The following is a 72,089-nucleotide window of genomic DNA, read 5'->3' as shown; positions in this document are numbered from 1 at the left end:
GAGAAGGAGGTCTTGTGAGGAGCGGAGTGTGCGTGCTGGGTGGTACTTGGATATTAGGTCAGTGATGTAGTACGGGGCAGTGGAGGGATTGGCAGAGGGGGGTGGCGGAGATGGAGTGGTTGGAAAGGTGAATGAGTCTGGCAGCCGTATTCAGGATCGACTGAAGCGGGGATAGCCAGCGGCGAGGCAGGCCAGTGAGGAGGGAGTTGCAGTAGTCGAGTCGTGATATGATGAGGGAGTGGATGAATATGAATATGTCTAAAGTATCTTGTCTGTTCTAGGTTCCCATTTCTAAGTGTTCCGAAGAATGCCCCAATGGTTACAGAAGAGCTATAACAAAAGGAGTTCATCGGTGCTGCTTTGATTGTGTCCAGTGTTCAGATGGAGAGATATCTAATGAGACAGGTGAAACTCCTCCTAACTGTGTAGGCCTATCTATTTAGAAGAAAACTACTTTAAAGGATAAATTCACCTTTTGTAACATGTAACATGCTATGATCAGACCGCCCTCTGCTCCCCCAGGTTCCTGCTTTGACAGACATCTTCTACCCCTTCACTGTCAAATTAAAAAAAAAAGTGGTTGTGCGTGACATCCCGTACAGACAATCAGATATACTGACAGATCTGCAGTAGACCTGCAGGGCACAAGTGATCAGCAAATGCTTTACAGGCTCCGGCAGACAAAAATAATAAATGCACTTTTTTTTTACCTGAAAAAAAACAAAATTATTTATTATTTTATTTGCATTTATTATTTTTACTAAAAAGTGAACTTATCCTTTAACCCTATTTGTAGTTCGATCTTTTTTTACTGGATTTTTAAAACAAAGGTAGGATAAGGGGCAACCATAAGATATTGGTTAGGAAGTTATTACAATAATATTCAAGCTACCACATTTTGATACAAATATACTGTATGTAGGAGGTAAGTAAAAATGAGCATTTGTGTGAACCGCTTGCCCTCCTGAGGATTTACCCCCCTCTCTGACCAGGTTTTTTTTGCGCTACGGCACTGTGTTACTTTAACTGACAATTGCGTGATCATGAAACGCTGCGCCCAAATGAAATTTACAGCCTTTTTTCCCCAGAAATAGAGCTTTCTTTAGGTGGTATTTGATCACCTGTGCATTTTTTATTTTTTGCGATATAAAATAAAAAAAACTGACAATTTTGAGAAAAAAACAATATTTTTGACTTTTTGCTATTTCCAGTAAAAAAAGTTTAAAAATCAAATTTCATCATAAATTTAGGCCAAAATGTATTCTGCTAAAAGACTTTGCTAAAAAAATCCCATTGCATGTAAATTAATTGGTTTACTTAAAAGTTATAGCGTTTATAAATGGCGGTATATATACTTGGATTTTTTTTGTATTTTTTTTTGTATTTTTACTAGTAATGGCAGCGATCAGCAACTTATAGCGGGACTGCGGCGGGTATTCTAAGACTGGGGGGAACTGACTTGGTGTCACTGACATCCCCAGTGACACCATTACTGTGACCAGTGCTAATAAAAAGCATTGACACTGTACTAATGGCACTGGGCAGGAAGCAGTTAACATGTGGGTTGATCAAAGGGTTAACTGTGTGCTGTGTTTGTGCTTCACTGAAGCACACTGCTTTTCATGGCTGCACTCTGCACAGCTATACAAAGCAGTGTGCAGGAGCTGAAGGGGAGAGAACTGTTTTGTTTACAAACAATTCTCCCCTCCCCCCATCCCCCCCCAGGTGGAGATGCTCGGCAATCACTGGGCGCCGGAGAGTAAACAATGGTCGGGACTCAGTGATTGACAGCTCAGGCTGCTATTGGCGGCATGGGTAGGGTGCCCCCTACCCGGAAATGCGAAATCATGAATATATATACGTGATTTTGCACACACGTGCCAGCCTGTAGCAGTACTTAGGGTGGATGGGAAGCGGTTAATATATCAAACATAGATAGTAAATAGAATCTAAATGGATCAATATTCTTACATTCTGATAACTTTTCGAGTATTATACAAAATCCAGATGGTATCAAGGATATTAGATCAAGAGCCATTTCCAATCTCGTAAAATAATAAAAAATAAAGAAATACTACAAAAATTAGTTGGAGCAAGTAGTACATATAGAGAACCAATGAATGTAAGATCTAGGACCTAGCTTGAGCAAAACATGGATAAGTAAAGTCAAGAAACGCTGAGAAACAGAAGGAGAGGGTAATGAGAAAGAGAAAAAAAAGAGGTGGAGGAAGGGGTTATAGGGAAAGGCTTTCTCCTCTTCTACCATAGCTCTAGGAACAGCCTTTTGCTTCAAGAGTTTATTATGTCTTAAAATTTTTCACGTTTTGAAATACAGTCCAGGAGGCCCAAGTAGTGATATGTTTGTCCTTTCTGTCTTATTCCACCACTAACAGATGTTCCAAATCAATACTAGAATTTAATTCCAGCACAGATTCAGTTAGATATTGAATCTGAGGAAATGATGGGGATGACAACTCTAGCAGCTATACAAAAATGATAAAAGATGACTTGTTTGGTAGATTTGATAGAGCCAGGTGGGATAGATAGTAAAGTAATTTGTGGGGTGTTAGGTACAGATGTTCAAAATACTTTATAATACATTTTTAGTGTAGATTCCGAAAATCTCTTAAATATAGGTAATATTACCCTTGAATTTTGACATCACCAACAAATGTCAGGAAGAGATGCGTAAAAGTGGTGAGAATCCTGTTTTTCTTTCTGTGTGAAACTAGCAATAGATGCTTGGTTGTATAGGAAGGCATTAGGGAACTTGCTTTCACCTTGTCTTTGGAAAAGGAAAGTAATTTATTATTTTTTTAAGGCTGCTTCAAGCCCCAGATGAAGGTAATAAAAGATTTCTGTAATTTCAGAAAGAAAGGAGGTTAACGTCCATTTTATGGACAATAATCCTTCTTAACAATGAAAACATTTACCTATTGTATTTTTTAAAGTTGGATATAGTCTTTTGGAGAAGGGGATATAAACTGCGAGAGTATAACTGGGAAAGGTCTGATGGTATGTGTACCCTTAAATATTTCAAAGATGTAGAGCATTTCTTGAAGAGGAAGTTTGACTTTAATATTTCAGTCATTGTTTTTTGGAAGAGATACATTGATGACTTCAGATTTAGGTTTACTTTGAAACTGCTTAGAAACTCACATTTTTAGAGCTCTGGAAGTATGGATCACAGCTATATGTGGTTGCTTAACAGAAAGAAGCAGATCATCTGTGAATAGGGAAAGTTTGGCCAAGTATGGGCCAATTGGTAACCATGGGATATTTGGATTGCGCCTCAATGCCACTGCCAGATGTTCTATAGAAGGGGAGATAAGGGGCAACCCTGGCGTGCGCCTTTTTTTTGGGGGTGGGGGCTAGACGACAAAGATCCATTTACTCAAAACCTGGCTGAGTGAATAGAGTACAAACATAATATATATCATTTTGGGCCCTAGACCTGTTTGTGTCAAGGTATGTTTTAAGACGGGCCAGCTTACTCTGTCAAAAGCTTTTTCAGTGTCAGCATATAAGAAACACATAGGAACATCAGAAGCTTGCACGTGTTGCTCAGGTAGAATCAATTTGAGCATAATGTCCCATGCTTCATGGCCAGAAATGAATCCCACTTGATCCAAGTTGATAAGTTTAGGTAGTAGCGGTTGTCATCTGTTAGCTATTATTTTAGAGTAATGTTTTAGATCAACCCCAATTAAAGAGATAGGTTGGTAGTTAAAGCAAAGGGTGTGATTTTTATCAGGTTTTCTGTCTTAAGAAAATATGGATAAGATAAGCTCCTCTTATGTATAAGAGTAGCTCCTCTTTTGTAAAGGAAGCTACCTGAAGAGTTCATGTTGCATTGTTTAAGGTACAGTAGTTAGTGCAGTGTCAGCTATATAGGATGGTATCTCACAGTCAGTTCTGTATCTATGGGAAGAGATACATTCCTGAAGGTTGTATAGATTATGAAATACAGAAAAAGTGCTTGAAGAATAGAGGATGGGTTAAAGTCATTGTCAACATTTCAAATTTGAGCAATAAATGCAGGATCTAGGATGCAACCTTCTCGCTAAAGGTCTACCACATTTATTACTGTAATTGTAGTAAGTACAGCTGGTTTCTTAGTAAACATGACCATTGCTGAGCTAAATAATTCTAAGAGTTTAGATTTCATGGTCAAGATGACTAGTTGGATAGCTGGAGATTGGGGAAGTCTTATCATTGGTCACTATATCCTGTAAGTGGTAAAAGATCAAGAAGATGGTTGCAGATATTTCCCTTTTCAGTCTAGAGCCCTATTGAGCCCTGTCCCACCAACTCCTGATCATGACTGGAAACCAAGAGCTGTCTTTGACAATTTGGATATGGCTGGGAGAGGGCAATGAGTGTGCTGGCAGCACAGAAACCTCAGCTGTCCATGAAAGCATACACTTACTGGCCACCTTATTAGGTACACCTTACTAGTGCCAAGAAAAAATCCCCCACACCATTACACCACCAACAACAACCTGAACCACTGATACAAGGCAAGATGGATCCATGCTTTCACATTGTTTACACCAAATTCTGACCCTACCATCTGAATGTCACAACTGAAATCAAATACCCATTCTCCTCTGACACCAACAAGGCATTTTCGGCCACACAACTGCTGCTCACTGGATATTTTCTCTTTTTCAGGCCATTCTGTGTAAACTTTAGAGATGCTTGTGCATGAAAATCCCAGTAGATCAGCAGTTTTTTAAATACTCAGACTAGCTTGCCTGGCACCAATAACCATACCATGTTCAAAGGCACTTAAATATCCCCTTTCTTCCCCATTCTGATGCTCATTTTGAACTTCAGCAAGTCGTCTTTACCACATCTAGATGAATTGAGCTGCTGCCATGTGATTGGCTGATTAGTAATTTGTGTCACCAAGCAATTGAACAGGTGAACCCAATAAAGTGGCCGGTGAGTGTATGTGTGGCTTATGGGCTTAAAGCCCCCCTCTTTGTCCCCACACATATACATGTGAATCGTAAGAGGTAAGAGCCCAACTTTCAATTTAAATCTGGAGTATATTCCAGGTGCATCAAAATAACAAACCTGATGCAGAGGAACTATTCGTGTATGTGGAAGCAGTGGACTGTGTGCCAACATTCAACAAGCCCCCTTCTGTTTTAGGGCTCTTTTACACAGACGTTCCGATCGGTACCACCTGCCCATTTTTCACATGGACCCAATCGGAACCTCTATTCTCCTCTATGGATTGGTGGGTGTAAATGGACATGTGTCCATTTACACCTGCTGACATCCAATCCAATCCACCAAAAAGGGACAGATGGGGATCAGCGGAGCAGACACAAAGCTATCATCCACTTAATCAGCGGGGATCAGTGGAGAGATCCCCGCTGAGCAAGCAGATCCACTCTGTGTGAAAGGACCCTTAGACTTATAGCTCTTCAATCAGCATGCTCTTTGTTGTTTGGAAGGTTGTAGCTATAACTAAGCAGAGGATGGACCTTTTCAGAGAGACCACTACTTCCACACACAGTGCAGGGGTCTCCTCTGCAACATGCTGGCTGGCAGGCAACAGGGATGTCTGCTCAGGCCATGGTGGTTTTTCTAAAGAAAATACACTATATGACTTTGCACACCTTGGTACATGGAGAACTTAAAGTACTTGGTTTATTAAAATTAAATAAACAATATTCGTTACATAAAAACTTTCACAAATATTCTGAGATGCTGCCAGTCACAATAAATAATACAAATAAATAAATAATACATTCACTTTTCAGTGTTGATAACATTTGCAAGAATAATTACCAGATATATTATTTATCTTTTTTCTTCTAGACAAAGGATCATGCATAAAGTGCCCAGAGGACCAATGGCCAAATGATAAGAACCAGTGTGCTCCAAAACCAACTGATTTTCTCTCCTATTGCAATGACCCAATAGCAATCGTTACCGCAATCATTTCCTTACTATGTTTTGTTAAGACATGTATTATATTGGTTATCTTCATTGTATACAGAGACACTCCAGTCATCAAAGCTAATAATCAAAGTCTAAGTTTCCTTATACTGGTCTCTATCATGTTAAACTTCCTCTGTGTACTTTTGTTCATAGGACGTCCTGTGCATGCCACCTGCTTGCTTCGTCACACCTCATATGGTATCATCAGTTCTGTGACCATGTCCTGTATTTTGGCCAAAACTATCATGGTCTATCTAGCCTTCAAAGCCACCAAGCCTGGAAGTTGCTGGAAGAAATGTATTCGGGCAAAATGTACCCACTGTGTTGTCTTTGTTTTTTCTTTTATTCCGCTCTTAATTTGTTTGATCTGGTTATCCAATTCCCCTCCTTTTCCAGAAAGAAACACCCACTCATGTCTAGGAAAAATTATCATTCAGTGTAATGAAGGATCCATGGTGGCATTTTCCATACTCCTGGGTTACATGGGATTTCTAGCAGGTGTAGCTTTCATCATGGCTTTCCTGGCCAGAAATTTACCGGATAGTTTTAATGAGGCCAAATACATCACCTTCAGCATGCTGGTGTTCTGCAGTGTCTGGGTCTCCTTTATCCCAGCCTATATGAGTGTTACCGGGAAGAACACTGTGCTGGTAGAGATATTTGCTATCATTTCTTCAAATGTAGGAATCCTTGCCTGTATATTTTTTACAAAATGCTATATTATTCTGATGAGACCCGATTTAAATACAAAAAACATTTTATTAAAACATGCTCAGTAACAAGCAAAGTGTTATGTACCATCTATAAAGTGATCCCTTTCATTATATGTATCCATTTGTATCCTTATGTATCCATTGGTAAATTACAGTACATTAAGACTTAACTCCAGGTTACTGTAAATAGTTTGTTTGGGCCAATAAATTTGCTGTCAATATTAGTTACTGATGCATAGATAAATAAATAAATACTGTAATAAATAAAACAGAAAACGACTAATTACTGGAAACAAATACTATTAACGCTTAGTGTTTACATGCAATCCTATGCGGGTGAAAGAAATAAAGGAGCATTTAGATGACACTAAGATTTATTTAAAAAAAAATATGGTAAATTTATATTTTATGGTTTATTTTAAAATGTTAAAAGATTACTATGTATTTTTAGACCAACATTTTTTTGTTTGTTTCAGAAAAAGAAGTGAATTTAGAATCATTTTTAGATTTTAATTGGCGCTTGGGTCCCATCTGGCCAGATTTCCCTTCTCTGTTTGTCAGGGTGGCTATTATTAATGGGGCAGAAATTCATGCAAAATCTAGACTACTGATATGTCATCTAAACAAGATCTTTCACTGTTTTTTATGGATTTACACTATGTGGTCTCCTGGCTCTCTTTCCATTACAATGGTCATGACAGGGACCTTGGGATGAGGGGAATTATTGTGTAGGGATCATATCCTCTTGCAGAAAAACATACTTTTCTGTGACATGGGCGTATCTTGACTTCTTATAATTTGGCAGTCAAACCTTTCTGGCAAGCATGTTTTGGATTTGATGGTAAAGGTGTACCAAGTGTGTATCTGGAGGGGCTTCATTCTCATAACTACTCACTCTCAAGATCATCATATTTGGACTTCACTGACTTGACACTTACTAGTGTATTTCCATTTTTTATTTGTAATTGTCTATATGTGTTGGATTTGTGTTTTTTTACAGTTTTTGAGCATATTATGACACATTTATACATTTAGCGCTGCACCTTGAGCATTATCCTATTTACAACTTGTACCAGTTGATGTGCCAGCTGCTTAGCGCAATCTCAAATTTTTTTATTTTATGTGCACTATACAAGATTCATCAGCCTCAAGTGATGGGGATGACAGTACTTCAGTGGCACTTTCATCGGGGAAGAGGGTCATGGATGGGGTCACACTTGTGTAGGCTGCATCCATGCTCTGATTCTGCCAAACCATTTTTATGGCCTTAAGGCCAATCCTGCCTTGTACATCATCTGGAAGGTAGTGTTGCCACAACGTTGGACCATGTGGTCAGCTGCAGGGGTCACCTGACCACAAACACATGGTCAAGCAAATCTGATCAAAGACATGGGGGTTGATTTACTAAAAGCAAATATACTGTGCACTTTGCAAAATGCTGTTGCACTCTGCAAGAGTAGTTGCTCCAGAGCTTAACAAATAAGCAGAAGCCCTGCTGACTTCCATCATCCAATCATGTGCAAGAAAAAGTGCTTTTTTAAATTTTCCTTGCACATGATTGGGTATTCCTCACAAAGTGACGTTATCTCATTTACAAAACTCTGGAGTCATTGCACTTTCAGAGTGCAACTGTAAGGTGCACAGTCTATTTAAAAAACAAAATGGCGCAGCGCTATCCCAAAGAATTCTAAGTCTATCCACATACAGGAATCATAATAAACAGTGTAACTCAGTAATGGTTAAAACAAGTGAAAATATAAAACCACACATATGTAGTTCTGCAAAACCAAAGAAACAAGAAGAAAAATAGGCATGGACTGACCAGAAAAAAAATGGTTGGTGCGATAAGGAGTACAATAGATACATGAATAAAGACCTCCCTTAAAATCATAAGGTGTAAGTCTGCTCCCAGATGTCTGAAAGTGACATCCAAATAGTGCCTTACATGGACTGGTGCAAATTAATAATGAGAACAAATCAGGAAAAGTGCTGGCCGAGGGAAAAGGTCAGTGGTTGATGGAAACACAATTGATAGTGAATATCAAGCTGTCCTTAATGCAGAAGGCTAAAAGATAAAGGCTAAAGGTTGAAACCGCTGTATGGAGTGAATGTCACAGAACTGTCAGAAATAGCCTATTTCTGACAGTTCTGTGACATTCCCTCCATACAGCGGTTGAAACATTGTATCTATTTGTTTCCATAAATGGAAACAAATAGATACAATGTTTCAACCGCTGTATGGAGGGAATGTCACAGAACTGTCAGAAATAGCGGAGCTCTGCAGATACACTTAGCGGAGCTCTGCAGATAGATACAGCGGTTGAAACATAGGCTATGTTTCAACAGCTGTATGGAGTGAATGTCAGAGAACTGTCAGAAATAGCCTATTTCTGACAGTTCTCTGACATTCACTCCATACAGCGGTTGAAACATAGCCTATGTTTCAACCGCTGTATCTATCTGCAGAGCTCCGCTAAGTGTATCTGCAGAGCTCCGCTATTTCTGACAGTTCTGTGACATTCCCTCCATACAGCGGTTGAAACATTGTATCTATTTGTTTCCATTTATGAATGTTGAAACATTGTATCTATTTGTTTCCATTTATGGAAACAAATAGATACAATGTTTCAACTGCTGTATGGAGGGAATGTCACAGAACTGTCAGAAATAGCGGAGCTCTGCAGATACACTTAGCGGAGCTCTGCAGATACACTTTTTGCCGGCTTGGAATTCTTCTTATTTTCATCCTACTTCTTCTTCATCATCCTCATCCTCATCCTCAGAAGAAGAAGAAGAGGATGAGGAAGAAGTAGGATGAAAATAAGAAGAATTCCAAGCCGGCAAAAAGTGTATCTGCAGAGCTCCGCTAAGTGTATCTGCAGAGCTCCGCTAAGAAATAGCGGAGCTCTGCAGATACACTTTTTGCCGGATTGGAATTCTCCTTCTTCTCATCCTTCTTCTTCTTCTCATCCTTCTTCTTCTTCTCATCCTTCTCCTTCTTCTCATCCTTCTCCTTCTTCTCATCCTTCTTTTTCTTCTCATCCTTCTCCTTCTTCTCATCCTTCTTCTTCTCATCCTTCTCCTTCTTCTCATCCTTCTTCTCATCCTTCTCCTTCTTCTCATCCTTCTTCTCATCCTTCTTCTCATCCTTCTCCTTCTTCTCATCCTTCTCCTTCTTCTCATCCTTCTCCTTCTCCTTCTTCTCATCCTTCTCCTTCTCCTTCTTCTCATCCTTCTCCTTCTCCTTCCTCATCTCCAAGGGCATTTAAATTAAAGGTACAGTGTTCTGCACTAATTTAAAGGCCCTCTGAAGCCTAGAAACCCTTTTTATAAGTTAACTTCGTAGCGAAAAAATTTGCATCGAATCGAATTTCTTCCTGAAATTCGGCGAATCAGCCGAATCGAATTTTTGAATAATTCGCTCATCTCTAATTATTATTATTATACAGTATTTATAAAGCTCCAATAGTTCGCTCAGCGCTGTACATTACAAAGGGGGACAGAACATGTGACAGAACAATACCAATACCATTCAAAACATGAGGGGATTGAGGGCCCTGCTCTTTCCAGCTTACAATCTAGGAGACTATGTGTTATGTGTGTATTATGTCCTGGTTTTACTAATATATCTTAGTTTCTCATTCCTGCTTTGCAGGGATGAGAAACAGGGAGATCATTCCCTCTGTACAGAGGCTTTGTTGATTGCCAACGCAGAGCTCTGGGCTGCGATTGTACACAGCCGATCATCAGGTCGCGGCCAAGGTATGGAAAGGCAACAAAAAGCTATTTTGCAAAAAAACAATTCCCCCCCCCCCCCCATTTCCTAGCAGTTTTTTTTAGTTTCTATGTGTGCATAGGCAGGTGGTCAGCCATAAGCAATGGCTGAACAATGGCCAAAGAGTCCAGGGACCTGCAAGCAGAAGCAGAGGAAATGATGGTAGTGGGGGGGCCGAGCTGCGAGTAGAATCTGGACCATATGTTGCTGAAGTTGGGCACTGTGTAGGGTAAGTGTGCCATAGTATTAGTGCCATAGTAATTATCCTTACAAATGAACTATTATTATGTGATGACTTTAACCTCCCTGGCGGTATTCCCGAGTGTAGCTCGGGGTAAAGTTTCAGTACCAAAAGCAGTAACTCCGAGCTACACTCGGGCTTACCATGCGGCGTTGCATAGGGATTCCCTGCAGAGCTTACCTTGTCCTTCGCTCCCGCGATGTGTCCCCTGCAGCGTCCCCGGCCATCTCCTCCAGCCGATGCCGGCATTTGGCTTCCATCTTCCAGTCCCTGTGACTGGACGTACGGGCACCGGAACCGGCGGCAAATTTGAAAATTTAAAAAAAATTAAATTTTTTTTTAAATGATTATTTCATAGCAAAACATTCCTGTATCAAACCATTTCACATACATTTTGTCCCGAGTGCTTTGTCCTGTGCCCTGCCTGCATTTTTACTGTTCTTTCTGCCTGGAAACTTAGAAAAGTCCACGGCGTCCAAAAAGCGTCCCTTTACATCAAAAGCGGTTTTAGACCGGCTAGAGAACAGCGATACTAAATCAGAACCACTTGCAGAATTGAGTGATAATGATTCGTGGGGGAAATTCGTCAGACATTGAAAACGATTCTGCGACTTTGCTCAGCGATGTGAGAACTTGGCGCTATATTTCAAATTTCAGTGATTTTGGTTTGATTATATTTTTGAATTAAATTTATTATTATATTATTATTATTTTTTATGATTATTTATTAAATTATAATTTATGATTTCGTGTTTCAAGTTTTATCATACCCGGGATGTTTACTAGACTCTTGTTCGGACAGATTTCAGGGAGTTATTCCTAAATTACAGGCCTACAATAAAAAAAATACATATTTCCATGCAAAAAAATGGTACCGCTTTTGGTACAAAATTCCTGACATAATCATACCACCATGGAGGTTAAATCATAACAACATGAGTTCTAGAAGTATGTATTGCGCACAATTACCTTTTTCTTTTTTGTGTTTCATTTCTAGATAGTGAGAAATGTCACAAATGTCCTGAAAACGAATGGCCTAATGAAAGGAAAGACAAGTGTGTTCCCAAATTAACAGAATTTCTTTCCCTGGAAAAAGACATTTCGGCTGTAACATTTTCAGTCATATCTGTGCTTTTTGCTGTTGTAGATGACTTTATTCTTGGAATTTTTATATCATTAAGAGACACTCCAATTGTCAGAGCTAATAACAGAAACCTCAGCTTCATTCTTCTTCTTTCTATCAAGCTCAGTTTACTTTCCATATTCCTATTCCTTGGTCATCCGGTAGATCTCACTTGCATGCTTAGGCAAGTCACCTTCGGAATTACTTTTACTATTTCCATTTCTTCAGTCTTGGCCAAGACGATCATGGTTTGTATCTCATTCAAAGCTACCAGACCTGGCAGTACATGGAGAAAATGGCTAGGGTTCAAACTGGCAAATTGCATATTACTGATATGTTCCTCTGTTCAAGTGCAGATTAGTGTTATATGGTTGTCAGTTTCACCTCCGTTTCAGGAATTTGACATGGACTGTTCTCCTGGGAAAATCATCATCCAATGTAATGAAGGTTCGGTTCTAGCATTTTATTTGATGTTGGCTTACATTGGGTTTCTAGCAGCTGTGAGTTTTGTCCTAGCTTTCATGGTGAGGACATTGCCGGACATCTTCAATGAGGCTAAATACATCACCTTCAGCCTCCTGGTGTTCTGCAGTATTTTGATCTGTGCCATTGCAGTTTACTTGAGTAGTAAAGGAAAGCAAATGGTCACTGTAGAGATTTTTGCCATACTGATGTCAAGTATTGCGATATTATGCTGTATCTTTTTTCCTAAGTGCTATATTATATTAATGAAGCCTGAATTAAACAGCAAAATGCAACTGATGAAAAAAAAATAAACAAGAACAGAACCTATAGCAAAACCATAAGAAATAGTTCTTCTATGTTTTCTTAATTAAAATGAAATGTCTGTGATAATTAAACAAGCAATCTATACAAATATCAATGTATTTTAATTATTTCACAGCAAAATTACACTTGGTCTAAACCAGTGGTTCTCAACCTTCCTAATGCCACGACCCTTTAATACAGTTCCTCATGTTGTGGTGACCCCCAACCATAAAATTATTTACCCAGTAATTATAATTCATGAGTGTCGTTTTACCTCCAATACTGCTGCTTTCAACACAGTAGCTGCTTTCAACACAGTAGCTGCTTTCAACACAGTAGCTGCTCTTTACACATCGGAAATATGTGTTTTCCCATGGTCTTAGGCGACCCCTGTAAAAGGGTTGTTCAACCCCCAAAGGGGTCGCCACCCACAGGTTGAGAACCACTGCTCTAAACAATTGTTTTTCTGGACTTTCTAATTTGTATTTCTTATGAAATAATGTAATGTTACCTAAACACTGTGAGGGTACACAAAGGTCTAGTACTAACAAAATGACTACTTGGTCCTACTGAAATCCCTAAGCTTAGTGATGCCTGAAAAAGCTTTCCCTGAACTGCAGTGACAAGCCCTGTCCTACACTGTGATAATATAAATACCAAGTGTAGATTTTAAGGAGAAAATCTGTCATCTTTGTAGACTTTGCTAAGAGTCCATGTCATCAGAAGCAGTTAACCTCCCTGGCGGTATGATTATTTCAGATTTTTGGTGCTGAAAGCGGTACCATTTTTTTGCATGGAAATATGTAGTTTTTTTATTGTAGGCTGTAATTTAGGAATAACTCACTGAAATCTGTCCGAACAAGAGTCTAGTAAACATCCCGGGTATGATAAAACTTGAAACACGAAATCATAAATTATAATTTAATAAATAATCATAAAAAATACCAATATAATAATAATAAATTTAACTCAATAATATAATCAAACCAAAAACACTGAAATTTGAAATATAACGCCAAGTTCGCACATCGCTGAGCAAAGAATCATTTTCAGTGTCTGATGAGGAATTTCCCCCACGAATCATTATCACTCAATTCTGCAAGTGGTTCTGATTTACTATCGCTGTTCTCTAGCCGGTCTAAAACCGCTTTTGACCTAAAGGGATGCTTTTTGGACGCCATGGACGTTTCTCAGTTTCCAGGCAGAAAGAACAGTCAAAATGCAGACAGGGGACAGGACAAAGCAGTAGGGACAAAATGTATGTGAAATGCTTTGAAACAGCAATGATTTACTATGTAATAATCGTTTTCAAAAAAATTTCATTTTTTTAAATTTTAAAATTTGCTGCCGGTTCCAGCGCCCGTACATCCTGACATCACAGGGACCAGAACACGGAAGCCGGATGCCGGAGGAGATGGCCGGGGACACTGCAGGGGACATATCGCGGGAGCGAAGGACAAGATAAGCACTGCAGGGACTCCCTGTGCAACGCCGCATGGTAAACCCGAGTGTAGCTCGGGGTTACCGCTTTTGATACTGAAACTTTACCCCGAGCTACACTCGGGAATACCGCCAGGGAGGTTAAGGAACACTAATACAAGGTACATTTTCTCCCCAGAGAATGTCAACTAAATTATCAAATTGCCTTATAATTAGAATGGCAATCTGATATAGATATCAGTTAACCAGTTCACATGAATCAGAACTTGTAGGCCAAGTGACTTTTTCCAAATATAATTTAAAATGGATAGATTTGCTTACGCTAGGTTCACACTTGTGCGGGTTAATTTGAACGGGCTGCCGTGCCTGCATTTCCCGCAGGCACCTTATACAAAATGTGGCCGCAGGGAAATTATATTTCAATATTTTTATTGAAGAAGTGAACTACAAAAACAAGAACATAGAAACATAGCCCACCTACATGGTGAGTTGAGGCGAATACACAGGTTCATGGATATATAGGCACATAAGAGGTATCAATCAGTGATGTTGTAAACAAGAAAATACAACTCCCATATGGTAGCAAATATTCCATTAGTCAGTAAACAGGGGCAGTTTCATATTACCATTTAACAAAAAAAGGAGACCAGAAGAAACAAAAAACAAATTAGATAATAAAAGTCAAATAAAAAAATCAAGAAAATAACAGAAGGGAAAAAGAAAGAAAAAGAAAAAGGAGGGGGAGAGGAAAGAAGAAGAGCTAAAAAGAAAAGAAAGGGTCAGCCGTTCCATTAAATGATAGAGATATACCTAATCCATGGCTCCCATGTAACCTTAAATTTAGAAGTGTTATTATTAACAATACTTGTAAGTTTATCATTTATCATGATCCAATTAAGTTTTTGTTTGACCCAATCTAGCGGAATTAATTTAACCGATTAATTGAACCGATTTCTTGGGAATATCAGTGGGCAACAGATGAAATAGGGCTATTTCCGGTGATCTGTGAATATTGATTCCCGTTACCGAATAAAGAAAATTAAACAATTGGATCCAAAATCTATGAACCATCGGACATTTTCACCATATATGGAGCATAGTGCCCTCCTGTCCGCAGCGTCGAAAGCAATTCGGTGACACGGAAGGGTACACTTTAGCAAGACATATTGGAACTAGACACCAGCGAAGAAGTGTTTTATATTTGGATTCGATAAGGGTAGTATTAATCAAAATTTTAGATAGGGTATTGGCCATAGTCTGCCAGGTGTCTAAGTCTAGTAAGCTATTTAAATCCCTTTCCCATTGAATCATATAGGATAGCTTGGTAAGTGGATCGACAAGGAACGCATAGATAGTGGATAAACGACCTTTCATCCTCATCCTCCCAGTAGCCCCACAGGGGATCTCTAGAGGGGTGAGTGTGCAAGGTTCTACGAGTAATTTGAGTTTACTAGTAATAAAAGATATAAGCTGATGGTAACGGAACAGTTCACAGGAGGCCATCTAAAAAGTTGTCAAAAAGCATTGGAGAGAACGAGGACGAAGTCCATCCAGGTAGACCCCAATACACAAAAAACCTTTATCCACCATTGAAAAGCAGATAGTGATAGGCCAGGTATAAACTCAGGGTTACAAAAAACAGGAGCTAATGGGGTATGTAGAGAGCAGAGATGTTTGCGAGCCTGCCATCTATCCCAAACCGTTAAGGAATAGGATAATGTAGGACAAAGGATAGGAGGACGCAACCGACTAGGAAGCCACATGAGAGCGCCAATAGCATAAGGATGGAAAGATAAGACCTCAATGCCAACCCACTGGGGAACATAACCCCTAGCGGTAGTACAAGAGATCTGTGCCATCTGAGCTGCCTGAAAGTAAATCTGAAGATTAGGAAGTCTCAAACTGCCATGCTTTTTTAGAGAAAATAAAGTTGACTTGTTAACCCGAGGACGTTTTCCTTTCCATATAAATCTAGAATCTTGCAAAAGCAAAAGTTCCCGTTTGGGTCCCATGATCGGTAAAGTCCTAAAGTAGTATAATAGTCTCTGTAAAAAGGTCATCTTGATAGAATGAATGCTACCAAACCAGGATAAAGGAAGGTCCTCCCAGTCATGTAAGTCGGTCTTAATTCGTTTGAAGAGCGGGGGATAATTGGTCTTATATAGTGATGAGATAGAGCTTGTGAGGTGAATTCCCAAATAAGGGAGAGAACTGGAGGCCCACTGAAAGTCAAAGTTGTCCCGCAGATATTGAACCTCTGAATCAGGTAGAGAGATGTTTAAAGCAGTTGTTTTAGAGGGATTAAGAGTGAGACCAGAGGCTGTAGAGAAACGATGAAACAGGTGGAGGAGACTAGGTAATGATCTTTGAGGGTTAGATATATACATGAGAACATCGTCAGCAAATAAGGCACATGTATGATCTCGTTGGCCACAGTGGATGCCAGAAATATTGGGATCAGAACGGATAGCTATAGCAAGTGGTTCCATTGCCAAAGCAAAAAGTAAGGGGGAAAGGGGGCAGCCCTGTCTAGTACCACGCTCGATAAACAGAGAAGCTGATTTGTATCCACAAATGGAGATCTGAGCTGAAGGAGTAGAATAAATAGCCCGTATTAAAGTCAGAAAAGAAGGGCCAAACCCAATATCTGAAATATATAGTCCCAAGATAAACTGTCAAATGCTTTATGAAGATCTAATAATAACAGTTTGATTTCCCTCGGTAAAGATTTAACCCAATTGGATTGTACAGCTGACAACAAAGCCAAAGTTCGACGAATTTGTTTGTTGACCACTAATGAATCCGGGTTGATCATCATGAATACAAAGAGCCAGAAATTTATGGAGGCGTAAAGCCAAGATTTTAGTAAGGATCTTGAGATCACAATTAATTAAAGAGATGGGTCGATAATTAGAAACTAAGGTAGCATCTTTGTGGGGTTTAGGAATAATACTGATGAATGCTTTATTTTCGTTGGGAGGGACAAGTCCCCCATCCCGTAAATAGTTCAAATAATGGGCCATATGTGGAATCAGGAGGTCAGGAGGTCAGGGAAGACTTTATAGTAATTATGAGGGAGGCCATCTGGTCCTGGTGACTCATGAGGGGCAAGAGTTTTCAAGGCATTCCGAATTTCCTCTCAAGAAATAGGGGGGGGCGGTAAATACTCTTAGTCAGCAGGCAGACTTATTGCAACCTCATAGATAACACAAGGGGGAGAAAAGAAAAATCCCCCCACTAAGGGACAGTACCGCACCAACCCCTCCCCCCCTGCACTACATCAGTTGCTTTTTAAATTCATCATCACCAGGTTATTTAATAGGCTTCCTTCGTCTTATGATTCTTTTATACGGTCAGAGGGAGAGATTTCTCAGTCAGCTTAGTATAGTCACACTATTTCTGCATTGACCAGTTGTGTCCAGCCAAAAGTCTTCAGATTATTTTCTTTGATAATTCTTTAACTAAATCTGAAAATAACTTCTTATGAATTTAGTAAATGTTTTTTTTTTAATTCAGCTTTGACTTTTGAGTGACAACTATTATCAAATATGTTATTCAAGAAACATATTTTTCACAAAATTTTACATAATCTGGAGCCCTCCAAAAAAGGTTAGGTTCGCTTGTTACATAGTTAGTCTGGCTGAAAAAAAAAAAAAGTCCATCCAGTTCAGCCATTAAAAAAAAAATTATAATCCTACACCCACAGTTGATCCAGAGGAAGGCAAAAAAACCCAGCAAAGCATGATCCTGCAGGGAAAAAAATTCTATCCGATTGCCTCTCGGGGGATCAGGAAGGAATATGTTTCTCTGCAGGAGCAAATTGGATCATGCTTTACTAGGTTTTTTTGCCTTCCCCTGGATCAACTGTGGGTATAGAATTAACCTATCAACCAATCAACTTTACCTATAAATGTTATATCCAGTTATATTCTGTGTATCTAAGAAACAATCCAGGACTTTTTTAAAGCAATCCACTGAGCTGGCCAGAACCAACTCTTGAGTCTATTCCACATTTTCACAGCTCTCACTGTGAAGAAACCGTTCCGTGTTTGGAGATTAAATTGTTGAATTAGTAGGGTTCAATTGTATCTAAACCTAAGAATTAAAAAGTAAACAATACTAGCTTACCCTCCAACTTCTCGCCTGGTCTATTGGAAAATGATGGTTGGTCGGAACTTTTGGCCAATCACAGCAGATCATATGTCAATTGTAAACAATGAATGGCTTTGATTTATCCCATGCATTGTGTACATTTGTGTTGCTAGCTGTGATTGGTCACAGTGATCACATGGTACAGACAGGGCCATTCACAGCCCATCTGTACCATGTGATTAGCTGTGGCCAATGACAGCTAATCACAACAATATGTACTGAATTAATCTATTTCATTCAATAACAACCATTGCTTATAGCAGTGAAATTCACTGTTAAACCAAACAGTAAAGACTTAATACATGGTAGAGACTAAAACAAGAAAAGTAGTCTTTTTGGAACTAAGATTTTGTACGAGCATAACAACAAGAATACCAAATATTTGGGGGCACATGTGCAGCGCCACGGAGAACGGCCGCATGTAGCAGGAGCTCTGTCCCTACTTAGGTCTATACCGACTCCCTGGGGCTATTTTATCCCTTGTTGTACACATCGATCAGCTGATCACTTCAAGGAGACCTTCCTGCATGCTGTCAACAAATACAAAAGAGTAGGGGGACTGCTCAGAAATCCCTTGCAAATTACCTACTAAGGGCACAGGAACTCCGCAGCATGTTACAAGATGGCGCCAACAGAGCATCCCCATCCCGTTTTATACAGGATACAGCAGCCCATCCATCTGCACAGGATAGTGAGTGTTCGCAGCAGCTTACTAAGGGGGACTTTGAATCTTGTCTGGTGACTATGTACAGTATACTAAATTGGCTGCTAAATTCCAGTCAGAACTACATAAAAGCACCAATGTTCTTTCTCAGGAAATAGCCGCACTTGGGGGGTCCAGAACGGATCGCTTGGAAACAAAGCATGATGAGCTCAGCCTGGCCTATGTTGCTGAGCCCTTGGGGGAGACCCTCCATGGTTCTTTCCCATTCAGATGGACCACGGACCGGATCCTATATCTGGGGATTTATCTTACGCCCAAGGACTCCAGGATATTTGCAGCCAATTACCCACCATGTGTGTCTCGCCTGTATACCGTGCTTACGATTTGGCATAGGTATCCTATTTCATTCTTGGGTAGAGTCACGACTGTGAAAATAAATGTTTTGCCTAGACTCTTTAACTTATTTTGAGCGCTCCCAATATCGGCCTCCAAAATATTCCTCGATCATTTTCAACGAGTGATTAATAATTTCATCTGGCGTAATAGACTCCCACGTTATACCTCATTTGTTCTATATAAATCACAACACATAGGGGGCTTAGGCTTTCCCAATTTTTGGCTTTACTACATGTCTGCCCGATTTTTTTCAACTGGTGCAATGGGCAACTATTAACTCTTGAATTGCCTGGGTCAGATTTGAATCTAAATCTATACGCCCATTTTATTTACCGGGTTTATTATGGACAAATATTCCCCCTCACTCGTTGTCGAATTATAATACGATTGTCATTCACTCTCTGATACTCTGGTCCCGTTACAAATCTAAATTGGGTCTTATCTCTCCAGTTTCACCGGGTTCGACATTTTTCTGCGATCCGAAATTTGTCACAGCATTTTCGTCTCCACAGGCTTTTCGCTGATGGTATGATCGATTTTGAAAGTATCATTCGTGACTCTCCCAGGGGTAGGGGTCTTATTTCGGATTTATATCGCTCTTTCTCGAATGCCATCTTTTCCTCACCCCCCCTTATATACAGAGAAGTGGGAGGCTGATTACATTTTCAGAAGAGGAATGGAACTCCATGGTGGATAATATACGTAGGGGCTCTAGGTCTCTCTCGGTTCGTGAGATGGTCCTTAAACTTTTAATCTGTTGGTATTATACCCCCTCTAGACTACATATCATGTTTCCAGGAACATTGCACCTCTGTTTTAGGGGTTATGGCCTTGCTTTTACCCTGGTGCATATGTTTTGGGCTTGTCCTGATCTTTCTTTGATCTGGCGTAGAGTTTCTGAAGTAGCCTTGACCTTGGTGGATACTCCAGTAAATTTGTCATTGCAAAATTGTTTGCTGGGATCTCCGATTTCGGGGATCTCAGCAAACGTAATGAGGCTAATTCATACTGTCTGTGTCTGTACCCTATGGGTCATTGCTCTTCATTGGAGGTTACCAGCAGTGCCTTTGTCCTTTGTTTTGCAGAGAGCTGATATGGTTATGGAACGTATTCAATACACTTTGCTAGATAGGATGCAATTGTTCAACAGAAAATGGGATGGTTGGAAGACTTTTCGGCATTTATTGTTAGAATGATGGGTTATCATAAACTTATTGCCATTGTATTTTTGTTGGTTCTGAAGTTGTTCAGTATATCTTACTGCCTACCTCATTCATGTACTCAAACTTTCTTTTTCTATGATTCTGTTTTATAAGACAGTTTTTTTACTTTTTTACCTTTTTCTTGATGTATGCTATGCTTTATGAAATGGTGCTGTTTTTGTTGTCTATCTCCTGATACAAATGTTTGTAAACAAAAAAAGAATACCAAGTATTTGGCCAGGGAACTCAAGGAATCCTTCTTAAGTACTATTGTTTTTTATTTTCAAAATTATAGACCCCTTCAGATGAATAATAGGGATTTTGTACTCATCACTCTATAATCTTCCACTAAGCTCTTCCACTAAACTCACAATTGTATTATCCTGATGAATCATATTAAAAAAAAAAAGCAGAATGCCCTCCCTGACTCTTAAATGAAGTGTTGGTAAATCTCTCCCACTGCATTCTATTTTATAAGTCAAAGAAGAAGACTGTACCAAAAAAAAAAAAAATATATATATATTTATCTTAGAACACACACAGCAAAAAACCTAGATCAGAGCTTGATCTAGGTCAAAGTTAGTGTCCAGATCAGGGTCAGTATATTTTACGGAGGATTTAAATAAAATAACTTTTTATTTAGTGTTGGCGGTAGGATAACTAACTGTGCCCTATTGTTGCTTACTACAACTGGTCCAAATAGGTAATAATATACACATACTGTAAAAAGTATCTTTATGAACATTAGCAGAGTAGCAGAAGTTATTCTGTTTTTTTCTTACTTTCTTTTTTGGTTGTGTTACATGGTAATGCCAAGAAATTTACAGCATAAGTAAACTTTTTAAAAAATGTAGGTTTTTTTACTGTTTTGGCCAGTTTTTAATTTGATATTTTAAAAAAAATCAGCAGATAGACATTGATATTTACTACCATAATATTCTGAAAAACGTGGTATAATTTAAAGGGTGAACTTGTGTTGCATAAATAAATACCAAATATTTCAAGTCTAAATACACTGCTCAAAACAATTAAAGGAACACTTTGAAAACACACCAGATCTCAATGGGGAAAAATATCATGCTGGATATATACTAATATGGACTGTGTTAGGCACGTAAGGATGCCCCATCGCTTGATGGAAATGAAAATTATCAACCTACAGAGGACTGAATTCAAAGACACCCCGAAAATCAAAGAGAAAAAATGATGCAGCAGGCTAGTCCATTTTGCTGAAATTTCATTGCAGCAACTCAGAATGGTCCTCAGTAGTTTGTATGGCCCCCACATGCTTGTATGCATGCCTGACAATGTAGAGGCATGCTCCTAACAGACAAGCCCTATGGTGCAGAGATCACAGGGCTCGCTAAAGGACATCAGGCCCTCAGGCCACACTCATGAAGTATGTTTCTGATTATTCAGTCAGAGACATTCACACCAGTGGCCTGCTGGAGGTCATTTTGTAGGGCTCTGGCAGTGCTCATCCTGTTCCTCCTTGCACAAAGGTACAGATACCGGTCCTGCTGATGGGTTAAGGACCTTCTACGGCCCTGTCCAGCTCTCCTAGAGTAACTGCCTGTCTCCTGGAATCTCCTCCACGCTCTGTGCTGGGAGACACAGCAAACCCTCTGGCAATGGCACGTATTGATGTACCATCCTAGAGGAGTTGGACTGCCTGTGCAACCTCTGTAGGGTCCAGGTATCTCCTCATGCTACCAGTAGTGACACTGACCCTAGCCAAATGCAAAACTAGTGAAAAACAGTCAGAAAAAATGAGTAGGAAAAAAAAAGTCAGTGGCCTCCACCTGTAAAACCATTCCTGTTTTGGGGGTCGTCTCATTGTTGCCCATCTAGTACACCTGTTGTTAATGTCATTAACACCAAAGCAGCTGAAACTGATTAACAACCCCCTCTGCTACTTACCTGACCAGATCAATATCCCAGGAGTTTCATTGACTTGATACTATACTCTGAAAAAGTCTTCCTTTACTTTTTGTTGAACAGTGTATATTCAGTTACCCAAAATTATTAGTGTACAATGCTTTAAATGTCTTTACAGCTCCCCAGTTTAGAGTTAACAATGAGGGACCAAGAATCATTTCTCTCACTCTGGCATTGCCAACAATACCTAATATGTGTTGGGCAATCATTGTTTACATGCATGCATTAATATTTGTGTGCAAAGTGATTTGATGTGCTTTTAAATTATTTTGTTAATTTTATTTTATTAAATTTTAAATGTTTAAAGCTTTTTTTACATTACATAATTTTCTATCACAAGAGGGGCCAATGATCTCCCTATATAATATCATTGGCAGTACTGTTTGAAGAGATATCAGTCGTCTCCCCTTCTCTCTGCTCCAGTCAATCAGACTGTGCTTTACGTGGCTTTTCAGCTGGGATTGTGACTACTTTGAACCCAGAAGTGCTTAGAATTGAACACTTCCAGGTTTACACTCTGCAGCGAATACAAGAAAATGAACAGTTTCATTCCCTTAAAAGTTGCTGAAAAGAGCAAAAACAGGATCATGGCAGCTGCAGCTGTTGATGCCGTGACCTTTTTTATACCCTTTTGATACCTGGGCATGTGGGACATGCCCAAAGAGCTAAATTGGTGAAAGTATGAATATTCTGTCCGATTTTCCACCTGCATCTGGCATGTTTAACCATTTGCCTACCGGGCATTTTTACCCCCTTCCTGCCCAGGCCAATTTTCACCTTTCAACGCTGTTGCACTTTGAATGGCAATTGGGTGGTCATGTAACACTGTACCCCAATGAAATTTATATAGTTTTTTTCATACAAATAGAAATTTCTTTTGGTTGTATCTATTCACAACTGATTTTTTATTTTTTTGAGCTATAAACAAAAAAAAAGATTGAAAATTAAAACAAAAAGCATTTTTCTTTGTTTCTGTTATACTATTTTGCAACTAAATCATTTTTCTACACAAATTTAGGCAAACATGTATTCTGTTCGCTGTACAATGGGCAGACGGGAAGTGGCTAAGGAGATATGCCTTCATTTCTAGTCCTAAAGATGCCACAGAAATTCAGAGAATATACAAAGTAGAGGGGTGTTCCCTTTATAGACAGTTGTCACCAGAACTGGCACCTCCATGAAAATACATACTTCTACCTTGTACCTACTGCTACTCAAATTGCTCTGGTGACAACTCTAAAATTAAGAATTTTTTCTCACTTTCTCTATCAGTAACAGTGGCCAAAAGCACAAGTAGAGTTAGTTTCCCCAACACACACAACAGACAGAGATAAAAACTCAACAAAGGGTCTTACTCTTTCCCCATTAAATGCAAAACATAGAATAAAGTTTCCATTTACATACACTTCAGGACGCCAGTATGTGTGTCAGTTTGCAAGCCAGTAATAGGCAAAAAAAAAAAAATTATAATATATATATATACATACACACACCGGTATATACAAAGTCAAACAGGCACAATTCTACTATATATAGTTTTTTTTATTCATGGAAACATCTGTCCACACAACAGACAATCATGACGTTATGACAGTTCATTGGATTACTGTATTGTTTGAATATCCATAAATTAAACAGCTTTGCATGAAAATAAGGGGAATCAAAAATAAGTGAATTGTTGGATCTTGCGCCCAATGTTACAGAACTTGTTGGAAGAAAAGAAAACTCAGCAAGCGCTCAATATAAATAAGCGGCTATGCACAGTAAAAGGAAACCATAAACCTTCCAAATGACATATAAAAGTAAAATAAGTGCAGCGCTAAACGTATGAATAGTCTTCAATATATAATGCGGAACATATGTATATGATATACGTTCATAAACAGTATAAAGAGCTCCGTGTGACTTCAAATATCTCAGTACATCACTCCTTTAAAGGATAGGTGAGGGGCAAGGTAACAGATAAAATGCTCACTCACCGGACGTGCAATGGTTATGCGCACTGTATAGTATAATGGAGGTCTGCCAGTGGGTCCCTCTCAGTATAGGAATGGAATCGACCCGGGATAGGTGGATGTCATCAAGAATATTCAACCGGAGGTCCCCTTTAAGGACACGGGTGCAGCCTCTTCAGTATAGTTAGGTTGTCACCAGGGGGAGCTCTGGGGGATTAGGTGCTCAGTAAAGAGCAAACGATGGAAATGCCCATAGTGTAGTATACTCAAAGTGCGTTTAATGAATGGTATGAACAGTAGCATAAAAGTATTTCCCATACATGTAGATGTTAAGCATATAACTAAATGCCATGAGGCAAACAGCAGCATTAAATAATGACAGCTATACAGCTGCTATGAGCACTAACCAGCTGGTTGGTAATGGAGGCCGCCGGACATCCTTGATCCAGCGGCGTGACGTCAAGGCTCACAGGCTCCTCCAAAAATAAGCTTAACATCTACATGTATGCGCATCCGGTGAGTGCGCATTTTATCTGTTACCTTGCCCCTCACCTATCCTTTAAAGGAGTGATGTACTGAGATATTTGAAGTCACACGTAGCTCTTTATACCATTTACGAACTTATATCATATACAGTACATATGTTCCGCATTATATATTGAGGACTATTCATATGTTTAGCGCTGCACTTATTTTACTTTTACGGAACTTGTTGCCCTAATAAAACTGCATTGTGCATATGAAAAATCCATTGCTATTAAAGCTAATACACTTCCTGAATTTGTGCAGGCATGGCAGTTTTGGGATGTTTGGTTATCTCAATGACATGTACTAGATGGGTGTTGCCATTTAATATTATATTGTGCCTATGTTAATATTTTTGTTTTGATTTCCTCTTATTGGACGAATATAGCGCAACCTCTCCTATGGATTTCACCCTAGAATCAGATGACTTAGCTGTTTATATCCTCTATATCTTTGTACACATGATACTTATACCACATGTAAGTCCAATGAGTGTTTTGTTTTCTCTCTTGTTGAAACTTAATAAAAAGTCTTATTGATGGGAAAAAAATGTAATTGTTTCTTCTTCTGACTGGTCTGCAAGCTGCTATGTAAAACTATGTAAATACCAATTTTTGGGAATGGGCATACAATATACTGTATATGCAGGTTTATTTTTTTCCATGACTAAGAATGTAACCTTTTGTATTGACTGATGGTGTGAATAAAATAATGTAACATTTTGGTAAAAATATACAGCCTAAAAGTCCAGCATTTGATGATAATATGGCAAAAATTTCTACAGCCACCATATATTTCCCTTTGGTGCTCAGATAGGCTGGGATCATGGCAATCCAGACACTGCAGAACACAAGCATGCTGAAGGTAATGTTTTTGGCTTCATTAAAACTATCTGGTAACATTTTAGATAAATATGCTATAACTAAGCTGACAAACGCCAGAAACCCCATATACCCTAAAACAGAATAGAAACCAATAACTGAACCTTCATTACATTGAACAATGATCTTTCTATTGTAGGAGTGAATGTCCAGTTCCTGGAAAGGAGGGTTAATGGACAGCCAAGCTATGCTGATTAATATTTGTACAAAGGAACAAAACAAGACTATAAAAATTGTCACTTTGTTCCCAATTATTCTCTTCCAGTGACTTCCAGGTTTGGAAGCTTTGAAAGCGACATAGACTGTAATAGTCTTGGCTAAAACAGAAGAAACAGCAGTTGAAAAGACAACTCCAAAAAAGACTTGGCGATACATACAGGTTGTGTCAGTAGGACGACCAATAAACAAAATCACACATAGGAATGACATTAGAATGGACGCAAGAAGAATTATACTAAGATTCCTGTTATTGGCTTTTACAATGGGTGTGCTATGGTTTGATATGAAAACAATCATTATGAGAACAGTGATAATCAAAAAGAGAATTGAGGAAGAAGAGAGAGCTACAGCAAGTCCATCCGTATATGACAAATATTCTTCAGTTTTGGGAATGCACTCAGTCTTCTCATCATTTGGCCACTCGGTATCCAGACATTTTATGCAGTTTTCACTGTCTGTGAAATCAACAAGAATTCATTTTATGTTATCATTATATTTTATTTTTGACAGACTAATGTATTTTAATGAGCAGTGTTACTAATGTGAACATATCTTACATACTGTATTTATTAAAGAAGAACAGGTCTGAAGTACTTGGGTGCCAAAGTTACTCCAAATCCCTCCGCACATTACGAGACCAATTTTACCCCACTATTAGTGAAAATTCAAACGGACCTTTGAAAGTGGAACTCAATAACCCTTATATGGTTTGGTACATGTAATACTTTCAAAATGAAAACATTACTGCAGACTTCATATCTAATCCAAATGCTACCTATCAAAATCCCCCAATCTTTCTTTGCATCCCCGCACACCATGCTAACCAAGCTCTCATCTGGAGAGGCAAGGTTGCCTGAATGAGACTTTACTTGCTCGCCATCCTGAAAAAAGCAGGGGAATCAGACTCCCTGATCTTGCACAATATTATAAAGCTTTGCACCAGGGGCTGACTGACAACTCATGGGGCCCCCGGGCAATAGGGGATCATGTGGCCCATGTCCTCGCCCACACCCAAAAAAGCCTATGAAAATGACAATGAAAGGTACCAGGGGCATCTCATGGGGCCCCCTACTGACCCGGGCCCGCGGGCAGTGCCTGAGTGCTCAAATGGTCAGTCCGCCCCTGCTTTGCACCTCTCCAGAGTGGTAACAGGGTATTCAATGCCACAGTCCAAACTGAGAGCATGCATAGAACAGCACTCTTCTCCAGTGGCCCTATCTGCTTTCCCTTGGGTACCATTTAAACATTATTGATTCTTTAAAGAACATTCCACAATTGGTGCCACTTTTGCAGTCATCCACCAAACTTTTTCCCAAACAGGGCTCCCCCCCCCCCTCTTCTCCATTAACACCTTTGTTGCAAAATCCTGAAATTCCACCTGGAGCGGACAATAGATAGCTGTTATGTTTCTTTGAGACTGGCTGGACCAGATGTCTACATTACACTATCCAGTGTGGCTGGATGACACTGCAAGATGTTTGTGACATGGTACAGCCCCCACTCAGGTAGTGGGCAGCTTTCCAACTGCATCATTTATTACAATCAACTCCATATCCAAGTCTATACAGCAGATCACTAACTCCCTTTGAATGTCTGTATAGTGAGAGTGAGTATATACCCCATTTGATCTCCACCCCTACGGAGGACTTTGTAGTTCCATATATCCACAAATGGGAATCAGATCTGCAAATGTAATTTACAAAAGTCCAGACTGACAGACTCGTTCAATTAGCCCCTAAATCTACAATTTCAAACTGCTTCCAAGAACAGGGGTACAAGTTACTGTAAATACCTTGCCTCAGTCTCCAGAACGAGTACCCTATTCCAGTGATTGGGACTCATTATTGAATGCTACCAATCTTTTCCTTGAAGGCCTCCTGTGAGTGGGGAATGGGAGCTGACAGAGTGGAGGTATTCCCCCTTCTCAGTCTTTCCTTTTTTCCCCAATATCATCCCCTTTTCCGCCTTAAGCTGACCAGGACATCTACTCAGTCATTGTAGTTTCAAGACTGCAGGTGACACTGAATGTTGGATCCACACATATTATTCCCCTTCTGTTGCATTTTCTTGGTGATCTACAGAGGGTGGAGAGTCTGGTATCTCCCCGTCCACATATCACCAGGTATTCTGTTTCTGCCTTTATTATATATCTATCCAGTTGATCTTTACTTCTTATGCACTACTATGCTCTGAGACAGTCTTGTAATACTGGCTAAATGGTTAGCACTTCCGCCTGGCAGTACTAGGGTCATTGGTTCAAATCCCAGCCACGGCACCTTCTCCCTGTGCCTGTGTGGGTTTCCTCTGGGTACTCCGGTTTCCTCCCACACTCCAAAGACATGCTGGTAGGATCCTGTCTAAATTGGCCCTTGTATATGAATGTGAGTTAGGGACCTTAGATTGTACACCCCTTGAGGGTTAGGGACTGATGTGAATGTACAATATATATGTAAAGCGCTGCGTAAATTGATGGTGCTATATAAGTACCTGTAATAAATAAATACTGTAAAGTTAACCCTTACTCCCATTGTGGATTACATATTGTATGTGCACAAGGTTTTACCTAAAGAATAAACAATTCTTCTCCACACCCCCTGATTGAATTCACCTTAACTGAACTTTGCCACAAAATCCAGCTTCCTCTCCCAGCTGACCCCTATTATTGGCCATCCAGACTTGGTTCTGGGTTATACTCACAAAGCCTTGAAGCTCCAACCTGACCTGAACCTGGTCACAGTCTCTACCTTCTTTGGTCCCTCTGAATGGGCCCACCCATCAGACCTGTTTGGTTTTCTCAATTCCTCTGTTTTGGGATATTGGAAGCTGTTGCAACTGTCCTATTTTCTATGGTCCCTTCAGGACAATACCTGCTTCTGCAGACAACCTACTCTATTTGAAGATCTCTGTATGGGAGAAAGAGAGGACTGCAGGCTAGCCTCTTACTGACCATGGGCCCTGTCATTGGAGGGGGCTCTATTGTTTGGGAGTTGTGTGCCTGGGGTGATCTTAACGGATAAGTTTACCTTTGGAACATGTTACATGTTCCACCTTTTTTTAGGGTGGAACGTGTAACATATTCTCATAGCTGCAACCACGCCTGCCGCCCCCTCCTTCTGACAGATAGTACGGGGAGAAGTTTCCCCGTACTATCTGTAAGATTTGAAAACAACGCAGCCCTGCGGGGCTCCACCCACACAGCCATGTCATTTATTCACAGAGTTCTGTGAATCAGTGCCTACAAGTCCCAACATCCTTAGCAGCTGTCAGCTTGTATTTTTCAATGAACTACCACTGTGCTGTGGAGCGCTGTGGCAGTTCATTGAAGCTTCCTGTCAGTATATCTACATCCCGTACGGCAAGCTGATATTCTGACAGGTCTGCAGGCATCCTGGCTCATTTGGACAAAAATAATAAATGCACATTTTTTACCTGCAAAAATATGTGGATTTTGTTATTTTTGTCCAAAAGGTGAACTTATCCTTTAAGAGTAGTTTTACTTCAGATTCAAGTCCATGTCTCCTCGAAAAACACACAGACTCTGAGAACTGGAGGACCCTGATACAGATTTGGGGTCAGAGCAGATGTTAATATAACCTGCTCAGAACAACATGATGCTGGGGTCTCTTGCTATAATCTGTGTTTACTGTGTCTTTGTCCCATTTTTAATTGAATTAATTGAGTCACCCATTGTTTCTGTCTGTTGGCTAGTCCTCCTGGAGGTTCCTACATGATGGGATTAGTTTTGTATCAATTTGACTTCGTTACCTAACCATTTGGGATGTTTATCCCAATGTGTAATATTTGTTTTTATTGTTCGTGTGGGAACTGCCCCTATGTTTTAAGTGTATAAAAACCTGTATTTCTGTTCAATAAAGGAGTTCCAGTTTGCAACTAAGCTAGTGTTGTTTAGTTCTTGGGTGCAATGCCCAACTATAATACCTTGGTTCTGGGTCTCAGGGGCAAGGAAGCAGTTCTCTGACAGAGGCACCCGTGCGGAGTCCCAGGCAGTCCATCACAACTACATTCAAAATTTTGACTCCATCAATATTAGCGTCACTATTCCCCAGATACGGCTTGTTATTCTGGTGATGCAGTACCTAGGATGGCACGCTACTTCACATCTTTTGGGTCTGCCCAAAGCTCCACCCCTTATAGTAACAGGTCCTGGGGATCGTATACAAATGTACTGAACATAACACACGTTGTCTTTATTGGGATATGTTTCACTTTTCTGATGAATATTTAATCTGCTATTATTATGAGGTTATTTCTCTATGATAACTCAACTATGTGTGCCATCAACCCTACTGTAACCTCCCACCTCCCCATCCTTTTTCCTTTTTTTTCTTCTCTCTTCTTCCCTTTCTTACCCCCTCTGCCCTCCTGGACACCTTGGGTGTCTATTTTTCTACCCTGAATTTGCTGGAAAAAATATGGCTGCTCTGAGCCCTAGGAAAGATGTTCTTCATTATTTAGGGTCAATGATCAACACCTACCCTCTAGTGGACATGTGCCTGTAGGTTGCACTATCTTCTCAGTATGTACAAGTCATGTTCCCCTACATGTTTTCCACCACAACACAGTGTATTTTTCTATGGGTGTTTTGGCTCTAGGACTTTAATTAGTGCATGATGATGTGGTGGAACTAAGTACATTAAGTTGTTTGTGTCTTTTAACTTCTTGCTTGTACACATAGAGCAGGTTATCACTAATGTTTATCACCACGAATGTGATGTCATACTATTATGTTCTGTTGCATATCTTTAAATAAAGAGTTAAAAAAAAAGAACAGGTCAAGTAATGGGTCACTTACTCCCCCATATGATCTAATACAGGTAGGAGAAAAAGGTCATTCAGAGATTGGTTCAAAGTATGCGAGTGATAGCTGAGAAGTAATAGAATTAGTACCTGTTTTATTTGAGATTTCTCCTTCAGAACACGGGACACAACCATAACAACAAATGTCCAGCGTATTGCCAGAGATTTTTCTGCTTCCCGGTAGGCAATTGTCTGTACATCTGGATCTTGGAGCCTTTTGATACAAAACATCAGAGGCACAAATCTGTGAACACTTTTGATTTGGAAGCGTATGAGTTAGAACGTTGGTCTCAGAAATTGTTTCTAGGGTTGATTTTTAAAGACAAATAGGCCTTACTTGGTGCAACCCAATTTTCCTTAAGATTAGTAAATGCAGTAAAAGTTAACTTTGCAAAGAACACCAAATCACTTGCAAGGAAAATGGAAAATAAATGGTATTTTGGCTTGCACATGATGGTATGATGCTAAAGCTAAAGAAAATTTTCCTTGCAAGGTGAACAGCCTGTTTACCTTTGTTAACCACTTCCTGTCCGGCCGCTGTATATAAATGGCCAGACGGTGGCAGTCCAGGGGCGGGTTGCTGTTCATAAATGGCGCCCGCCATTTTGGATTGTGTGCGCTCCCTGGGAGAGCACGGCACCACGATCCAGTGCCCGCTGTGTCCGGAACACCAATTGCTGTACGGGACCTCTGTGTGAGGTCCCGATCATGTGATCACTGATTGGCCAAGATGTCACTTCAGACATCATTGCTTACTATGTGTGAAATCTGTGAATGATCACCGAGGTCACATGGTACAAGGCTATTCACAACATCCTTGTACCATGTGACAAGCTGTGACCAATCACAGCTTACTCAGTATTTCTCAATGGCTGCAAGAATGCAGCCAGAGAGAAGGAGAAATGATTCCTTTTACAGCCTCTATGGGTGTAAAAGCAATCAGTGTAAAAAAAAAAAATCTTCACTATGGTGACACTGTACTGCTAGGGTGATGGTATGTTAAAAAAAAAACAACATAAAAATATAAAAAATTTTTTTAGAAAAATTATAATTTTTGGTTATAAACTCATTTGGGTTATATTTTTTTAACTAAAAAGATAACTGAATAAATGTTGGCCTTGATCTATGAAGAAAGATTATTTATTTGGAAAATTTTGTAAGAAAAAAACACTTTTTTTCAAAATGTTTGTACATTTTTGTTTACATAGCAAAGAAAATAAAATCCCAGTGGTGAATAAATACCTCCAAAATAAAGTTTTATCTGTCTCAAAAAAATGCTAAAAAATTCATATGGGTACAGTGTTGTATGATCGCACAATTGTCATTCAAAGTGCAACAGCGCTGAAAGCTGAAAATTGGCCTGGACAGGAAGAGGGTGAAAGTGTCTGGACATTAAGTGGTTAAACTAACACAACTGTGTCTCGGCAAGCCTGTCAAAGCTTTACTGCTAGTGTTAGAGGATTTACAGGAAGATTTGTATATTCATCGTCTGTGTAGAATATAAGATGAGTTAACTCACAAAAGGAAATGTTTCATGTTATTGTCGCAAATAACACATTTTGGTATTTCTTGGGGTATTTGGCCAACTTACTAGGTGTTCCTGCACTGAATACCTATTTGAAAGCAAATTTAAAAAGTGAATCGCTTTCTTTTATACTTTCAAGTTTCGGGGTAATCAAAACCTTCTTCCAGGTGGCCGTTTTTGGCATGCAATGATATACTCATCTAAATATGTTTTTAACTGCTTCATATACCAAAATGAAAAATACAGGGACACTAAATTTGTGTAGGTATTGAAACATGTTGTATGTCACCACATTACCGATATCATTACTATTACCTACATTTAACGATATCAGCCATTTTCCATTACTGTGCTCTGAGTTCAACAGTTATAATTCATGGATGATTTAAAAAAGTTAAGAATTATAATTTTTGTATGTATATGCAAATTAAATAGAAACAAAGTTTATATATATATATATATATATATATATATATATACACATATATACAGAAGGTAAAATAAGTATTGAACACGTCACCATTTTTCTAGGTATATACAGTTCTAACCGTGATATAAAATTTTCACCACGTCGGTAACAACCCATGCAATCCATTCATACAAAGAAACCAAAACAAATAAGTTCAGAAATTAGTTCTGTGTAATAAAATCGCATGACACAGGAAAAAAAGTACTGAACACGCTAAAAGAAATTTATTTAATGCTTTGTACAAAATCCTTTGTTGGTAATGACAACTTCAAGACCCCTCCTGTATGGAGAAACTAGTGGCTGCATAGCTCAGGTGTGATTTTGGCCCATTCTTCCACACAGTCTTCAAATCTTGAAGGTTCCGTGGGCCTCTTCTGTGAACTCTGATTTTTAGTTCTTTCCATAGATTTTCTATTGGACTCAAATCATGTGATTGGCTGGGCCATTCTAGCAGCTTTATTTTCTTTCTTTGAAAGCAACTGAAATTTTATTTGGCTTTGTGTTTGGGATCATTGTGTTGCTGAAATGTCCACCCTCGGTTCATCTTCTTCATCCTGATAGATGGCAGCAGATTTTTATCAAGAATGTCTTGGTACATTTTTCCATTCATCTTTCCTTCAACGATATGCAGTTTGCCAGTACCGCTGAAAAACAGTCCCACACCATGATGTTCCCACCTCCATGCTTCACAGTTGGGATGATGTTTTTGGGGTGATGTGCAGTGCAATGTGACCTCCAAACATGGTGTGTATTATGGCATCAAAAGAGCTAAATTTTGGTCTCATCTGACTAGACTATATTCTCCCAGTATTTCACAGGCATGTCTAAATGTTGTGCAGAAAACTTTAAATGAGCTTCAGCATGCTTTTCTTCAGCAATGGAGTCTTGCGTGGTGATTGTGCATACAGACCATGGCGGTTGAATGCATTACTTATTGTTTTCTTTGAAACAATTGTACCTGCTAATTCCAGGTCTTTCTGAAGCTCTCCACAAGTTGTCCTTGGCTCTTGGACAACTCTTCTGATAATTCTTTTCACTCTGTCAGAAATCTTGTGAGGGGCACCTGGTCTTGGCTAGTTTATGGTGAAATTATGTTCTTTCCACTTCCAGATTATGGCCCCAACAGTGCTCACTGGAACATTCAGAAATTTAGAAATTCTTCTGTAACCAATGTCATCAGTATGTTTTGCAACAATAAGGATATGAAGGTCTTTAGAGAGCTCTTTGCTTTTGTCCATCATGTGATGTTTCTTGTGTAACACCTTGGTAATGAGACACCTTTTTATAGGCCATCATTTAAGAATGAACCAGCTAAAATATTGATTTGCACTTGCAAGGGGCAGGATTGCTTTCTAATCATTGATAGATTTCAGCTGGTGTCTTGGCTTTCCATGTCTTTTTGCACCTCCCTTTCTTCATGTGTTCAATACTTTTTCCCTGTGTCATTCAATTTTATTACACATAACTTAATTTCTGAACTTTTTTTGTTTTGGGCTCTTTGGATGTATGAATTGCATGGGTTGTTACTGACATGTGGTGAAAATTGCACATCAATAGCACCTTTAGAAATATTTACTTAGAAAAATGACAGGTTCAATACTTATATTACCCGCAGTGTATGTATATATATATATATATATATATATATATATATATATATATATATATATATATATATAAATACAGTGCCTTGAAATTGGGGGGAATGATGAATGGTTTTCAACATTTTTTTACAAATAAATCAATAAATAATAATCACCAAAAAAGTAGATGTATGTTATTGGGATTTGATGTGATAGACCAACACAAAGTGGCAAATAATTGTGAAATGAAAGAAAAATTATATATGATTTTCAAAAGTTTTTACAAATAAATCTGTGAAAAGTGTGGCGACATTTGTATTCAGCCCCCCGGAGTCAGTACTTTGTAGAATCACCTTTCTCTGCAATTCCAGCTGCAAGTCTTTTTGGGGATGTCTCTACAAGCTTTGCACATCCAGAGAGGGACATTTCTGCCCATTCTTCATTGCAAAATAGCTCAATTTCTGTAAGATTGGATGGAGAGCGTCTGAACAGCAATTTTCAAGTCTTGCCACAGATTCTCCATTGGATTTAAGTCTGGACTTTGAATGGCCCATTCTAACACATGAATATGCTTTGATCTAAACCATTGCATTGTAGCTCTGGCTGGATGTTTAGGGTCATTGTCCCGCTGGAAGGTGAACCTCTGCTATAGTCTCAAGTCTTTTTCAGACTCTAACAGGTTTTCTTCTAAGATTGCCCTGAATTTGGCTCCATCTCCACCTCCAAGGCAACCACTGCCTTGCTAAAGAAACTGAGGGTAAAGATGATGGACTGGCCAAGCATGTCTCCAGACCTAAACTCTATTGAGCAACTGTTGTCATGGAGGAGGGGAAGAAGGCTCCAGTGGCAACCTCTGAAGCTCTGGTGAACTCCATGCCCAAGAGGGTTAAGGCAGTGCTGGAAAATAACGGTGGCCAGACAAAATATTGACACTTTTAGGCCCAATTTGAACATTTTCACTTAGGGGTGGATTCACTTTTGTTGAGTTATATTGAGGGGACAGCAAATTTACATGTTATACAAGCTGTACACTCACTACATCACATTGTAGCAAAGTGTCATTTCTTCAGTGTTGTCACATGAAAAGATATAATAAAATATTTACAAAAATGTGAGGGGTGGACTCACTTCTGTGAGATACTGTGTTTATATATACAGTGAGTAACAGAAGTATTTGAACACCCTGCGATTTTGCAAGTTCTCCCACTTAGAAATCATGGAGGGGTCTGAAATTCACATTGTAGGTGCATTCCCACTCTGAGAGACAGAATTTTTTTTAAAAAAATCAGGAAATCCCATTGTATGATTTTTAAAGAATTTATTTGTCTTGCACTGCTGAACATAAGTATTTGAACACCTGAGAAACAGCAAGAATTCTGGCTCTCAAAGACCTGTTACTGTGCCTTTAAAAAGTCCACCTCTACTTCACTCATTAATCTAACTTAGTAGCACCTGTCTGAGCTCTTTAAAGACACCTGTCCACCCCACAGTTAGTCAGATGCCAACTACTACCATGGGCAAGACCAAAGAGCTGTCAAAAGACACCAGAGACAAAATTGTGGACCTCCACAAGGCTGGAAAGGGCTACGGGGCAATTTCCAAGCAGCTTGGTGAAAATAGATCAACTGTTGGAGCAATTGTTAGAAAATGGAAGAGGCTAAAGACGACTGTCAGTCTCCCTCGGACTGGGGCTTCATGCAAGATCTCACCTCGTGGGGTATCACTGATGAGAAGAAAGGTGAGGAATCAGCCCAGGACTACAAGGGAGGAGCTGCTCAATGACATGAAGAGAGCTGGGACCACAGTTTCAAAGGTCACTGTCGGTAGAACACTACGCCGTCATGGTTTCAAATCATGCATTGCACGGAAGGTTCCCCTGCTCAAGTCATCACATGTCCAGGCCCATCTGAAGTTTGCCAATGACCATCTGGATGATCCAGAGGAGGCATGGGAGAAAGTCATGTGGTCAGATGAGACCAAAGTAGAACTTTTTGGTCTAAACTTCACTCGTCGTGTTTGGAGGAAAAAGATCGATGAGTTGCATCTCAAGAACACCATCCCTACAGTGAAGCATTGGGGTGGTAACATCATGCTTTTCTGAGAAGGGGACAGGGTGACTGCACCATATTAAGGAGAGGATGAATGGGGCCATTTATTGTGAGATTTTGAGCAACAACCTCCTTCCCTCAGTCAGAGCATTGAAGATGGGTCGTGGCTGGGTCTTCCAACATGACAACGACCGGAAGCACACAGCCAGGATAACCAAGGAGTGGCTCCGTAAGAAGCATATCAAGGTTCTGGAGTGGCCTAGCCAGTCTCCAGACCTAAATCCAATACAACATCTTTGGAGGGAGCTGAAACTCCGTGTTTCTCAGCGACAGCCCCGAAACCTGACAGATCTAGAGGAGATCTGTGTGGAGGGGTGGGCGAAAATCCCTGTTGCAGTGCAAACCTGGTCAGGAACTACAGGAAACGTTTGACCTCTGTAATTGCAAACAAAGGCTTCTGTACCAAATATTAACACTGATTTTCTCAGGTGTTCAAATACTTATGTTCAGCAGTGCAAGACAAATACATTCTTTAAAAATCATACAATGGGATTTCCTGAATTTGTTTTTTAAATTCTGTCTCTCAGAGTGGGAATGCACCTACAATGGGAATTTCAGACCCCTCCATGATTTCTAAGTTGGAGAACTTACAAAATCGCAGGGTGTTCAAATACTTCTGTTCCTCACTGAATATATATATATATATATATATATTTATATATATATTATATATATATTTTTTTATAACAATATATAGAATGGAGAGAGAGAGTAAATAGATAGAAAAGCAGTAAATATTGAAAAAGAGTAGAGCTAGAAAGCCTCATTAACGCCAACTAGTTCCAGTACAGTACGGATGGGGAAGAATATACACGGTAAAGTAACTCCCACGCTAGCCTGAACAGTAAAAACTGAACAGTTTTAGGATATACCGTATTCTGCACAGACACAATGGGGTTTATTTACTAAAGCTGGAGAGTCCAAAATCAGACTCCCTTCTGCATAGAAACCAATCAGCTTCCAGGTTTCATTGCCAAAGCTTCATTGAACAAGCTGAGGTTGGAAGCTGATTGGTTTCTATGCAGAAGGGAGTCTGATTTTGGACTCTCCAGCTTTAGTAAATAAACCCCAATAAGTTTGACTCACCTTGTCTCCAGTCTTCCAGATTATTGAACTTTCAAGGAGTGTCAGCTCAAATTTTGTACCATGTGATTTGGTGCGGCCTACAAAATTTACTGTGTTAGAATCTGAATCACACTTCAGGTTACAGAGAATGTAATCGCTGTTCATTTCTCCACGTTCATTAAAGAAGAATTTCTCCTCACCTTCATTTTCTATAACAACATACTTCAAAAAATGGTGTAACTTTCAAGAAAAAATAAATAAAGTTAATGTTTGGGGAATACAGTTATCTTTCTTAAAGTTGGCTAAACCCAAAACTACATCCCCATGTAGAACGACACCCAAAGCCCAAACCTTTTTGTTTTAGATGTATTGAATGTTTTAGATGTTTTAAAGAGAATAATTAAAACCCTTGTTGGCTTTTTACTGATATTGGGGCTCTGTTAGACTTCGCTGTCTCACTGACAAGGAATTCAGACACTTTGTAATATATGCTTGATTGCTATGGTTTAAGTCCAATGAGATGTATGCCATCTCGTTGCCTTATCACTTTAATTTACTATTTAAATTTTTACTGAGTGCTTGGGGCATAGCTATTGTGGTACTTGTATTACATAAATCCATTAACAAAGCACAAAAACTGTATATGTGAGGGTTCAATTTGTCGGGCTCATCAAATCCTTAGCAATGTCCAAAATTTTAAGGTGAACCCCATTGAAATCTATAGTAGCAAATCTTGAAAATCAATTCTGGCCATATTTAAAGCTTATAGGCATGCAATTGTCAAAAAAATGTCACTGGAAACTGCCATGGGAACAGAGGGGAGAGTATGTGTGACAAAGCCAGCTGGGGATCGCGGCGCTCTGGATGTGACGTCACCGCAATCTGGATGAAGGTGGAAGCTGAGTCCTGGATGTGAGACGCAAGCTTGGCTGGTAACCATGACAATTCATTTCACGCACATGTGCTTTGTCAAGTTTAGGAAATGCAAGGAGGCTGGGCAGTGATGGAAAGGGGGAGGGAAGCGGGTATGGAGCAGACAGTCCCCCTGCATGGCACCATTTACAGCTATACAATCTGTCGCAAATTCTACAAGACAATTTGAAATTTTTTTTTTAAAAGGCTAAAAAACCATAATTGGTAAAGAAAGGAGTAAATAGTAAAAAAGACATAACAATGAAAAAAAGGGGTGTGGGGGGGCATATGCTACTGTTTCTTGTCAAAAGGGAACTATAAATTGAGTCACTAAACCCCATTGAAGATAAAATGGCCACAAATGAATAAAGCTTTATAATAATTAAATGAAGAATTAATTGAATAATTAAATAATACAGAAATCAATCAGATAAAATATTGAAAGATTAAAGGTTAAAAGAATTGAGCAAACAACCAAACTAAGAGTGCCTAATAAATCCTTATTAAAGAACGTAACTAGACAATGCTGTGGATCTCCAGATCTTCATTCAATCCATTTGGGGCCATTGAGGCCAATTTAAAAATCGAAAAGGTCTACCGTTTGCATAAAAGAGAAAATCTTTAGTTATCTGCCAGGGATCTTTTTTCTATACGTGTTCAATTGCCACAACCTCCAAACACCCAAAATAAGATATTGTAAGTGGGTCGCTCTATACAACCTTTACGAAAACATATAGGAGAACACCGCAGGTTTATAAAAGATGGTTCTGATAAACACAGTGTTCCCCGCCATTTCCTTCATACCTACAACAAAGATTTTGGATGTTTGGGTGCCCTCATCCAGGTCACAGTGATGTCACATCCGGAGCACCATGATCCCCAGCCGGCTCTGTCACGCATAACCTCCCCTCTCGGCTTGGGAACGCTGAGGAGCGGATGGTCCACTACACAATCCGGGCACAGACCAAAGATTTTTTTATTTTACCACAAGTTCATTTTGGATAATAAAGGTATATCTCCTTGGGAGGTGGATATTGTTTTCACATATTCACAGTGCTGTTTTTCTTGGGCTTACAAACTTCACTCTATATAGTGTTATACTAGCAGCAGTGACAAGTGACCCCCAACATTGGAAACTTGCGCTTTTATCCTTGTTCCAGGCAGCTTGGTTAGGCTGCAATATAAGGGGGATAAGGCTGAAATATAGGAGGGAGAGATGAATCAGGTTTTATCTTGAAATATCCAATACAGCAGGGCTTGAAAATTCTGCTCGGCCACTTGCCAAATGCGAGGGGAAATTCCTTTCTGGCAAGCACAGTACTGCCCTGCACATTTATTGACGGAGCGGGTGGCTTGCAATGTGATCCCCAGGCCCCGGGGATCGATTTGCATTCCACTTGCACTCCAAGCCTCGTTTTGAAGCTGACTTCCAGTTTCCAACTTCTGCACTGCCATTACACTGGCAGTGCCAATGAGGGGACAGGTGCAGGAGAAGTCCGCTCTCCTCTGCTGAGGGAGACACGAGGAGTTGGAGGCAGACCTGGGCAAGGTTTGGTGGGGCAACTGGTGGAGAGTAAGGTTTTTGCCTGGCTAGTAGGTCTAGACTTGAAATTTTAAGCCCTGCAATACAGTATATTATTTCAGATATAATGGCCACAAGTATTTTATACGGCCAGACAGTATGTAAACAGCTCCATTAGGCTGTGATATGAGAAAGAGCGATGAGGCAGGTATTATCCTGAAATAAAAATTAGAGTGTATCAATCCACAAATATTGTACAGTGGATGGACAGTAAGTGAATGGCTTGAGTAGGCTGCAATTTAAGAAGGAATGATAAGGCAGGTTTCATCTTGAAATAAATATGATTGTATAATAGAGAACATGAAAGAAGCTTGGTAGGGTCAAAAGTAAGAGGGAGAGACAATGCAGGTTGAGATAATAGCCTCATATTATCCAGTGGCTGGACTGTATGTAAGCAGCTTGATTAGACTGCAACGCAAAAGATAAAGGCAGATTTTATTCTCATTTTAAATATTCATTTAAAAGTATTTTTTTGATATACATTAACTACAAACCTTGTGGTGCAATGCAGAATTTGAACTGTGGCAAACATTTGAATGTTCATCAGGAAAGGCAGCAAACTTGCAGAAACAAAGCAGTATTTCCTTTGTTGCAAGCATTCAAAATCTGGCAGCCGAGATCCAGCTGCAGAACATTGGGTAGCACTTTTACAGCGCCTGAGTACTGGAATAGATTCCAAACTTGTAGAAACAAGATTTGCCAGCTGAGGTCCTACTGCAGAAGCACTGTTTGGCATCTTTACAGTGCTGAAGCAAAGGTATAGGCTGCAAACTTGAAGACACAAAGCATGAAACATCCCCCTGAGCACTTGCCCCCTTTCTCCTCCACCTCGCCAAGGATACCCCAAACCTCCTCCTCCTATGCCTCCTGCTGTCTCTGCCTCACTGTTTCTAATAGAGCAGGTAGCGCTCCCTCCATGTAAGCCACCTTGTCCCCATGTTGATGAGGGCAAAAAACTCCTCCCCACATTCTTGGTTCCGTGGATATGGAAGTCGTCATGGGTGAGGGTTGGTAGGGTGTGGGAATTAGCTAATAACTCCCCCACTTGTTAAACAATTATCATGTTGTACATTGATGTAGAACCAACATCATATACAATGAATGGCGCCTTGATGGCTAACTGCCATGACAAGCTGTGCTACAACAATTGTCTCTCCAATACATCTGTCACAACCATACCCCTCATGTGGCTGGAATGTAAAAACAGTGTCTGGAAACCTTGGTGACATCAATGACCAAGTATGGCCATAATCAGTTTTGCATGGCAGCATTTAGTCCATGGGCTCCAGGGAAATTAGCATAATTTCTGAGGAGTCAAAGAATGAGACATTCAGGAAGAGGGGTACAGGTAATTGAAACAACACCTAGGTAAAGGGCACAGAGTGGCATCACTAACTGGAGTGGTATGCCCCTGTTAGGAATGGACTGGCCAGCAATGGTGGGACTCACCTGCCTTTTGATCTGCAGTACCAGGGCTGGCCAGCGGGTGCTCCCAGCAATCAGAGACTCAACCTTTCAGCCAGCTAACACCTGGAACTGATGATACTGGGGTATTTAAGGGATGGCCAGACTTGCAGACTCTGCCTTGGTGTTGTGTTTGTCCTGGGCCCTGTATCTGTCCTGCATCCTGTTTCTGTTCCTTTGCTGATTTCTCCTGCTCTGATCCTGGCTTGTGACCCTGACCATCCCTCTGTCTGACCCTCTGTACTACGCTGCTTGCTACCTGTTCTGATCCCTGGCTTGTGACCCGGACCATCCCTCTGCCTGACCCTCTGTACTATGCTGCTTGCTACCTGCTGAACCTGGCCTGTGACCCCGACCATTCTCCGCTTGCTCCCCCTGTACCTACCTGCCCAATTGATATTGACCCGGCCTGCCTGACGACGCTTGCTTGTATATACTGTTATCTGTGGGTGGTTTGGTTTGGTTTGTTTGCACCGTATTATGTTTTAGTATTGCACTGCGTTTATGTTTGTACTGTTAGTGTTAATAAATTATATTGTTTATAACATATCTGAGGTCTGCGTTTCCCTGCTTCAGTCACACACCTCTGGTCATACCTGGGAGCCCTGACAGCCCCATTGTGCATCCTTTTCCGCAGCCAGCAATTTGTCCTAGTGTGTCATGAAGAATATGTAATGTTCATGTCCATGCTTGCTTGACCAAGTCTGTAATCATGTGGACACTGTCACTGACAGTGTGGTCCAGTGGTATGCACACATTACCTTCAACATGTTGGTGGAGGGCAGAGATAGCCTAAACAATGATGGCTGGAAACCTACTATTGTGGTGTAGCACAGGCCATAAACATACAGAGCAACTACCTTGTCTGCAGGTATAGCATGTCCACTCTCAAAAGAGAAAAGGCAAATGTGCCATGCCTCTAGATGGTGGTGGTTGACCATTGCTTGGTCCTGCAGAACCTTCTCATCCCCTATTAACTCTGCATGAAAATATTTGCCTCTCCTTCCAGGTCTGCCTGATATTTTCAATAAAGGGGATTGCCTAACTTTAATGGCAGCTGTGACATTAGAGGGAAAATGATGTGGTGCTTTGGTGCACAGTTACATGCCTCAACCCCAAAATGAAGGTGCTGTATATATTTCTCCCCTCAAAAAAAAACCCTTGAAACTTTAAACCCCAACCCCATACAACATATATACACAAGGGGGTTGGTCAGTGTAAGAAATTACATTGACCAATAAAATATATATCTGTGAGAAAATGCATATTATTATTATTATTATTATTATTATTAATAAACAGGATTTATATAGCGCCGCTTTACGATATAAGGGAGACAGTACAATTACAATACATTTCAGTACAGAAGAAATAGGAGGGCCCAGTTCGTGGAGCTTACAATCTAAAGGAAGGGGGAGGTGATACAAAAGGTGATATCTGCGGGGGATGATCTGGCGGAGGTGATTCAAGTACAGTTCTTAGGTGGAGGTGGGGTAGGCTTCCCTGAAGAAGTGAGTTTTCAAAGATCGCCTAAAGGCAGACTGGGTTTGGGCTGACCGGATATGCTGTGGTAGGGATGGGAGAGGCTCTGGAGAAGTCCTGGAGGTGAGCGTGGGAGGAGGTGATGAGGGAGCTAGAGAGGAGGATATCATGGGAGGAGCGGAGTGGGCGATTTGGGCGGTATCTGTGGATGAGGTTGGTGATGTAGCTAGGGGCAGTGTTGTGGATGGCTTTATAAGCTGTGGTTAGTATTTTGAATTTTATACATTGGGTTAGTGGAAGCCAGTGGAGGGATTGGCAGAAAGGGGCAGCAGTCGCTGATCGGTTGGTAAGGTGTATGAGTCTAGCAGCAGCATTCATAATAGACTGAAGGGGGGATAGCCTGTGTAATGGTAGACCAGTGAGGAGGGAGTTGCAGTAATCGAGGTGGGATTCAATAAAGAAAATGTATATGATTAATATAATTATATAGGATTGATATGAGATATGGGCCTTAGCGTAGATGTATGATTGCCATCCAGGTCGTGAACTGAGCAGTGTGACTGTCTTCTGTTTTTCAAGAAAGGCAAAGGATTGTATTTTGCTGACTTTGTTAATATTCCAAAGCCAAATGTTGTACATTATAATTAAGATCCCTCTTTGTCTTCAAGGGCAAATGAGCTGGTGGGACCAGTGTTGTCTCCATGAAGTTATATGACTTTTGTACGCTAAGCTGGCTAGTAATCTATCCAGTTTATGTAATTTGAATACACCATCCTTGATTCTATAGATATTTGTCCTGTATGGTGCAAGGGCTTTATTAATTGATAGTATTGGGTGTTACTGTTAATCTTTGTATTCGATGTATATGCACTCATTATTGTTTCTGTACTTTTTGTGTAATATTTGGGCTGAATATTTGAGTCGAACCTAAGTTCGAGGCGAACATTGACCCTATGTGTGTTCGCTGAACACACGAACTATATGACTGTGCCCTGAGAGGGCGTTGTGATTGGTCACAGCAATGCACCTGACCGCAGGTCAGGTGCAATGCTTTGGCCAATCACAGCACAGAATGATGGTGAACCCTGACCTCTTGTGACATTGTGACAGTATTTAAGAACTATCATTGCAGCACAGCTGTCAGACGGCAGTCTCAGGGCAGGGCTGTGGAACGGACAGGTAGGCCTAGTGGCAGGGTAACGCACTGGCTGACGACAACCACCACCAACAGACCGAAGTCCCTCAGGGCGCGGAGTCTAAGTCTCAGGCTGCCCTTCACCAGGGCCCCTGATGGTGGGGATGGACTTGACGCAGCCAGGAACCAGGTCACGGCCCCCGAGACACCCCGGCTGCGGTAATGGCCGCCGCCAATGGCGTGTAGCTGGTGAGAATGACAATAGCTTAGTCAGGCAAGCCGGGTCGACAACAACGGGACAAAACGGTACAGAACAGTAGACAGAGAATCACAGGTCACGGCCGGGTTCAGCAACGGACGGTCAGATCGAAGGAAAACACAGAGAATGGTCTTAATCACAAGCTGAGTCAGATACCAGAAGAGTCACGAGCGTATACACAGAGCTGTAGGAAGACAAAGACACAAGACACAAGTGCAAAGAGCATGTGCGGATCACAGGCTTATATGTACTCAGCCACACCCCTCTGGGGGATGGACCTCAGAGACCTGAAGGCATAAAAGATTCCCACCATGCTCAGCAGAAATCAAAGATGGATGCCAGCACATGGAGTAACATAACCTCTGGGAAAAGGTAGGACCTTGACAGTACCTCCTCCTCAAGGGCCCCTCGCCCTCTGCGGCTCAACAAAAGGTTTCTGAGGAAAGCGGGTATGAAAAGCGCGGAGGAGGGCAGGAGCATGGACATCCACGGAAGGAACCCAGGAACGCTCCTCGGGACCATAACCGCGCCAATGAACCAGGAACTGTAATCGGCCGCGCACCAATCGAGAGTCCAGGATCCGGCTCACCTCATACTCCTCATGACCGTCAACCCGAATAGGACGGGGCCGAGGCAGAGAGGTAGTGAAGCGATTGCAGATCAGAGGTTTCAACAGTGATACATGAAAGATATTGGAGATCCGCATCCCAGGCGGAAGGGCAAGGGCATAGGCCACCGGATTCACCTTGCGGAGAATGCGAAAAGGACCGACAAAACGGGGAGCTAGTTTGGGTGTGGGCACCCGAAGATTGAGGTTACGAGTAGACAACCACACCCGATCGCCGACCTGGTATGAAGGAGCGGGCAACCGTCTGCAATCAGCCTGGAACTTCTGACGCTGAGCCGAGTCCCTCAAAGCCCTCTGGATCTGCCCCCATGAAGAACGCAGGGCAGCAAGATGGTTCTCCACAGCCGCAATGTCCTGTGGTGAGAACCTCTCAGGTAATACCGCGGGTTGGTACCCATAGTTGGCCATGAAGGGAGACATCCCGGAGGAGGAGTTGACCGCTGAGTTCCTGGCAAACTCTGCCCAAGGCAGGAGATTGGCCCAATCGTCCTGATGGTCCGAGATATAACACCAAAGGAATTGTTCTAAGGCCTGATTGGAACGCTCCGCAGCCCCATTGGACTGCGGGCGGTAGGCTGAAGAAAAGGAGAGACTAATACCCAACTGGGAGCAGAAGGCGCGCCAGAATCTGGACACGAACTGACTCCCGCGGTCCGAGACAATCACCTTGGGCAACCTATGCAGGCGAAAAATCTCCCTGGAAAAGACCGTGGCCAGTTCTTGCGCTGTTGGTAATTTCCTGAGTGGAATACAATGGCACATTTTGGAAAAACGATCGACGACCATGAGGATGACCGTATGACCCCGAGACACAGGGAGGTCTACAATAAAGTCCATGCCCAGGTGTGACCAAGGATGCTCCCCATTGGGAATGGGTTGCAGAAGACCCATTGGAAGATGCCGTGGAGATTTATTCTGGGCACAGATCGAACATGCCGCTACATAAGAGGCAATGTCGGCACGGAGAGTTGGCCACCAGAACAACCGAGAGATGACCCAAGACAACTGGTTCCTCCCCGGATGCCCGGCAGTTTTGGAGTTATGGTAGGTACGCAGCAGACGGGTGCGCAACCCCTCGGGTATAAAACATCTACCCTCCGGTCTCTCGGGAGGAGCGTCAGTTTGAGCTGCCAAAATCTGCTCCGCAAGGGGAGAAGTCAGACTGGTGCGAATGGCAGCCAGGATCTGATCTGGAGGTATGACCGAGGTTGGCTCAGAGTCCTCCCTGGACAACTCAGAGTATTGCCGCGATAATGCATCAGCCCTGACATTCTTGGAACCAGGCAAATAGGAGACCACATAGTTGAACTGCGACAAGAACAAGGCCCATCTGGCCTGACGGGGTGTCAATCTTTTGGCCTCTGAAAAATAAGTCAGGTTCTTATGATCGGTAAGAATGAGGACCGGAACCGCGGAGCCCTCGAGCAGGTGCCTCCATTCCTTGAGAGCCAGAATGATTGCCAACAACTCCCTATCTCAAATCTGGTAGTTGCACTCTGCAGAGGAAAGCTTCCTGGAGTAGAACCCACAGGGAAGTAGGGGTCCATCGGGCGACCGACATTGAGACAGGAGAGCGCCTACTCCCGTCTCGGATGCATCAACCTCAAGGACGAAGGGCAATCCAGGATTGGGATGAGACAGTATCGGAGCCGAAGCGAAGGCGAATTTCAGAGCCTCGAAAGCTACGATGGCCTCGGATGGCCACTCGTGAGGATTACTGCCCTTCTTGGTTAGGTCTGAGAGAGGCTTTGCCAGCGTGGAGAAGTTCCTGATGAACTTCCGATAGTAGTTGGCAAAACCCAAAAAGCGCTGAATGGGCCGAAGACCATTGGGACGAGGCCACTGCAGAACCGCCGAAACCTTCTGAGGGTCCATGGAGAATCCCTCCGCAGAAATGATGTAGCCTAAAAAGGCAACTTGGGATCGATGGAATTCGCACTTCTCAAGTTTACAAAAAAGTTTGTTCTCACGTAATCGTTGCAGCACCTGCTTGACATCCTGGATATGGGACTCCATGGAGGCAGAGTAAACCAGGATGTCATCCAAGTAAACTACCACGCACTGCTGCAACAAATCACGAAGGACATCATTTATGAATTCCTGAAAAAACGCGGGCGCGTTACACAATCCGAAGGGCATCACCAGGTATTCGTAGTGACCGGTTCTGGTGTTAAACGCGGTCTTCCACTCATCCCCCTGTTTGATCCGTACGAGGTTGTACGCCGCCCTAAGGTCAAGTTTGGTAAAGACTGTTGCCCCCTTAAGGCGGTCGAACAACTCAGTAATCAAGAGAACCGGGTAGGCATTCTTAGTGGTGATTCGATTAAGACCCCTATAATCAATGCAAGGCCTCAATTCACCACCCTTCTTCTTTACAAAGAAAAAGCCCGCTCCTGCTGGGGAAGTAGACTTACGAATGTGCCCCCGGGAAACCGCATCCGCAACGTACTCCTCCATGGCCTTATTCTCCGCAACTGAGAGAGGATACACCCTGCCACGCGGAGGAGTGGCACCGGGTTGCAAGGATATGGCGCAGTTGTAAGGACGATGAGCAGGTAAGGCACCAGCGCGTACCTTATCAAACACGTCCTGGTACTCCCCATAATCAGTGGGCAACGCAGAGTCCGAGGAGGCACACAACACCTTAACCGGCCCACGGATGCACCCGGCCCCACACTGTGGAGACCACGAGAGTATCTCGGCTGTTTGCCAATTGAAGGTTGGATTGTGCATCTGGAGCCAGGGATACCCCAAAACCACCGAATAGTGCGGAGAAGAAATCACCTGGAAACAGGCCAACTCCCTGTGAACAGCCCCAATAGCTACTTCAACTGGCATAGTCTCGTGGGTAACCTGCGGTGGCTGCAGGGGCCTGCCATCTATCGCCTCGAGAACCAATGGGGTAACTCGAGCCTGCAGGGGAATGGAGTGCTGGGCAGCAAACGAGCTGTCCATAAACAACCCGCCGGCCCCAGAATCTACCAACGTCTGGGCCGTCACCGAGCCCTCCGCCCAATAGAGGACAATGGTGATCAGTGGCTTATCTCTGCGGAACGCCGGGGACGAGGAGACTCCACCCAAGATCTGTCCCCGACAGGATCTCAGGTGCGAGTGTTTCCCGGACGGACTGGACAGGACTGCCGAAAGTGCCCACCAAGACCACAGTACAGGCAGCGACCCTCCCAACGCCGAGCAGCCCGCTCTCCCTCGGAAAGGTGAGCAAAACCCAGCTGCATGGGCTCACCACCAGACAATCTATCCCCAGGAGGCGTGGGAGGAGAGGGAGGAACGGGTGGGACAGAAAACGCAGGTGCCAGTCGATTGGAAGGCCTCCGCAGGTGTTCCTTGAGTGAAGGCCTCTCCTTGAGCCTGGTATCAATCAGGATCAGAAAGGAAATTAGTGCTTCCAGCTCCACAGGCAATTCCTTGGCTGCGATCTCATCCTTCAATGCATCAGAAAGACCCTGAGAAAACGCAGCCACCAGAGCCTCATTGTTCCAACCCACCTCTGCTGCCAGGGTACGAAACTCTATGGCGTACTCGGCAACGGTCCGTGAACCCTGATGCATAGACATGAGCAGCTTGGCAGCCGAGGCGGAGCGAGCCGGTACGTCGAATACCCTACGGAAGGCATCGACAAAACCGGAAAACTCGTGAATCATTGGGTCATTCCTCTCCCATAAAGGATTCGCCCAGGCCAAGGCCTTGTCTGAGAGTAGCGATATTAGGAAACCCACCTTTGACCTCTCAGTCGGAAAAGCGTGGGGTATTAATTTGAAGTAAATCCCCACCACCAACAGACCGAAGTCCCTCAGGGCGCGGAGTCTAAGTCCCAGGCTGCCCTTCACCAGGGCCCCTGATGGTGGGGATGGACTTGATGCAGCCAGGAACCAGGTCACGGCCCCTGAGACACCCCGGCTGCGGTAATGGCCGCCGCCAATGGCGTGTAGCTGGTGAGAATGACAATAGCTTAGTCAGGCAAGCCGGGTCGACAACAACGGGACAAAACGGTACAGAACAGTAGACAGAGAATCACAGGTCACGGCCGGGTTCAGCAACGGACGGTCAGATCGAAGGAAAACACAGAGAATGGTCTTAATCACAAGCCGAGTCAGATACCAGAAGAGTCACGAGCGTATACACAGAGCTGTAGGAAGACAAAGACACAAGACACAAGTGCAAAGAGCATGTGTGGATCACAGGCTTATATGTACTCAGCCACACCCCTCTGGGGAATGGACCTCAGAGACCTGAAGGCATAAAAGATTCCCACCATGCTCAGCAGAAATCAAAGATGGATGCCAGCACATGGAGTAACATAACCTCTGGGAAAAGGTAGGACCTTGACAGGCAGGAGCCGGTGTTGCGAGCAAGAATGAGTACCTCATACCCACTCACGTTGGGGGGCAGGATCTGGGGCCCCCCTTGTTAAAGGGGGCTTCCAGATTCTAATAAGCCCCCCATCTGCAGACCCCCACAACTACATCCCAGGGTTGTGGGGAAGAGGCTTTTGTCCCCATCAACATGGGGACAAGGTGCTTTGGGGGAAGCCCCTCCTGCCCCAAAGCACCTCCCCATGTTGAGGGCATGTGGCCTGGTATGGTTCAGGAGGGGGGGGGGGGCGTTCGCTCATCCCCTCCTTTCCTGACCTTCTGGACTGCATGCTCGGATAAGGGCCTGGTATGGATTTTGGGAGGACCCCATACCATTTTAAAAATAAAATTTGGTGTGGGGGTTCCCCTCGAAATCCATACCAGACCCCAAGGGCTTGGTATGTGTGGGAGGGGGGACCCCCCACACCATTTTTTTTTTAATTTTATTTAATTTTCGGGCAATGCCTACAATTCTCTTGTACACACTACAATCGGCTGTCAGCAGTAAGAAACTGCTCAGTAGATTGTTTGTGTTTCAAGTTCACGGTTGAACATTCTGTAGATTTGAATGTTTTGCCACATACGGAACAGGGGGTTGTTCGGCCCATCACTATTTGTTATGGGTATTTAATTCCTGGCCCTCCCCTATTGAACTGCTAGAAGTAGGTGTTGACTTATATTATTATGTATATTGTATATTACTGTTTATGATATTAGATGTTTATACACACGCCACCCATTTTCTTACAGGAAGCAGCTAAACAGCAATTACAGTTGCTGTTGACACAAATGAAATGATATTCCTAGAAAGGACTTTTCGAACTTTGAACTGTGAACATGAGCCTTACTCATAACCAAAATGCTTTCTGTGGTATACGTGATCACTTGCGTTTTAATACATAAACATATATTTTTAACATAGTGTAGAGACATTCTGTGACTAATGAATGTAATGTGGGCAGTGCAATATGTAGGTGGGGCTTTGTGTAGGTGTAGCTTAAGTGTGGGCAGGGACACAGGGGGCCCCATGATATCCAATTGCATGGGGGCTCCATGTGTTTTCAGCCCACCCCTGGAGGTGCTCCTGCCTTTGCTTCCTGCTACAGATGTCTCACTTCTATGGACACTGGGTAAGCTGAAAGGTGATAGATGATCCACCCCTGGCCCTCAGTGTTATTAACTACCTCCCGCCCGCCATATGAGGAAATGATGGGCGCAAGGCGGTTCTCTCGTTCTGGGAGGGCATCATATGACGTCCTCCCACTCTAACTGCGCGTGTGTGGTTCTGGGGACACGCGGAGATCGGTGGTGTGCTGTGACCCTCGAAGACGTCGGCTCGGTCATATGATCAGCTGTGTCCAATCACAGCTGATCTCATGTAAATAAGGAAATGCCGGTTATCGGAATTTCTCTCCTCTTGAGCTTTCGCGCTGACAGCTCAAGAGGAGAGGAGAGCCGGTAATCGGCATTCCTCAGAGGGGACATCTACACTGATCATCAGGGCACTGATGATCAGGGTAGCCCCAGCAGTGCCACCTGTCAGTGTCCATCAATGTCAGTTGTCAGTGCCCATCAATGCTACCTGCCAGTGTCCATCAGTGCCACATATCAGTGCCCATCAGTGCCACATATCAGTGCCCATCAGTGCCACATATCAGTGCCTTTCTGAGCTGCCTTTCAGTGCCACCTATCAGTGCCAGTCAGTGCCACCTATCAATGCTAGTCAGTGCCACCTATCAATGCTAGTCAGTGCCACCTATCAGTGCCATGTTTTTAGGAAATCAAAACTATTCAGAGAGATAAAACATAGATCTTGGTAATGGTACACTAGATAAATTAAATGTATGGGGATTAGGAGGAGAATGGATTAAAATGGTTTTATAGGCTGAAAGTTTTTTTAAATTCACACATCACATGCATGAAGGTAAAAACCTTAAGTTTGAAGCTCCCCTGGTAGAACCCCCCCCCCCCCCCCCCAATACTTACCTTAGCCTGATCGCGATCCAGTGATGTGCATGATAGTGGCTGCTCTCCCAGGTCTCTGTCACCTCATTGGCTGAGAGACAACAGCGGAAACCATTAGCTCTGTGTTTTATAGGCACACAGAGCAGGGCTCAGGAGCCAGCATGCACGCATTCCCTCATAGCAAGCGGCTTGCCATGGTGGCAGCAGGGGACCTGAGAAAAGGAGGATTGGGGATGCTCTGTGCAAAACAATTGCAAAGAGCAGGTAAGTATAACTGCTTGTTATTTTTTTAAAAATGCCTTTGATATCACTTTATTGTACAGTTCACATAAAATGAGAGGATGGAGATGATGGGGTTCAGCTACAGGTGTTCTGGATAAAAGAGATGAGAGGTTAAACTACAAGTGAGATCAGAGACAGTATGGGACTGCCATATACTGCAAAGGGCGTGAATGAGAGTAGAGGGGTTGTCAGGAGGCGTGATATCATCTTCCTAATCACCACCCAGTAAATGAGACAAAGCTGCTCACAGCAGCCTTAGATTACATGTTGTGATGTTATGATTGGTAAAATCAATCACTTGGTACAGAGCCATTTTCACTGGCTCTGCACTTTTTGTCTGTGATCCTATTTGTCCAATCACAGCTCAATTACAAGGGTGCAGTTCTTCGAGGTCTTATCAGTATGCCTCCCGAAACAACAGTCCCCTCCAAACGAGATTAAACACATTGGTACATCTTTATGAATCTTGTTTACAAATATATACATTTATATATATATATATATTGTGACAGGAGGAGACTCTGTCACTGTGTAAGAGTGTGACGCATGGATTAATACTGGTGTGTAATGTTAAACTGCAATATGCTCTTTGGTCAGTAGATGGCAGCAAAGTACAAGAATCGATTTTGTAGTGACTTGCTAAGATAAGATAAATGCTTATTTACCCTATAAAGTTTAATGAATACTAATTTAGGGGCCGAGTAGGACCCTCAGAAGGGTCATAGTGAACTGTAAATGCAGGTTTGAGGCTGCAATTAAGAAATGACTTACTGCATCACAAACTCTATGGGAAGGGGAGGAGTTCCTGTGCTGAGGAGGAAGTGGAGTCTGGGTCTGGCTGTTGGATGCTGAGGATGTCTGGAGAATCTGTGTGGGGCCTGGAAGAGGATTTACGGCTCACAGTGGAATCTGGCGAGGGCACCTAAGGAAGGTCCACAACGAGGCCAGGAAACAAGTGACTGTATGGTCCGGTTCCGGAGTGGGTCAGGAGAAAGCACCAAGAGCCTGCCAGGGAACCGTAAGTGCGGCTTTGCCGCAGCACATCGCACCACACGTGGTCAGTGACATTTTGGATATACCAGAAAGTTACAAGAGACATACTCCACTTTCCTTTGGATTACAAATAGTATTGCGCAATACTTAGGGTGCACCCCAACGTTATATCTTGCTCAGGAACATTTAGGCGCAGCCAGGCTGCTTTCTGGACATTGGGGAAAAGTCAGCAAGTACGAGGTTAGTCTTAGACAGTATTATTCTTACTGTATGGTTATGCGCTGTTATCATTCTGTTCACGTATGCTCAGCTACATGATTACTATAACTGTTCAGTAAACGTAATTGTTTTAAAAGAACTGCTGTCTGTGTCTGTGTGGCATCGTGTACCCTCTGAATCTGTGGGCCCAACCCTCGGTCTTCCTTCAACTGTGAAAAGATAGGAAAATGCGACACAGGATTCTCATTTAGGGTGAATGCGATGTTCCAGACTAGTGTCTCTGGGCAGAGAAAGCTATGAGCTTGGCTTTCTCTGGACCCTGCAGCTCAGGATCAGAACATTCAATCTTGTGTCCGGGTTTTGCTAGACACCTGCAACCTTTCTGACTACACAACTGTGCAGTATCGTTCAATACTCAGATTTGAGGATAGCTCAGGGCTCCTAGTTGGAGACTACTCTCAGTGTGGGAAGATGGAAGGTCTTGCTGAGGGTCAGAGAGCCCAGCCAGAAGCCAGGAGACAGAAGGTCTCAGTTCCAGGAGTCAGATTGGCTCCTATCAGGGTGTCAGGAGAACCCCCATCCATAGGCTTGAGGTGGGCCTTACAGCAAGGTGCTGTGACTAAAGACTAGAGAGCCAGGAGAGGTACTGCAATTGAAGCTGAGTGAGCTTATGAGCTGGGTGGCTTGGCATTTTCCATTGTAAGGATTTCTGTTGAAGAAGATCCCCTGCATGGGAGGTAATTAGTTTGTGAACATTTGCTTTCTTTGAAATAAAAGTGGGCTACCAAGCCCTTAAAAATAGTTCCTGTCTGCCGTGGAAAATAACGCATCTACCATGAAAGCTAACTATCCCATTTCACTATATATATATATATTTACCTTGTGTCTATATTCTTTAACATTTAGGATATTTTCAGGGGGTTTTGCTTTTAAATATGAATGCATGTCTGATATTGCCTTAATCATGGCGTTTACAGCATAGTAGATAGTATTAGACCCAACACTTGATACAACATGTGGAATATCCTTTATTCTCTCCTTCCCGCTGCAGTTATGCAGCTTTATACCAAATAACTTTTCCATCAGATCATTTTTTAGAGGGGATGGTGATAAACAATGGTGGTATAGCACCCAGAGATCTTCAAGTAACTTGTCTTCTGGATGTATGGAAGGATGGATCCTCAAGAGGAAATGGTTTAGTTCTTCTCCATTAATAACACCCATGTGACTATAAGGCTGGTTTATATAGTCAGGAAATAATGTTGGCAATAGTCCCAAACTACAGTTAACTGTTTTGCATAAATTGTGAAATAGGCCCACATTTGCCATTATGTATGGAGGAAAAATAAAAGTCTTCTCTCTGAAATACCCTCTTTTTATAATTATAGTGTAAATATAGGCATAACTTATTGTTCCACAAAATATAACAATATGTGAAGATGATGTCTTGGTTGGATTTCCTTGTTTGACTGGTTTAGCTACAGTTCTTTTCTCATCAGCTGCATGTTGAAAGGTCTCTATCCAGTATGTGTGCTTAACACAGATGCCCAAACTTTGAAGATTTGAGGTGAGAAGTTGATATTCACTTACCCCGTTCTCATCCTTACTGGTGATAATGTCAACCCAGTTCCAGGAAAAATGTTTTAACAAAGCTGAAATTATTTGAACATAAATAGAAAAATTATGGATAGTTCGAAAAAAAAATGGGTAGGAATGTTTGTCACATAATTTTTGCTCAGTTGCACCATAGCTTATCTATGAAACATAAGTAAATAGAAATTAATTAAAGTATGTAGTATATCATTAATGGAATATAGTTTGTTCAACTGTCAAAAACATTAATAAAATAACAGCTGCCTAAAACGTACCTCCAAATTAGGACTAACTTCCTGCTTTCTCTAGCACATTGATTGTAATTAGGGATGAGGGCACCTAGCAGCCAACTTCTTTTTAACCACTTGCCCTCCTGAGGATTTACCCCCCTTAATGACCAGGCCTCTTTTTACTACTCGGCGCTGCACTAATTCAACTGATAATTGCGCGGTCATGCAATGCTGCTTCCAAACGAAATTTACATCCTTTTTTTCACACAAATAGAGCTTTCTTTTGGTGGTATTTGATCACCTGAGCACTTTTTTATTTTTCACGCTATAAACAAAAAAAGACCAAAAATTTTGAAGAAAAACGATATTTTTTACTTTCAGCTATAAAAAATATATAGTAAACTCAAAGTTAGTTATAAATTTAGGCCAAAATGTATTCTGCTACATGTTTTTGGTAAAAAAATCTCAATAAGTGTATATTGATTGCTTTGTGTGAAAGTTATAGCGTCTACAAACTATGGTATAAATACTGTAATTTACGCCATTTTTCTGCTATACAGCGCTGCGCTAGTTTAACGGACAATTGCGCGGTCATGCAATACGGTACATAAATGAAATTTACATCCTTTTTTTTCCCCACAAATTGAGCTTTCTTTCCGTGGTATTTGATCGCCTGTGCGTTTTTTATTTTTTACGCTATAAAAAAAAAGGCTGACAATTTGGAGGAAAAAAAACATATTTTGGACTTTTTGATATAAAACATGTCCAGTAAAAAAAAATTTAAAAATCAAATTTAGTTATAAATTTCTGCCAAAATTTATTCTGCGACATGTCTTTGCTACAAAAAACCCAATATGTGTAAATTAATTGGTTTACGTGAAAGTTATAGCGTTTACAAATGGCGGGAAAGATACTCGGATTTTAAAAATTTTTTTATACTAATAATGGCGGCGATGAGCGACTTAGGCGGCGATCAGTGACTTATTGCGGAAATGCGGCGGACATTCTGACACTGGGGGGGAACTGACTTGGGGTCACTGACATCCCCAGTGACAAATGGGTAAATAGTCCCTTACAGTACACCAATACAGTGATCAGTGCAAAAAAACCGCCTCTGACACTACTAATGGCACTGTGGAGGAAGGGGTTAACTTTATTATTCAGTGAAAGGGTTAACTGTGTTAGGGGAGTGTTTTACTAGGGGGCGGGGGTGTGTACTGCAGGGAACACCACTGATAGGGACAGATAAACTCTTCTGTCCCGATCAGCGTGTCAGGAGCTGTCAGGGAACAGACAGAAAGCACAGCTACTGCAGCCCTGCTCTCTGTCAGTGATTGCCGCTAATCGTCGGGACATAGCCGGTAACGACCGGCTGTGACCCGGCGACTGACATCCGCAGCCGTGATCGGTGGGACAGGTAGGGCGGCGGCGCGCGCCCCCTACCTGTTTTAAAAACACACGTTTTAAAATGTGGTTTTGCCCAGCCGTGCCTCCCTGCCGCTGTATTTCTACAGTGGCTGGGCGGGATGTGGTTAAAGTGCTGTTAATGCATCATTGTGTTCCTCCATGTTCCTTAGGGGAGCAAGCTGCCACTGTCTTTAATAGTGCTGCTAATGCACCATTTTATCCCCTTGCTCCTCCTCCATAGCAGCCATTTTTTAGATGGACTGCTAATGCACCCTGTTTTTCCTCTTCCTTCTCTTCTCCTAAATCAACAATAGTAAGAAGAAGGTTGTGGTGCTGGCAGTGATGAAGAATAATATGGTTCTGGCATTTTAGAAAAGGTGTGTAGCAAAAATAAAATTGGGCCCCCCCCACCCTTCTATAGCACTGGTGAAAGGGCAGGCAGCATAAAGAGAAGGAAGGAAATTATATGGATGGGGGATGGGACAGGCATCTGCAAAAAGCATTAACATGTTCCCTTGACCATAGGCTGCCTACCCTTCCCCATATCTTCCTTCAATGGGAAAACCTACAGAGGGAGTCCATATCTGATTCTTAGCTGTCAAAGACTTGACGTTTTTGTTTCTGCCATATACATTATTTTCACACATTATTTACATATTTACAATATAATTTTGGTCTATTTCTTTTCACTGCTACCCCTCCCATAAAATCTAGTAGAAATTTCTGGCCTAGTTCTTCTCCTCAAAGTGCAAATATTAGCCTCCTGTTTTGGGCCTGCTAATGCACCTTTTTCCTTCTTGTCAAGGGTCCACACCAGCCTATTTTATGGAATGCTTTTGAGCCTTGTAGCCTTTTCCCTCTTCTCTATCTCAAGGGTGCATAGCAGGCATGTTTTTTTGCACCTGACGGTTGCTCTCGTTTCCTCCTCCTCCACATCATGGGTGCATAGGGCCATGTTTAGGGACTTCTAATGTAGCCTTTTCCTCCACCTCCACATCATGGGTGCATAGGGCCATGTTTATGGACTTCTAATGTAGCCTTTTCCTCCACCTCCACATCATGGGTGCATAGGGCCATCTTTATGGACTTCTAATGTAGCCTTTTCCTCCTCCTCCACATCATGGGTGCATAGGGCCAAGTTTATGGACTTCTAATGTAGCCTTTATCTCCACCTCCACATCATGGGTGCATAGGGCCATTTTATGGACTTCTAATGTAGCCTTTTCCTCCAACTCCACATCATGGGTGCACATCAGCAATTTTAATTTGGGTCTGATAATGCACCCTTGTGCTCTTCCTCCTCAAAGGCACAGAGCAGCCACTTGTCTTTCTAAGGCTGCTTCTGCACCCTTTCCCTCTGCTTCCTCCTCCACTAATCTCACCATATCCCTTTCCAACTGGCTTCCCTGCTGAAGTATCCAAAGAGTATCCAACAAGTTTTGAGGGTCCAAGAGAACCCTCTAATCAGGGCTTGAATGACAGCAATGTGACTAGACTAGAAGTGAACTTGCAGCCCATACCAGCTGTTGACAAGGCCTGCGCCTGTAATCACACCGGAAGAAATAACATTACACACCCAGTTCACTTCTAGTCTAGTAATATTGCTGTCATTCAAGACGACTGAAACACATTGGTCACCTTTTGGATTGTCCTCTTGACTTTTACTGTAATAAAGTTTTATCTGGACCTCTAAGCAGTGGTTTGGCACTTCAATTTCCATGTTGTTACTCTACCAGTATCCAGAATGCCAAGAAGCAGCAGGAGGAAGAGGATGAATATGATAAGGGAAAAAAGGAGAGTTGGGGTGCTTGAAGAAAGGAAAAGGAAGATTGGCAATGATGTCAGTGAGGACAAGGATAAAATAAGGAATGGCCTCAATGTGGAAGTTTCAGTACTCCACAATACAAGGGAATAATCATGCAGGAATCTATGCTACCATCCAAATTCCCTTCTTTGCCTTACCTGGTATTAACTTTAAGTAATCCCCTTTATTAACCACTTCCAGTCCGGACACTTTCACCCCCTTCCTGTCCAGGACAATTTTCAGCTTTCAGCGCTATCGCACTTTGAATGACAACTGCGCGGTCATGCAACACTGTACCCATATTCATTTTTTAGCATTTGAGACAGATAAAGCTTTATTTTTTTTTTTTAAAGTGTTTTTCTTATAACATTTTGCAAATAAATAATCTTTCTTCATAAATCTTGGCCAAAATATATTCAGCTATCTTTTTAGTAAAAAAAAAAAATAACCCAAATTAGTTTATAACCAAAAATTATAATAATTTTTAAATTTTTTTTTACATTTTTTTTTTTTTTTATATTATTATTTATGGGTTTTTTTTTTACATACTGTCATCCTAGCAGCACAGTGTCACCATAGTGACACACTGTACTACTTGTGGGGGGTGATGAAGATTTTTTTTTTTTTTACACTGATTTCTTTTACACCCATAAAGGCTGTAAAAACAATAATTTCTCCTTCTCTCTGGCTGCATTCTTTCAGCCATTGAGAACGACTGTGTGAGCTGTGATTGGTCGCAGCTTGTCACATGGTACAAGGCTGTTGTGAATAGCCTTGTACTATGTGACCTCTGTGATCGTTCACAGATTTCACACGTAGTAAGCAATGATGTCAGAAGTGACATCATTGCTTACTACTCTGCGTGTGATCACTGATTGGCCAATCAGCAATCACATGATCAGGACCTCGCACAGAGGTCCCGTCCGACGATTGGTGTTCCACTGTGTCCGAAGGACACAGCGGGCACTGAATCGCGGGGCTGCGCGCTCCCAGGGAGCACGCACAAGCAGGGGGCAAGGAGGCCATTTATAAACGGCCACCCGACCCTGCACTGCCACCATCAGGCCGTTTATATACAACGGCCGGACGGGAGGTGGTAAAAATAAAGGTCTGTGAGCCCTAAAATGAGAGGCAGACATTCTATATGCTAAGGATTTTATAAGATGCAATCTGTAGATTTTATTGCCCGTAGAGCCTGCCAACAAATCCCGTATGTTTTCCAGTTCATTTAACATTGTGACAATGCTGTTTGTTCATTGATGAAAACACAAATCACATGTTCACCATGCATACAGGGTTTTCTCAGAAGGACATTTAATATGAAGGGGACTTTAAGTAACAGACACAACTCAAGCTAACAATTTTAAGTTGTTACAGCAAAAGGTTGACAACACTACTGTACAATTTCAGTGCAGAAAGAATAACACTTTCACCCTGCTGAAGGAAGCAGAAAAATAAGGGATCAACAGTTAACAAAACTATGTTGTGGGGGAACTCAAAATTACACAACCTGCTGTGTTAACCACTTTAGCTTCAGAAGATTTACCCCCCCCCCCCTTCCCGACCAGGCCATTTTTTGTGATACGGCACTGTGTCAGTTTACAGTTGCAAGAAAAAGTATGTGAACCCCTTGGGATTACGTGGAGTTTTGCATGAATTGGGCATAAAATGTGCTCTGAACGTCATCTAAGTCAGAACAATAGAAGAACACAGTCTGCTGAACATAATACTACACAAACATTAGATGTTGCCATGGTTTAATTGCATATAACATGTAAACATTCACAGTGCAGGGAGGAAAAAGTATGTGAGGTCCTAGCTTAATGACTTCTCCCAGAGCTAATTGGAGCCAGGAGTGAGCCAACCTTGACTCCAATCAGTGTGATGATATTGGATGTGTTGCTGACAGCTGTCCTGCCCTTAAAAAACACACACATGTTTTGGGTTTACTGGTTTCAAGAAGCACTGTCTGATGTGAACCATGCCTCGCAGAAAAGAGCTCTCAGAAGACCTACGATCAAGAATTGTTGACTTGCATGAAGCTGAAAAGGGTTACAAAAGTATCTCCAAAAGCCTTGATGTTCATGTGTCCACGGTAAGACAGACTGTTTACAAATGGAGAAAGTTTAGCACTGTTGCTACTCTCCCTAGGCACGGTCGTCCTGTAAAAATGACTGCAAGAGCACAGCGCAGAATGCTGCATGAGGTAAAGAAGAATCCCAGAGTGTCAGCTAAAGACCTACAGAAATCTCTGGCACATGCTAACATTTTTGTTGACACATCTACAATAAGGAAAACATTAAACAAGAATGGAGTACATGGGAGGACACCACGGAGGAAGCCATTGATTAGATGACGTTCAGAGCACATTTTATGCCCAATTCATGCAAAACTCCACGTAATCCCAAGGGGTTCACATACTTTTTCTTGCAACTGTAACAAACAATTGCGCTGTCATGCAACGCTGTACCCAAATGAAATTTATAACTTTTTTTACCCACAAATAGAGATTTCTTTTGGTGCTATTTGATCACCTCTACATTTTTTACTTTTTGAGTTATAAACAAAAGAAGACCGACAATGTTGAAAAAAAACAATATTTTTTATTTTTTTACTATAAAACATATCCAAAACAATTTTAAAAAATCAAAATTTCTGCATAAATTTAGGGCAAAATGTATTCTGCTACATATTTTTGGTAAAAAAATTCCAACAAGTGTATATTGATTAGTTTGCGCAAAAGTTATAGCGTCTACAAACTATGTGACATATACTGGAATTTTTTCATTTATTTTTCATCCAATCAATAAGCGACTTATAGCGGGACTGCGATTTTGCAGTAGACATTTTTACATTACCTGGCCCTTTGTGGGAACCAGTGACACTAATACAGTGATCAGTGCTAAAAATATACACTCTCACTGTACTAATGACACTGGCTGGGAAGGGGTTAACATCTAGTGTGATCAAAGGGTTAATTGTGTGCCTAGCTATGTGCTTGGTGTACACTAGGTGGTGCTGGTAAAAGAGGAAGTGATGGATCGTGTTTCCAGTTCTGAAGGTACACACAACCGATCACTGCCCGCTGTCAGAACAGAGCTCTGCCTATGTAAACATAGGCAGAGCTCTGTTGTTCCTCCCTGCCCAATGATCTGCGGGTACCAGTGAACATCTGTTTGCGGGGACTTGCAGATCAGCAGCTGCTGTAACAGTTCACAGCAGAAGCAATCCACCGGCAGTGCGCGTGCCCCATGAGGTGGAAGTGCAAAATCACATACATATACATGCTTTTGCACAGGAGAACCACCCTGTAGCAGTAAAACTGCTATTGAGCGGTCTTCAAGTGGTTAATGCTGATAGACTACTACACCCCTTTCCTAACACCTAGACTAACTACCCTGTAGAATAAATTTGTGTATACTTACCTATTTTCAGGGCACTTAAGTCTGGACATGTGATTTCCCCTATGTAAGCCAGCCCCAGCTACAGAGGAAAGGAGAGTGCTCTACAAAGGCCGGACTGCCTGAGCAGTGACATCTCCAAAAGGCTTACTAGAGAAGAGCTGATCAAGTGACAGGACCGTGGCCTGAGAATAAGTAAGTATATGCATCTTTCTTCCACAGGATAGTTAGTATAGGTATTAGAAAGGGGATGGGGGGGGGGGGGCATGGAGCACTTTTGGGATTACATAGTTTTAGCCCAGAATTGCACTTTATTTACAGGTACTTATATAGTGCCGTCAATTTACACAGCGCTTTACATATATATTGTACATTCACATCAGTCCCTAACCCTCAAGGGGCGTACAATCTAAGGTCCCTAACTCACATTCATACATACACATACTAAGGACAATTTAGACAGGAGCCAATTCACTTATCAGCATATCCTTGGAATGTGGCAGGAAACCAGAGTACCTGGAAGAAACCCACGCAGGCACAGAGAGGACATGAATACCCTAGGCAGGTGGTGCCGTGGTTGGGATTTGAACCATCGACCCTAGTACTGCTGGGGGGAAGTGCTAACCATTTAGCCACTGTGCTGCCCATACCTTAAAGCTGAATTACTAGGAACCTAAAAGTTGTCCCTTGCAGTGGGGCTGTGCCTGCACTGCAGGGTTAACTGCTCACTTATGTCTAGAGCAGGGGTGGGCAACTGTGGCCCTCCAGCTGTTGTAGAACTACAAGTCCCATGAGGCATTGCAAAACTGACAGTTACAAGCATGACTCCCAAAGGCAGAGGCATGATGGGACTTATAGTTCACCGACAGCTGGAGGGCCACCGTTGCCCACCCCTTGTCTAGAGGGAACAGATACAGCAGATTTACTTACCTGATTATCTGCTCCCACAGGCTCCTTTGTACTGATAGATCAGTCCCTCCAACCTATGATTTGGTGGTCTAAGGTCTTCTGACATCATAGCATACTAAGGTACAGTCCTCTGTCAAAGCATATGGGAGCTCCGTCTGTCGAAGGAGCAGAGGAATGGGTAAGTAAATGTGCTTTTCCCATCCTCTAGTATGAAATGAGCAGTTAAAGTGATTGTAAAGGGTGAAGTTTTTTTAACTTCATGCATCCTACAAGGGGCGGACTGACAATTCATGGGGCCCCCGGGCAATAGGGGATCATGGGGCCTGTGTCCTTGCCCAAACTCACAAAAACATATGAAAAAGGTACCAGGGGCATCTCATGGGGCCCCCTACTGCCCCCGGGACCTCGGGCAGTGCCCGAGTTTCCAAATGGTCAGTCCACCCATGCATCCTACAGCCTCTCTCTCCTCATTGGCTGAGACACAATTACAGCCAGTGAAGAGGGGGCTGGGGAGGGACTGAGCCACTCTCTGTATGTCCCATAGATACACAGAGCTGTCTCGGGAACAAGCACACATGAGTGTCCACAGCGCAAGCAACTTTCGCGGTGGGCACTCAGCAAGGGGGAGGTGTCACAAGCACTAGCAGTGGACCTGTAAAGAGGAGGATCAGGACTGCTCTGTGCAAAACCATTACACAGAGCAGGTAAATATAACATGTTTGTTATTTTAACCGCTTCTGTGCCGCCCTATAGCAGAATACTGTTACAGGGCAGCATGGGTGCACAGAATCACATGCCGCCATTCACAGCCTGGGCTGTCAATCGCTGGATTCTGGCTGGTGATTCCCCGCTGGCACCCAGCGATCTCTGAGGATTTCCGATGGGGGAGAGACCTGTATGTAAACAACACGGATCTCTCCCCTGTCAGCTCATGCACACTGCTTTGTATGGCTCTGCATAGCGCAGCCATACAAAGCAGTGTGCTTACAGAGTAAAGCACACACACCGCCCCCTAGTAAAACACACACAGCACACAGTCTACCACTTGCCCTGAAGAGGATTTCCCCCCCCTTCCTGACCAGGCCATTTTTTGCAACACAGCGCTGCGTTACTTTATCGGACAATTGTGGTGTCATGCAATGTTGCACCTAAATGAAATTTACGTCCTTTTTTTCCACAAATAGAGCTTTCTTTTGGTGGTATTTGATCGCCTGTGTGTTTTTTATTTTTTGCTCTGTAAACAAAAAAAGACCAATAATTTTGAGAAAAAAAACAATATTTTTACTTTTTGCTATTAACCTCCCTGGCGGTAATCCCGAGTGTGGCTTGGGGTTAATTTACAGCATCAAAATCGGTATCCCCGAGCCACACTCAGCATTACACTATAGTACTTCTCCTGCGATCCCCCGATCCTTACCTTGTCCTGTGATCCCCTGATGTCCTAACCTAAAGGTTCCTTCCCTGCGAGCATTGGGACGCAGGGGACGGGAACAGGCAGGAGATTCAAAAAAGTTAAAATATGACATACACACAATACATTGTAATCTCTTAGTATTCCATTCCTGTATCAAACCATTTCACATACATTTTGTCCCGAGTGCTTTGTCCGGCGCCCTGCCTGCATTTTTACTGTTCTTTCTGCCTGGAAACTGAGAAACGTCCATGGCGTCCAAAAAGCGTCCCTTTAGGTCAAAAGCGGTTTTAGACCGGCTAAAGAACAGCGATAGTAAATCAGAACCACTTGCAGAATTGAGTGATAATGATTTGTGGGGGAAATTCCTCATCAGACACTGAAAACGATTCTGTGACTGAGCTCAGTGATGTGCGAACTTGGCGCTCTATTTCAAACTTCAGTGTTTTTGGTTTGATTACGTTATTGAATTAAATGTTTTATTATTATATTATTATTTTTTATAATTATTTATTATATTCATTAATGATTTACTAACTGCTAAAACCAATGGCCACTACTCCATACTCTTACTACTTGACCTCTCTGTGGCTTTTGATACGGTTGACCATCCCCTCCTCCTCAAAAAACTCCACTCTCTTGGCCTCAGAGACTCTGCTCTCTCCTGGTTCTCCTCCTACCTATTGCAGCGCTCCTTCAGTGTTACCTATAACTCTGGCTCCTCCTCTCCACTTCCTCTTTCGGTAGGGGTCCCTCAAGGTTCTGTCCTTGGACACCTTCTCTTCTCCATCTACACCTCCTCCCTTGGACACTTGATAAACTCCTATGGCTTTAAGTACCATCTCTATGCTGATGACACACAAATCTATCTTTCTACTCCTCACCCCTTTAGTCTCCTCTCACATTACTAGCCTACTAAGTGACATCTTCGGCATGGATGTCACTCCACTTCCTCAAACTCAATCTTTCCAAAACTGAGCTCTTAGTATTCCCCCCAGCCCGTGCCACCTCCCCTGACTTCTCCATCAAGATCAATAATACAACCATCAGTCCATCCCCTCATGCCAGGGTACTAGGTGTAATCCTAGACTCCAATCTGTCCTTTCACCCCCAAATCCAATCACTGTCCAAATCATGTAGACTTCACCTCCGCAACATCTCCAAGATACGCCGTTCCTAACCTCGGAAACCACTAAGCAACTTATTCACTCCCTGGTTATCTCTTGCCTTGACTATTGTAACTCCCTCCTCATTGGCCGACCTCATCGCAGGCTATCTCCTCTTCAGTCTATCATGAATGCTGCTGCCGGACTCATCCACCTTACTAACCGTTCTGTATCAGCCACCTCTCTCTGCCAATCCCTCCACTGACTTCCCATTGCCCAATGGATAAAATTCAAAACACTAACAATAACATATAAAGCCATTTATAACTCTGGCCCAAATGACATCACCAATCTTGTCTTTAAATATCACCCAAACCGTACTCTTCGCTCCTCGCAAGACCTCCTACTCTCTAGCTCCCTTGTCTCCTCCTCCCATGCTCATCTCCAGGACTTCTCCAGAGCTTCCCCATCCTCTGGAACCCTCTACCCCAATTTATCAGACTATCGCCTACTCTGCTCACTTTTAGGCGATCTCTGAAAACCTATCTCTTCAGGGAAGCCTATCCTGCCCTCAGCTAATACTGGAATCTTCTACTCTTTCAACCAGTCCATCCCCCACAGTTACTACCTTTTGTACCACTAGCCCCTCCCTCCTAGATTGTAAGCTCCAAGGAGCAGGGCCCTCCTAACCCTCTTGTATTGAACTGTATTGTTGCTGTATTCTCTCCCGTTATATTGTAAAGCGCAGAGCAAACTGTTGGCGCCATATAAATCCTGTATAATAATAATAATAATAATTATAGTATAATTTATCATTTTGTATTTCAAACGTTATCATACCCGGGATGTTTACTAAACTCTTGTCACTTAAGTGAGTTATTCCTAAGAATTACAGGCCTACAATATAAAACAATAAAATTCCATGCAAAACAATGTACCGCTTTGACATTCACAAATATTGATTAGTTAGACCACCAGGGAGGTTAAACATGTTTAGTAAAACATTTTTAAAAAGTCAAATTTTTTCATAAATTTAGGCCAAAATGTATTCTGCTCCATGTCTTTGCTAAAAAAAAATTCCAATACGTGTAATTAATTGGTTTAGATAAAAAAAAGTTATAGCGTTTACCAGGGGTGGACTAACAGCTCATGGGACCCCCGGGCAATAGGGGATCATGGGGCCCCTGTGTCCTTGCCCAAACTCAAAAAAGCCTATGAAAAAGGTATTAGGGGTAACTCATGGGGTCCCCTACTGACCCCGGGCCCTCGGGCACTGCCCGAGTTCCTAAATGGTCAGTCCGCCCCTGGCGTTTACAAATGGTGGTGTATATATACTGGAATTTTTTTAAATTTTTTACTAGTAATGGTGGTGATTAGTGACTTATAACGGGACTGCGGTGGGCATTCTGACACTGAGGGGAACTGACTTGGTGTCACTGACATCCCCAGTGACACCAATACAGTGATCAGTGATAATATAAAGCACGGACTCTGTACTAATGGCAGGAAGGGGTTAACATGTGGGGAGATCAAAGGGTTAACTGTGTGCTGTTTCACAGTATGCTGTGTGAGTGCTTTACACTGTAAGCACACTGCTTTGTATGGCTCTGCTAAGTAGAGATATATAAACTAGTGTGCAGGAGCTGACAGGGAAGAGATCTGTGTTGTTTATACACAGGTCTCTCTCCACCATTGGAGATACTCGGCAATCACCGGGTGCCGGACACAATGATTGACAGCTGAGGCCACGAATGTATATATACGTGATTTCTGCTATAGGGCGGCCGGGAAGCAGTTAAAAAAGTTTCTTTAAAAAAAATGATGTATGTTACCTTACCTTATAGCTAAAATGATTAGGTGACATAAAGAATTAAATGACATGGTTCATAGAGGTACAGTATATGATGACTATTACCTGTGAGTACCCATAAATACTTAGTAGCTGGGCTATAGAAATGGTTGTTCCAGAGACAAAATCTCCAATCAATCCAACAAATTTTCCTTGTCCCCAGCAAGAGTAGTTAGGAACCGTCATTTCTGGACCAGATAAAATTTCGATGGTATTTTTCATAGCTTTCTTTGTATCCCCACAAGAATCATAGAGGTGATAGCCCAGAGTGATGTTAGGGAGAATATAAGGATCATTATTTATGTATTCAAAAGTAAAAAGAAAATTAACAAGATCTTTGTAACTTCCTGGATAAGGGCTGTAAAGGAAATGACATACAGTATGTTTACCCGGTAAATTCCACGTGCACACGTGTTTAAGAATTTAATTATACACAGCTACAGAAGCGCAACTTCATAATAATCACACACACCAGGGGCGGACTGACAACTCATGGGGCCCCCGGGCAATAGGGGATCCTGGGGCCACTGTGTCCTTGCCCAAACTCAAAAAAGCCTATGAAAAAGGTACCATATCCATTTCATGGGGCTCCATACTGACCCCGGGCCCTCGGGCAGTGCCCGAGTTTCAAATGGTCAGTCCGCCCCTGACACACACTACATACTCACTGATTATCTCTTAAATGAAAATAACTGAAGAAATCAGAAGTTTATATGTAGCATGTCTAGACAAAGAGCTTAGGGCGTAACCACTTCCAGTCCGGACACTTTCACCCCCTTCCTGTCCAGCCCAATTTTCAGTTGTCAGCGCTGTCACACTTTGAATGACAATTGCGCGGTCATGCAACACTATACCCATATGAATAATTTAGCATTTTTTGAGACAGATAAAACTTTATTTTGGTGGTATGTATTCACCGCTGGGATTTTTTTTTTTTGCTATATAAATGAAAAAGTCCAAAAATATTGAAAAAAAGTGTTTTTCTTATAAAATTTTGCAAACAAATAATCTTTCTTTCCAAAATTTATTCAGCTATCCTTTTAGTAAAAATAAAATAACCCAAATTAGTTTATTACCAAAAATTATAATTTTTCAAACTTTTTTTTACATTTGTATTTTTTTTTTATTATATTCTTTGTGTTTTTTTCTTTTTTAACATACTGTCGCCCTAGCAGTACAGTGTCACCATAGTGACACTGTACTACTTGTGGGGTGTGATGAAGATTTTTATTTTTTTTACACTGATTGCTTTTACACCCATAAAGGCTGTAAAAGCAACCATTTCCCCTTCTCTCTGGCTGCATTCTTGCAGCCATTGAGAAATACTTTGAGAGCTGTGATTGGTCACAGCTTGTCACACGGTACAAGGCTGTTGTGAATAGCCTTGTACCATGTGACCGCTGTGATCATTCACAGATTTCACAAGTGACATCTTGCTTACTACTACTATTGCTTGCTTACTACTATTCATGTGATCACTGATTGGCCAATTAGTGATCACATGATCGGGACCTCACACAGAGGTCCCGTACAGCGATCGGTGCTCCCAGGGAGCGCGCGAAGGCTAAAATGGTGGGCACCGTTTATGAACGGCAACCCGCTCCTACACTGCTCCCATCCGGCCGTTTATATACATGGGCCGGACGGGAAGTGGTTAAAAGTCCAAATCTAGGGTTACATTCTGTTTCAGATTTAAAGCGGAAGCTCAACTTATTTGCCTTCTCCCCCCTCCACTGCCATATTTGGCACCTTTTGGGGGGGGGGGAGTGGGGAGCAGATACCTGTTTTTGACAGGTCCCCGCTCCCTCTTCCGGCTCAGCTCGCCGTGGCAAAGTGAGACGGAAGTTCAGCCCCCTCCTTCCTCCTGCAGTTTCCTGGGAACTTTCACAGGTCCCAGAAGGCTACCGGACCAATTAGGAGGCGCAGAGCGACTCGCGCATGCAGGGATGCTGTTAGAAACCATGGGGCCCCATGCAGCCAGCCTGTCAGGGCCCCCAAAGAAAACAAAGTTTACTTGGCTTCAGTTATGAATGAACAGAGTAAGTGATTGCTACCGATCGATCACTGTGTTCATTCAGGAACGAAAGAGGCTGGCAAATGTGACATGTTTACTGAGCCTGCCCCCACTCTCCATCCTGAAGGATCCTATTGTGTGCTTGCAGCTGCTGGTGGGAAGGAGAGGGGGGTAGCCGGTAGCACTGCAGGGGTGGGGGCACACAGGGGAGCCTGGGCAGCAGGGAGAAACGTATGATGTACAGGGAGGGGGATGGCTGTGGTGGGGGGGAAATTACTGGAAACGATCCCTCTCTCTGCAGCAGCTGACAGCCAGCAGGAGGGAGAGGAGAAGAAGCCAGCTTTCAGCTGTGGCAGAAAGAGCTATTCAGAGGAGTGGTTCCAGTAATTGCCCCCCCCCCCGCCATGCTGATCACCCTCCCTGCCCACATCCAATTCACCTGACAGTCTGGGCCCCCCTGCTGGCCTGGGCCCCATACAGGAGGACTGGTGGTACCCCTTTATCCATGGCCCTGCGCACATGCCCAGTGGGCACCCGGCTGTGAAGCCACAAGCTGCCACAGCCTGGTGCCCACAGTTGAGATGCTGGCACCATGGAGGACAGAAGAGGAGAAGGGACGGCACAAGTGAGAACATCGCTGGACTCCGGGACAGGTAAGTGTGTTTATTAAAAGTCAGCAGATACAGTTTTTGTAGCTGCTGACTCTTAATAAACACTTAAATGTCTGGAACTCCGCTTTAAGGTTACAAATCGTTTTCAGATGTAAATTAAATCTATAGGAAAAACTTAATTTTGGATAGAGTATGGGAGGGTTGTAACCCCTGTCAGGTTTTTGCCATCTGTGTCCCATTGCGGAGATTTTTCTTCGCTTCCTGACCCATAGCCAAACAAGAAGAGACAGGAAATTCCTGCGAATTTAGGGAATTTCTTGGGGACCCGAACTAGTAAAGAAAGAAAAAAGTTTTGCCTTTAATTATACTTTAAGGTCTGTGTGACAATGCAAGGCTCTGCCGCTGTGGAAATGTAGGAGAAAATGGCTTCGGATTCACATTAAGGCTTAAAGTGTTACTGAACCCACAACAGTACAATCAGTCTGTAGATGCAGTAAAGCGTGCTTGTTATACTCACTGTGGAACCTAAGGGGTTAATCCTCTGCATTGTGTAAAAAAGGCTGTTTGATCCTGTCTTCTCTGCCCCTCCTCTTGTTCAAATGTTCACGCTGATAAGACTGAACCCATAGCCCTTCTGCCCATGCTCAGTATGGTGTGTATTGCTAGAGATGTATTTTTGTTCTTGGGAGAGTGCATGTGATCAGCACAGGGCCAATCAGCACTGTCCAGACAGATATTAGGGGTTATGTATCCTCCTAGAGCAGAAAGAAAACTAATCCTACAAGCTTTAATCAGTGCTCTGCTGGACACTGATAGAAGGCACAAGCCTGCTGTAACTGCTGATGAGAAAAGGTATTTAGCAGTTACTAAAATACTTGCATTTCCATGTTGTGTGTACTGTAGGAGACCAGATATAGTGAATGCGGGGTCCGGGGAGACCAGATATAGTGAATGCAGGGTCCGGGGAGACCAGATATAGTGAATGCAGGGTCCGGGGAGAGCAGATATAGTGAATGCAGGGTCCGGGGAGACCAGATATAATGAATGCAGGGTCCGGAGAGACCAGATACAGTGAATGCAGGGTCCGGGGAGACCAGATATAGTGAATGCAGGGTCTGGGGAGACCAGATATAGTGAATGCAGGGTCCGGGGAGACCAGATATAGTGAATGCAGGGTCCGGGGAGACCAGATATAATGAATGCAGGGTCCGGAGAGACCAGATACAGTGAATGCAGGGTCCGGGGAGACCAGATACAGTGAATGCAGGGTCCGGGGAGACCAGATATAGTGAATGCAGGGTCCGGGGAGACCAGATATAGTGAATGCAGGGTCCTGGGTTTAGTATCACTTTAATGTAAGGTTCCAGATAATTGTTTCTGAGCAGAGAAAGCTATGCAAATTGCATTGGAGTCAAAGGAAAAGATGAAATTAAGATGGTTACAATGCTTCATTATACAAATAACAAGATTAGATGTTATATGCATTTTATTTGAGAAAACATAACATTTACATTAATCCAATATAATGCACATTTTTAAAGCACAGTGCTAGTTGATAGTTTGGCATATAACACTAAAAAGCAGAAAAATCCCCACCAAAAATCATTGTGTGCAACATCTATGCTTATTCTAAGATGGTATTTTTTTTTTTTTATTCTGCTGTCTAAAAATACCCTAACAAAATACTGTAAACAATATATTAAGCATGACATGATTGATTACAATGACAAATTGTACAAAAAAAAAAAAGTAAGTAAAATGTCTTTAGGAAAGGGGCCTTTTTCTTTTTCATGTGTGCTCATTTAATGATGTAGGTTATTTGAGTTTTTTCTTTTTTGCTGAGATTATTACAGCTCTTTTTAGGTTGGGGAGCTGAGAAAATGCAGAGAAATACAGGAAAAATCTGCATATCGCTCTAATATTTTACCTAAAATATATATTACAATAAGAACTCAAAATATATTCTCATTGAAAACACATTCTGTGTTTCAAACCACAGCTGTCCCATCTCATCCCATGCCATCCCATCCCTTCCCATATATACAGGAATGCAATGCATATGTTGTAAAGCGCTGCGTAAACTCTTGGCGCTACATAAATCCTGTATAATAATAATAATAACATAACTGGCTTTCTGGTAATACATTTGAATATAACCCACTGGAAAGTTGAGTACAGTATTTAACTGATGCAGTTGCAGGTCTTTGCAAAATTTCAGATTATACCTGCTAGATCAAAATATATTTGCTTTGCCTAGCTATAGGGAGCCTTAAAACAAAAAAAAAGCCTGAAGCCAATTTTGTATTTTTTAAAAATTAAATTACAAACTAATCTTTGCTTTACTTACTCATAGCACAGTGTGTGTGTTTTGTAGCTTTGATGAGACAATTCATTTTCGAGTGGCAGCTCCAGCACTTGGCAATTCACCATGATTATTCCCCCAATCACAATGTCACCGTTTTTAAAATACTTATAATTTTGAAATGCAGTCTTCATGTTCAGCTTACAGGCAGATGATGAGTTGATGAAAGATCTGCAAGTTGTCACACAGAGCATGATAACGCAGAACAGGGCTTGAAAAGAAGAGTGAGTCTTTGCAGCTATAAGCATTGCCATCACACTACATTGATCAGTTGTTAAATTCAACAGTTTTGCATTGCCTTTTATACAGTTCAGAGAGTGAGATTTCTTAGTTAACCTAGTATAGTCACACTATTTCTGCGCTGACCAGCTGTGTCCAGCCAAAAGTGTTCCGATTGTTTTCTTCAGTAATTCTTTAATTAAATCTGAAAATTAATTTCTTGTGATTTTAGTAAATGCTCTGCTATCAAGCTTTGACTTTTGTGTGACAACTGTTAGCAAATATGTTATTCAATAAATATATGCTTCACAAGATTTTACAGAGTCTCGGGCCTCAAAAAGGAGGTCAGGTTCACCTGTTA

General features: G+C 42.0%; 3 protein-coding genes across 3 annotated transcripts in view; 2 read left to right on the top strand and 1 right to left on the bottom strand.

Moving 5' to 3' along the window:
- LOC149451010 (vomeronasal type-2 receptor 26-like) overlaps positions 1–6,737 on the top strand; it is a 20,452-nt gene extending 13,715 nt beyond the window's left edge. Inside the window, exons 4-5 of the mRNA XM_089691154.1 lie at positions 282–405; positions 5,836–6,737. Of these exons, the coding sequence (XP_089547280.1) occupies positions 282–405; positions 5,836–6,737 (1,026 nt within the window). The remainder of the gene's footprint in view (positions 1–281; positions 406–5,835) is intronic.
- Positions 6,738–11,622: 4,885 nt separating this feature from the next.
- On the top strand, positions 11,623–12,586 carry LOC149451009 (vomeronasal type-2 receptor 26-like). The gene is made up of 2 exons (XM_089691153.1): positions 11,623–11,635; positions 11,685–12,586. Exons 1-2 carry the CDS (start codon positions 11,623–11,625, stop codon positions 12,584–12,586), a joined length of 915 nt encoding a protein of 304 aa, XP_089547279.1.
- A 12,844-nt stretch (positions 12,587–25,430) lies between these two features.
- LOC149451008 (vomeronasal type-2 receptor 26-like) lies at positions 25,431–57,762 on the bottom strand. The gene is made up of 5 exons (XM_089691152.1): positions 57,681–57,762; positions 54,403–54,464; positions 37,540–37,758; positions 30,859–30,982; positions 25,431–26,405 (listed from the first exon to the last, which is right to left on the bottom strand). Exons 1-5 carry the CDS (start codon positions 57,760–57,762, stop codon positions 25,501–25,503), a joined length of 1,392 nt encoding a protein of 463 aa, XP_089547278.1. The 3' UTR covers positions 25,431–25,500.
- Positions 57,763–72,089: the final 14,327 nt, after the last annotated feature.

This window comes from Staurois parvus, unplaced genomic scaffold, assembly GCF_062004578.1.
Source record: "Staurois parvus isolate SC_StPar_1 unplaced genomic scaffold, SC_StPar_1.0 ptg000552l, whole genome shotgun sequence".
In the NCBI taxonomy this organism is placed as follows: domain Eukaryota; kingdom Metazoa; phylum Chordata; class Amphibia; order Anura; family Ranidae; genus Staurois; species Staurois parvus.
Note: the sequence above shows the minus strand (reverse complement) of the source record. Positions and strands in the feature narration are given on the sequence as shown.

What these genes read in the sequence shown, in the direction of transcription:
- LOC149451008 (XM_089691152.1), bottom strand. Translation starts at nt 57,762, where the DNA reads ATGGAAATTGAAGTGCCAAACCACTGCTTAGAGGTCCAGATAAAACTT. An exon ending in CCAGTAAGGATGAGAACGGG is followed by an intron (nt 37,759 to 54,402) that starts GTAAGTGAATAT and finishes TTTTCTTGAAAG; the next exon opens with TTACACCATTTTTTGAAGTA. An exon ending in TCTGGAAGACTGGAGACAAG is followed by an intron (nt 30,983 to 37,539) that starts GTGAGTCAAACT and finishes TTGTATCAAAAG; the next exon opens with GCTCCAAGATCCAGATGTAC.